Source organism: Tachypleus tridentatus, unplaced genomic scaffold (assembly GCF_004210375.1).
Source record: "Tachypleus tridentatus isolate NWPU-2018 unplaced genomic scaffold, ASM421037v1 Hic_cluster_1, whole genome shotgun sequence".
Lineage (NCBI taxonomy): Eukaryota > Metazoa > Arthropoda > Merostomata > Xiphosura > Limulidae > Tachypleus > Tachypleus tridentatus.
The window spans coordinates 10,089,458-10,161,546 of NW_027467777.1; the positions used below are offsets into that span (position 1 = coordinate 10,089,458).

The 72,089-nt window shown below is 27.6% G+C and overlaps 1 protein-coding gene across 2 annotated transcripts; it reads left to right on the forward strand.

Moving 5' to 3' along the window:
* The first annotated feature begins 11,488 nt into the window (after positions 1-11,488).
* On the forward strand, positions 11,489-40,953 carry LOC143241858 (WD repeat-containing protein 17-like). Of its 2 annotated transcripts, XM_076485134.1 has the most exons (6): positions 11,499-11,835; positions 31,530-31,631; positions 33,960-34,061; positions 35,449-35,550; positions 37,222-37,387; positions 38,592-40,953. In XM_076485134.1, exons 2-6 carry the CDS (start codon positions 31,549-31,551, stop codon positions 38,607-38,609), a joined length of 471 nt encoding a protein of 156 aa, XP_076341249.1. In that variant the 5' UTR covers positions 11,499-11,835; positions 31,530-31,548; the 3' UTR covers positions 38,610-40,953. The 2 variants fall into 2 exon arrangements, with proteins under 2 accessions (XP_076341250.1, XP_076341249.1); XM_076485135.1 differs by lacking the exon at positions 33,960-34,061 and having other exon boundaries at positions 11,489-11,835; positions 38,592-38,686.
* The last annotated feature ends 31,136 nt before the right edge of the window (positions 40,954-72,089 follow it).

Here is a 72,089-nt window from a genome sequence, read left to right on the forward strand (position 1 = left end):
AATAACAAAGAAAATATTATGTTTAAAAATAACCAGATTGGTTAATTGGTTAATAACAAAGAAAATATTATGTTTAAAATACCAGATTGGTTAATAACAAAGAAAATATTATGTTTAAAATACCAGATTGGTTAATAACAAAGAAAATATTATGTTTAAAATACCAGATTGGTTAATAACAAAGAAAATATTATGTTTAAAATACCAGATTGGTTAATAACAAAGAAAATATTATGTTTAAAATACCAGATTGGTTAATAACAAAGTTTAAAATACCAGATTGGTTAATAACAAAGAAAATATTATGTTTAAAATACCAGATTGGTTAATAACAAAGAAAATATTATGTTTAAAATACCAGATTGGTTAATAACAAAGAAAATATTATGTTTAAAATACCAGATTGGTTAATAACAAAGAAAATATTATGTTTAAAATACCAGATTGGTTAATAACAAAGAAAATATTATGTTTAAAATACCAGATTGGTTAATAACAAAGAAAATATTATGTTTAAAATACCAGATTGGTTAATAACAAAGAAAATATTATGTTTAAAATACCAGATTGGTTAATAACAAAGAAAATATTATGTTTAAAATACCAGATTGGTTAATAACAAAGAAAATATTATGTTTAAAATACCAGATTGGTTAATAACAAAGAAAATATTATGTTTAAAATACCAGATTGGTTAATAACAAAGAAAATATTATGTTTAAAATACCAGATTGGTTAATAACAAAGAAAATATTATGTTTAAAATACCAGATTGGTTAATAACAAAGAAAATATTATGTTTAAAATACCAGATTGGTTAATAACAAAGAAAATATTATGTTTAAAATACCAGATTGGTTAATAACAAAGAAAATATTATGTTTAAAATACCAGGTTGGTTAATAACAAAGAAAATATTATGTTTAAAATACCAGGTTGGTTAATAACAAAGAAAATATTATGTTTAAAATACCAGGTTGGTTAATAACAAAGAAAATATTATGTTTAAAATACCAGATTGGTTAATAACAAAGAAAATATTATGTTTAAAATACCAGATTGGTTAATAACAAAGAAAATATTATGTTTAAAATACCAGATTGGTTAATAACAAAGAAAATATTATGTTTAAAATACCAGATTGGTTAATAACAAAGAAAATATGATGTTTAAAATACCAGATTGGTTAATAACAAAGAAAATATTATGTTTAAAATACCAGGTTGGTTAATAACAAAGAAAATATAAGATACTTCTCATTTACCAGATTGGTTAATAACAAAGAAAATATTATGTTTAAAATACCAGATTGGTTAATAACAAAGAAAATATTATGTTTAAAATACCAGATTGGTTAATAACAAAGAAAATATGAGATACTTCTCATTTACCAGATTGGTTAATAACAAAGAAAATATTATGTTTAAAATACCAGATTGGTTAATAACAAAGAAAATATTATGTTTAAAATACCAGGTTGGTTAATAACAAAGAAAATATTATGTTTAAAATACCAGATTGGTTAATAACAAAGAAAATATTATGTTTAAAATACCAGATTGGTTAATAACAAAGAAAATATTATGTTTAAAATACCAGATTGGTTAATAACAAAGAAAATATTATGTTTAAAATACCAGGTTGGTTAATAACAAAGAAAATATTATGTTTAAAATACCAGGTTGGTTAATAACAAAGAAAATATTATGTTTAAAATACCAGGTTGGTTAATAACAAAGAAAATATTATGTTTAAAATACCAGGTTGGTTAATAACAAAGAAAATATTATGTTTAAAATACCAGGTTGGTTAATAACAAAGAAAATATTATGTTTAAAATACCAGATTGGTTAATAACAAAGAAAATATTATGTTTAAAATACCAGATTGATTAATAACAAAGAAAATATGAGATACTTCTCATTTACCAGATTGGTTAATAACAAAGAAAATATTATGTTTAAAATACCAGATTGGTTAATAACAAAGAAAATATTATGTTTAAAATACCAGATTGGTTAATAACAAAGAAAATATTATGTTTAAAATACCAGATTGGTTAATAACAAAGAAAATATTATGTTTAAAATACCAGGTTGGTTAATAACAAAGAAAATATTATGTTTAAAATACCAGATTGGTTAATAACAAAGAAAATATGAGATACTTCTCATTTACCAGATTGGTTAATAACAAAGAAAATATTATGTTTAAAATACCAGATTGGTTAATAACAAAGAAAATATTATGTTTAAAATACCAGATTGGTTAATAACAAAGAAAATATTATGTTTAAAATACCAGATTGGTTAATAACAAAGAAAATATTATGTTTAAAATACCAGGTTGGTTAATAACAAAGAAAATATTATGTTTAAAATACCAGGTTGGTTAATAACAAAGAAAATATTATGTTTAAAATACCAGGTTGATTAATAACAAAGAAAATATTATGTTTAAAATACCAGGTTGGTTAATAACAAAGAAAATATTATGTTTAAAATACCAGGTTGGTTAATAACAAAGAAAATATTATGTTTAAAATACCAGATTGGTTAATAACAAAGAAAATATTATGTTTAAAATACCAGGTTGGTTAATAACAAAGAAAATATTATGTTTAAAATACCAGATTGGTTAATAACAAAGAAAATATTATGTTTAAAATACCAGGTTGGTTAATAACAAAGAAAATATTATGTTTAAAATACCAGATTGGTTAATAACAAAGAAAATATTATGTTTAAAATACCAGATTGGTTAATAACAAAGAAAATATTATGTTTAAAATACCAGGTTGGTTAATAACAAAGAAAATATTATGTTTAAAATACCAGATTGGTTAATAACAAAGAAAATATTATGTTTAAAATACCAGATTGGTTAATAACAAAGAAAATATTATGTTTAAAATACCAGGTTGGTTAATAACAAAGAAAATATGGGATACTTCTCATTTACCAGATTGGTTAATAACAAAGAAAATATTATGTTTAAAATACCAGATTGGTTAATAACAAAGAAAATATTATGTTTAAAATACCAGGTTGGTTAATAACAAAGAAAATATTATGTTTAAAATACCAGGTTGGTTAATAACAAAGAAAATATGAGATACTTCTCATTTACCAGATTGGTTAATAACAAAGAAAATATTATGTTTAAAATACAAGATTGGTTAATAACAAAGAAAATATTATGTTTAAAATACCAGGTTGGTTAATAACAAAGAAAATATTATGTTTAAAATACCAGGTTGGTTAATAACAAAGAAAATATGAGATACTTCTCATTTACCAGATTGGTTAATAACAAAGAAAATATTATGTTTAAAATACCAGATTGGTTAATAACAAAGAAAATATTATGTTTAAAATACCAGATTGGTTAATAACAAAGAAAATATTATGTTTAAAATACCAGATTGGTTAATAACAAAGAAAATATTATGTTTAAAATACCAGATTGGTTAATAACAAAGAAAATATTATGTTTAAAATACCAGATTGGTTAATAACAAAGAAAATATTATGTTTAAAATACCAGATTGGTTAATAACAAAGAAAATATTATGTTTAAAATACCAGGTTGGTTAATAACAAAGAAAATATTATGTTTAAAATACCAGGTTGGTTAATAACAAAGAAAATATTATGTTTAAAATACCAGATTGGTTAATAACAAAGAAAATATTATGTTTAAAATACCAGATTGGTTAATAACAAAGAAAATATTATGTTTAAAATACCAGATTGGTTAATAACAAAGAAAATATTATGTTTAAAATACCAGATTGGTTAATAACAAAGAAAATATTATGTTTAAAATACCAGATTGGTTAATAACAAAGAAAATATTATGTTTAAAATACCAGATTGGTTAATAACAAAGAAAATATTATGTTTAAAATACCAGATTGGTTAATAACAAAGAAAATATTATGTTTAAAATACCAGATTGGTTAATAACAAAGAAAATATTATGTTTAAAATACCAGATTGGTTAATAACAAAGAAAATATTATGTTTAAAATACCAGATTGGTTAATAACAAAGAAAATATTATGTTTAAAATACCAGATTGGTTAATAACAAAGAAAATATTATGTTTAAAATACCAGGTTGGTTAATAACAAAGAAAATATTATGTTTAAAATACCAGATTGGTTAATAACAAAGAAAATATTATGTTTAAAATACCAGGTTGGTTAATAACAAAGAAAATATTATGTTTAAAATACCAGATTGGTTAATAACAAAGAAAATATTATGTTTAAAATACCAGGTTGGTTAATAACAAAGAAAATATTATGTTTAAAATACCAGATTGGTTAATAACAAAGAAAATATTATGTTTAAAATACCAGATTGGTTAATAACAAAGAAAATATTATGTTTAAAATACCAGATTGGTTAATAACAAAGAAAATATTATGTTTAAAATACCAGATTGGTTAATAACAAAGAAAATATTATGTTTAAAATACCAGATTGGTTAATAACAAAGAAAATATTATGTTTAAAATACCAGGTTGGTTAATAACAAAGAAAATATTATGTTTAAAATACCAGATTGGTTAATAACAAAGAAAATATTATGTTTAAAATACCAGGTTGGTTAATAACAAAGAAAATATTATGTTTAAAATACCAGGTTGGTTAATAACAAAGAAAATATTATGTTTAAAATACCAGGTTGGTTAATAACAAAGAAAATATTATGTTTAAAATACCAGATTGGTTAATAACAAAGAAAATATTATGTTTAAAATACCAGGTTGGTTAATAACAAAGAAAATATTATGTTTAAAATACCAGGTTGGTTAATAACAAAGAAAATATTATGTTTAAAATACCAGATTGGTTAATAACAAAGAAAATATTATGTTTAAAATACCAGATTGGTTAATAACAAAGAAAATATTATGTTTAAAATACCAGATTGGTTAATAACAAAGAAAATATTATGTTTAAAATACCAGATTGGTTAATAACAAAGAAAATATTATGTTTAAAATACCAGATTGGTTAATAACAAAGAAAATATTATGTTTAAAATACCAGATTGGTTAATAACAAAGAAAATATTATGTTTAAAATACCAGATTGGTTAATAACAAAGAAAATATTATGTTTAAAATACCAGATTGGTTAATAACAAAGAAAATATTATGTTTAAAATACCAGATTGGTTAATAACAAAGAAAATATTATGTTTAAAATACCAGATTGGTTAATAACAAAGAAAATATTATGTTTAAAATACCAGATTGGTTAATAACAAAGAAAATATTATGTTTAAAATACCAGATTGGTTAATAACAAAGAAAATATTATGTTTAAAATACCAGATTGGTTAATAACAAAGAAAATATTATGTTTAAAATACCAGATTGGTTAATAACAAAGAAAATATTATGTTTAAAATACCAGATTGGTTAATAACAAAGAAAATATTATGTTTAAAATACCAGATTGGTTAATAACAAAGAAAATATTATGTTTAAAATACCAGATTGGTTAATAACAAAGAAAATATTATGTTTAAAATACCAGATTGGTTAATAACAAAGAAAATATTATGTTTAAAATACCAGATTGGTTAATAACAAAGAAAATATTATGTTTAAAATACCAGATTGGTTAATAACAAAGAAAATATTATGTTTAAAATACCAGGTTGGTTAATAACAAAGAAAATATTATGTTTAAAATACCAGATTGGTTAATAACAAAGAAAATATTATGTTTAAAATACCAGATTGGTTAATAACAAAGAAAATATTATGTTTAAAATACCAGATTGGTTAATAACAAAGAAAATATTATGTTTAAAATACCAGGTTGGTTAATAACAAAGAAAATATTATGTTTAAAATACCAGATTGGTTAATAACAAAGAAAATATTATGTTTAAAATACCAGGTTGGTTAATAACAAAGAAAATATTATGTTTAACATACCAGTATGGTTAATAACAAAGAAAATATTATGTTTAAAATACCAGATTGGTTAATAACAAAGAAAATATTATGTTTAAAATACCAGGTTGGTTAATAACAAAGAAAATATTATGTTTAAAATACCAGGTTGGTTAATAACAAAGAAAATATTATGTTTAAAATACCAGGTTGGTTAATAACAAAGAAAATATTATGTTTAAAATACCAGATTGGTTAATAACAAAGAAAATATTATGTTTAAAATACCAGATTGGTTAATAACAAAGAAAATATTATGTTTAAAATACCAGGTTGGTTAATAACAAAGAAAATATGAGATACTTCTCATTTACCAGATTGGTTAATAACAAAGAAAATATTATGTTTAAAATACCAGATTGGTTAATAACAAAGAAAATATTATGTTTAAAATACCAGGTTGGTTAATAACAAAGAAAATATTATGTTTAAAATACCAGGTTGGTTAATAACAAAGAAAATATTATGTTTAAAATACCAGATTGGTTAATAACAAAGAAAATATGAGATACTTCTCATTTACCAGATTGGTTAATAACAAAGAAAATATTATGTTTAAAATACCAGATTGGTTAATAACAAAGAAAATATTATGTTTAAAATACCAGATTGGTTAATAACAAAGAAAATATTATGTTTAAAATACCAGGTTGGTTAATAACAAAGAAAATATGAGATACTTCTCATTTACCAGATTGGTTAATAACAAAGAAAATATTATGTTTAAAATACCAGATTGGTTAATAACAAAGAAAATATTATGTTTAAAATACCAGGTTGGTTAATAACAAAGAAAATATGAGATACTTCTCATTTACCAGATTGGTTAATAACAAAGAAAATATTATGTTTAAAATACCAGGTTGGTTAATAACAAAGAAAATATTATGTTTAAAATACCAGATTGGTTAATAACAAAGAAAATATTATGTTTAAAATACCAGATTGGTTAATAACAAAGAAAATATTATGTTTAAAATACCAGGTTGGTTAATAACAAAGAAAATATGAGATACTTCTCATTTACCAGATTGGTTAATAACAAAGAAAATATTATGTTTAAAATACCAGGTTGGTTAATAACAAAGAAAATATTATGTTTAAAATACCAGGTTGGTTAATAACAAAGAAAATATGAGATACTTCTCATTTACCAGATTGGTTAATAACAAAGAAAATATTATGTTTAAAATACCAGGTTGGTTAATAACAAAGAAAATATTATGTTTAAAATACTAGATTGGTTAATAACAAAGAAAATATTATGTTTAAAATACCAGGTTTGTTAATAACAAAGAAAATATTATGTTTAAAATACCAGATTGGTTAATAACAAAGAAAATATTATGTTTAAAATACCAGATTGGTTAATAACAAAGAAAATATTATGTTTAAAATACCAGGTTGGTTAATAACAAAGAAAATATTATGTTTAAAATACCAGATTGGTTAATAACAAAGAAAATATTATGTTTAAAATACCAGATTGGTTAATAACAAAGAAAATATTATGTTTAAAATACCAGGTTGGTTAATAACAAAGAAAATTTATGTTTAAAATAAAAGATTGGTTAATAACAAAGAAAATATTATGTTTAAAATACCAGGTTGGTTAATAACAAAGAAAATATGAGATACTTCTCATTTACCAGATTGGTTAATAACAAAGAAAATATTATGTTTAAAATACCAGGTTGGTTAATAACAAAGAAAATATTATGTTTAAAATACCAGATTGGTTAATAACAAAGAAAATATTATGTTTAAAATACCAGGTTGGTTAATAACAAAGAAAATATTATGTTTAAAATACCAGGTTGGTTAATAACAAAGAAAATATGAGATACTTCTCATTTACCAGATTGGTTAATAACAAAGAAAATATTATGTTTAAAATACCAGATTGGTTAATAACAAAGAAAATATTATGTTTAAAATACCAGGTTGGTTAATAACAAAGAAAATATTATGTTTAAAATACCAGGTTGGTTAATAACAAAGAAAATATGAGATACTTCTCATTTACCAGATTGGTTAATAACAAAGAAAATATTATGTTTAAAATACCAGATTGGTTAATAACAAAGAAAATATTATGTTTAAAATACAAGATTGGTTAATAACAAAGAAAATATTATGTTTAAAATACCAGATTGGTTAATAACAAAGAAAATATTATGTTTAAAATACCAGGTTGGTTAATAACAAAGAAAATATTATGTTTAAAATACCAGATTGGTTAATAACAAAGAAAATATTATGTTTAAAATACCAGATTGGTTAATAACAAAGAAAATATTATGTTTAAAATACCAGATTGGTTAATAACAAAGAAAATATTATGTTTAAAATACCAGATTGGTTAATAACAAAGAAAATATTATGTTTAATATCCCAGATTGGTTAATAACAAAGAAAATATTATGTTTAAAATACCAGATTGGTTAATAACAAAGAAAATATTATGTTTAAAATACCAGATTGGTTAATAACAAAGAAAATATTATGTTTAAAATACCAGATTGGTTAATAACAAAGAAAATATTATGTTTAAAATACCAGGTTGGTTAATAACAAAGAAAATATTATGTTTAAAATACCAGGTTGGTTAATAACAAAGAAAATATGAGATACTTCTCATTTACCAGATTGGTTTATAGCAATGAAAACCCTGAGATATCAGCTGTTACACATGATAATCAATCTTGGATGGGTCTCTGAGATATCAGCTGTTACACATGATAATCAATCTTGGATGGGTCTCTGAGATATCAGCTGTTACACATGATAATCAATCTTGGATGGGTCTCTGAGATATCAGCTGTTACACATGATAATCAGTCTTGGATGGGTCTCTGATTTATTATGTTACATATCAGCTGTTACACGTGATAATCAATCTTGGATGGGTCTCTGATTTATTATGTTACATATCAGCTGTTACACATGATAATCAATCTTGGATGGGTCTCTGATTTATTATGTTACATATTAGGATTTCAAATAACCAGAAATTTGAATTTAGAAGTTACTTGAATGTTGATATGTATCAAATGTATGATATTTGCAACAATTTTATTTCAAAACAAATATATTTTAATATATAAACAACAGTACAATTTATAATAACGGTTATTACAAATAATGGATTATATTTAACACTGTTACAAACTTAGAAACAATGCTGAGTCTTTTATCTGGTCTGGAACTGAATACTTTATCTTCAACATTTACAGACAACAAATTAATTCTATGTTGGTACGTGTACAGTTCACTTGACGGCAAAGCTAGCTGTCTGCTTTACGAGGTCTGTTAAAAAAATATGCGGACTGACGTCATAAAACAAAATGTACTTTATTTAGAAGTTACAGGTCTGGGACCCCTTCAAAGTACTCTCCTCCCCAACGCACACACTTATCCCAACGGTGTTTCCACTTGTTGAAACAATCCTGGTACGCTTCTTTTGTAATGTCCTCCAGCTCCTTCGTTGCATTTGCCTTAATCTCGGGAATCGTCTCAAATCTTCTTCCTTTCAAGGGTCTTTTGAGTTTGGGGAACAAGAAAAAATTGCAAGGAGCAAGGTCAGGTGAGTAGGGGGGTGGGGAAGAACAGTGATCGAGTGTTTGGCCAAAAACTCACGAGTTCTGAGGGCTGAATTTCCCAGCAACGTGGTGCATCTTCAATTTTTTGGTCAAAATCTTGTAACAAGATCCAACTGATATCCCACACTCTTCAGCAAGCTTCCTGACAGTCAGACGTCGATTTGCCTGCACCAGGGTGTTGATTTTGTCGACGTGTGGGTCGTCAGTTGACGTGGAAGGACATCCAGGATGCTCATCATCTTCAATGGACTGTCGACCATCCTTAAAACGTTCATGCCACTTGAAACATGCCATACGCTTCATAGCAACATCACCGTAAGCCGTGTTAAGCATAGCAAAAGTTTCAGTCGCAGAGTTTCCAAGTTTAACACAAAATTTCACAGCAAGTCGTTGCTCCTTCAGGTCATTCATTCTGAAATCTGCCAAACGAAAAAATCGCACTTCACTTAAAACCGCGTAGCTAATACACAAATGAAGATATCTGCAATCGGGAAATGGCGTCGTAATCAGCTGATCTGTGCGAACCTAGCGACACCAAGTGGATTCCCCTGGAACCAACTGGAGCGGCGCAATTCAAACAGTCCGCTTATTTTTTGAACAGCCCTTGTACAAGCACATGCAAATTTTTCACTACCAAAGTTATAAATGTCTTTGTATAAATAATAACATCCAAAGTTAGTTCTCTGAAGTTGAATGATTCATAATGTTAAACATTTTCAAATGTTTCTGGTGAGATTCTGTTGTTGTTTTTCATTAATAAGCATTAATCACAATTATAGCTTCTGTGGCTTATGGTATACTGAAAGTAGATAACATCCAGTATTCAATAATTGTCTCTCTGCATGTTGCAATGGTTAATATTTATACTCATTAGTCAAGAGCATTGATAAATTCACTTGGCAACAGTATTCAATGATATTCTAGTGCTTTCGTAAAACATATCTTTTGTATTCTTACTCTCAAGACTCTTCTACAAATTTAGAGAACAGGTGGGACATGCACAATACACATTTAGGAATATAAGTCACATTTCTGAATATATATTAAACTTAAAGAAAGGTGGATGTTAAAATAACATTAAATCCATTTTGCTACTTATTCATCAGATTGGTTAATAACTAATGAAAATCTGAAATATTGTATGTCAGTCCCATTGGTAGTAAATGTGTCTTTGGGATCCAGTGATGAAAACCATCTTCTACATTTTGATGTTGGTATATGCATTCCCCTAACTTCAATACGTTTATGTGTTTCCTTTGTAACTTAGTCATAGTAACTGTGTTATTTTTTGCTGGCTGTATATATGTTTTATGTTTCCTCTTATCCCTAAAAGTACTTATTGTACTTGATGCTTTATATGATAAAAGTCCTCGTGTTTCATGTTTGTCCATCACATTTGAAGTCTAGTTAGCCATGTTGGATTTATAGTTTTAGATTTCTTATTTAACCCTCTTATTTGAAACTTTTCTCTATGTGTTGTTACACTTTTACCTTGTTATCATTTGTCTGTCTCTTTTGTAGGACACTTATGGAACCTATGTAACTTAAAATAACATTCCAATGTGTCTCAGAATGGCTGGTATGGGTATTAACACTTTTAATAATAAACCAGAGAGCAATGTTTTGACCTTTGTAGGTCATCATCAGGTTAATAAAGAAAGAGTTTGCAACTGACAGTTGCCGAGTGCATGTCGTAGGAGTGAGAGTATAAGTGGGTATGGGATTGAAGGGAGTGTGGTAGTTAGATGTTGGGTTGTTAATTAGTACATGTATAAAGATGTTTCTTTATATTGGTTTTAGTTGCTGTATAAGTAGGGCTTCTTTGATTTTGCATTTGTTTATATTTGTTTTCGTAGTTTGTTTCTGGGTGTTTTCTATGGTTATGTTGTGTTTATTTGACTTGCAGTGCTTTAATAGTAAAAGTGTTAATACACATACCAACAGTTCTGAGATACATTTTTATTTGAAGTGGATTTTTTGTCATGAAAAATAACATTCTAATTTACCTTGAGGAACTTAAGTGAGTTAAAGTAACAAAACTTTCTAAATTCAATTCACACCAACTTCATGAAGAAAGAGATAATTTGGAATTTTGTGTTCATTTTTAGGCATTCCTTCCTCCTGTGGATGAGTGTATTATTAAAGCCAAAGAACTTTTAGTAAACAATGGTGACATCTTTGAGACTGTGAAATTCTTTCTCATCTCGACCACCCCTCAGCAAGGATTAGAAGTTGGGCTCAAATATGTGAAAGGTGAGTCGAAAATAAAACTAGTAATAGAACTCAACCAACATATCTGCTCCGGATTAGTAGGAGGACATGCATAGCCAGATATTTTTAAAAATTAATTCTCTCAGAAACAAGATTTAAAAATAAATAAATTTTGTCTTTGTAATGACTTGCTAACATAACTTTATACAACTTTAATATCCATTATGCTACTTTATATTAACAGCCTCTCTGTTCATAACTTGTGTACATCTGATATGTTTTGGACCATACTGATCCTATATGATTTCAAAGAAACTTAAGCAAATTAGAGTTGATAAAATACATTGTCTTCAGAGAGTTCTGTTAAGTCAAATAGTAGAAATTAAACTATGATTATATGAAATATCTTTAAAGAAAAATTTTTTCATTTTTCACACTGATTTTTTAGGCTTAACCTTAAGGCTTACAAACAACTAATGTATTTGTTATAAACTCACCACAATTCTGTGATTTGTATACTACTAGTCACCCGATAAGTCAGTCATAAGATATCATTTCACAATGTCTAGATCTGGGGTTTGATTCCTGCAGTAGATAGAGCCAGTGTAGCTTTGTTCTAAAACAACAGTTTTAATGATTTTAATAATTTCATCTTTTCAAAAGCAATTTGTGAAAATTTATACTGATTTGCCTATAAATTCAAAATAAATTCCAATTATAATTAGAAATGAATGTTACTTGATTAAGAAGATAATGAACACAACAGGGAACCTTGTTATAGGAAATTTCATCTTTGTTTCAGCTAATTTGAAGTTATCAAGTTGAATACCAAAAAACGCTTGCAGTTTACACTGCTAGTATATAATTATATGCTTGCACTCCTTATCTTTAACCTTAATAATTATTATAAAGGAAAACCTGGGCATATTTAATATTGTGGTTAAATTGTCAACATTCATATAACATTTTTGTGCTACTATAAGTGAACAGAAACTAAACAAACTTTGTCTTTAAGATTGGTAAGATGGAACATGAACATCAGCTGAACAAACTTTGTTTTTAAGATTGGTAACATGGAACATGAACATCAGCTGAACAAACTTTGTTTTTAAGATTGGTAAGATGGAACATGAACATCAGCTGAACAAACTTTGTCTTTAAGATTGGTAAGATGGAACACGAACATCAGCTGAACAAACTTTGTCTTTAAGATTGGTAAGATGGAACATGAACATCAGCTGAACAAACTTTGTCTTTAAGATTGGTAAGATGGAACATGAACATCAGCTGAACAAACTTTGTCTTTAAGATTGGTAAGATGGAACATGAACATCAGCTGAACAAACTTTGTTTTTAAGATTGGTAAGATGGAACATGAACATCAGCTGAACAAACTTTGTTTTTAAGATTGGTAAGATGGAACATGAACATCAGATGAACAAACTTTGTTTTTAAGATTGGTAAGATGGAACATGAACATCAGCTGAACAAACTTTGTCTTTAAGATTGGTAAGATGGAACATGAACATCAGCTGAACAAACTTTCTCTTTAAGATTGGTAAGATGGAACATGAACATCAGCTGAACAAACTTTGTTTTTAAGATTGGTAAGATGGAACATGAACATCAGCTGAACAAACTTTGTTTTTAAGATTGGTAAGATGGAACACGAACATCAGCTGAACAAACTTTGTTTTTAAGATTGGTAAGATGGAACACGAACATCAGCTGAACAAACTTTGTTTTTAAGATTGGTAAGATGGAACACGAACATCAGCTGAACAAACTTTGTTTTTGAGATTGGTAAGATGGAACATGAACATCAGCTGAACAAACTTTGTTTTTAAGATTGGTATGATGGAACATGAACATCAGCTGGACAAACTTTCTTTTTAAGATTGGTAAGATGGAACATGAACATCAGCTGAACAAACTTTTGTCTTTAAGATTGGTAAGATGGAACATGAACATCAGCTGAACAAACTTTGTTTTTAAGATTGGTAAGATGGAACATGAACATCAGCTGAACAAACTTTCTCTTTAAGATTGATAAGATGGAACATGAACATCAGCTGAACAAACTTTGTTTTTAAGATTGGTAAGATGGAACATGAACATCAGCTGAACAAACTTTGTTTTTAAGATTGGTAAGATGGAACATGAACATCAGATGAACAAACTTTGTCTTTAAGATTGGTAAGATGGAACATGAACATCAGCTGAACAAGCTTTGTCTTTAAGATTGGTAAGATGGAACATGAACATCAGCTGAACAAACTTTGTCTTTAAGGATGATATTATTGAACACAAACAGAAACTAAACAAACTCTTTTAGAGACTAGTAATATCAAATATGAACAGAAACTGAACGAACTTTGTCTTGAAAGCTGATAATACCAAAAATAAAAAGAAATTGGACAATATTTGCTTTTAAGATTTGTAGTACCAATTGTGAACAGAAACTGAACAAGCATTCGTTCTTGAGATTAGTAATAGTAAATTTGAACAGAAAGTGAAGAAAGTTTGTGTTTAAGATCAGTCAGTACCATCCATGAACAGGAAATGAATAAAAAAATGTCTTTTATAAAAACAAACAATGAGTTTCCACCAGAAAGTTACATTTAAATTTCTTGTTGTTTTCACCAAATAGTTAAATTAAGATTTATTGTTCCATACTGTACTTAAAACTTATCACAGTTGTGGTCAAAAAGTTCTGTACATATTCTAATGAACAAAATTTCCCAACTGTCCACTGCAGGTTATGAATCAATTTAAACAAAACCTTGTTTTATAATTTATGTACCAAGGCATATTCACATCCTTTCTAAGGTAAGGGGGAAAGGTTTTCCATTTCTAAGAACTAACATGTAACAAAGCATAAATTAATGTCCTAAGATATTAAGAACTAGTATAATAGGTAATAAAACATAAATTAATGTTCTAAGATACTAAGAACTAGTATAATATGTAATAAAGCATAAATTAATGTTCTAAAGTACTAACAACTAGTATCATATGTAATAAAGCATAAATTAATGTTCTAAGATGCTAAGAACTAGTATAATAGGTAATAAAACATAAATTAATGTTCTAAGATACTAGGAACTAGTATTATATGTAATAAAACATAAATTAATGATCTAAGATACTAAGAACTAGTATAGTGTTCTAAGATACTAAGAACTAGTATAGTGTTCTAAGATACTAAGAACTAGTATAATGTTCTAAGATACTAAGAACTAGTATCATATGTAATAAAGCATAAATTAATGTTCTAAGATACTAAGAACTAGTATCATATGTAATAAAGCATAAATTAATGTCCTAAGATACTACGAACTAGTATAATATGTAATAAAACATAAATTAATGATCTAAGATACTAAGAACTAGTATCATATGTAATAAAGCATAAATTAATGTTCTAAGATGCTAAGAACTAGTATAATATGTAAGAAAGCATAAATTAATGTTCTAAGATATTAAGAACTAGTATAATAAGTAATAAAGCATAAATTAATGTCCTAAGATATTAAGAACTAGTATAATAGGTAATAAAACATAAATTAATGTTCCAAGATACTAAGAACTAGTATTATATGTAATAAAACATAAATTAATGATCTAAGATACTAAGAACTAGTATAGTGTTCTAAGATACTAAGAACTAGTATAGTGTTCTAAGATACTAAGAACTAGTATAATGTTCTAAGATACTAAGAACTAGTATCATATGTAATAAAGCATAAATTAATGTCCTAAGATACTATGAACTAGTATAATATGTAATAAAATATAAATTAATGATCTAAGATACTAAGAACTAGTATAATATGTAATAAAGCATAAATTAATGTTCTAAGATACTAAGAACTAGTATAATATGTAATAAAGCATAAATTAATGTTCTAAGATACTAGGAACTAGTATAATATGTAATAAAACACAAATTAATGATCTAAGATACTAAGAACTGGTATAATGTGTAATAAAACATAAATTAATGTTCCAAGATAATAAGAACTAGTATAATGTTCTAAGATATTAGAAACTAGTATAATATGTAATAAAACATAAATTAATGATATAAGATATAAAGAACTAGTATAATGTTCTAAGATACAAAGAACTAGTATAATGTTCTAAGATACTAAGATATTAAGAACAAGTATCATATGTAATAAAGCATAAATTAATGTTCTAAGATACTAAGAACTAGTATAATATGTAATAAAGCATAAATTAATGTTCTAAAATACTAAGAAGTAGTGTAATATGTAATAAAGCATAAATTAATGTTCTAAGATGCTAAGAACCGGTATAATATGTAATAAAGAATAAATTAATGTTCTAAGATACAAAGAACTAGTATAATGTTCTAAGATACTAAGAACTAGTATGATATGTCATAAAACATAAATTAATGTTCTAAAATACTAAGAAGTAATATACTATCTAATAAAGCATAATGTTCTAAGATACTAGGAACTAGTATAATATGTAATAAAGCATAAATTAATGTTCTAAAATACTAAGAAGTAATATACTATGTAATAAAGCATAATATTCTAAGATACTAGGAACTAGTATAATATGTAATAAAGCATAAATTAATGTTCTAAGATACTAAGAACTAGTATAATAAGTAATAAAACATAAATTAATGTTCTAAGATACTAAGAACTAGCATTATATGTAATAAAGCATAAGTTAATGTTCTAAAATACTAAGAAGTAATATACTATGTAATAAAGCATAATGTTCTAAGATACTAGGAACTAGTATAATATGTAATAAAGCATAAATTAATGTTCTAAGATACTAAGAACTAGTATAATAAGTAATAAAACATAAATTAATGTTCTAAGATACTAGGAACTAGTATAATATGTAATAAAACAAATTAATGTTCTAAGATACTAAGAACTAGTACTATATGTAATAAAGCATAAATTAATGTTCTAAGATATTAAGAACTATTATAATAAGTAATAAAACATAAATTAATGTTCTAAGATACTAAGAACTAGTATCATATGTAATAAAGCTTATATTAATGTTCCAATATACTAAGAACAGTATAATTAGTAATAAAACATAAATTAATGTTCTAAGATACTAAGAACTAGTATAATATGTAATAAAGCATAAAGTAATGTTCTGAGATACTAAGAACTAGAATGCTATGTCATAAAACATAAATTAATGTTCTAAGATACTAAGTTATTAAGAACTAGTATCACATGTAATAAAGCATAAATTAATGTTCTAAGATACTAAGAACTAGTATAATATGTAATAAAGCATAAATTAATGTTCTAAGATACTAAGAACTAGTATAATATGTAATAAAGCATAAATTAATGTTCTAAAATACTAAGAAGTAGTATAATATGTAATAAAGCATAATGTTCTAAGATACTAAGAACTAGTATAATATGTAATAAAGCAGAAATTAATGTTCTAAGATACTAGGAACTAGTATAATATGTAATAAAACAAATTAATGATCTAAGATATTAAGAACTGGTATAATATGTAATAAAACATAAATTAATGTTTCAAGATACTAAGAACTAGTATAATGTTCTAAGATACTAAGATCTAGTATAATGTTCTAAGATACTAAGATCTAGTATAATGTTCTAGGATATTAGGAACTAGTATAATATGTAATAAAATATAAATTAATGATATAAGATATTAAGAACTAGTAGAATGTTCTAAGATACTAAGAACTTGTATAATGTTCTAAGATACAAGGAACTAGTATAATATGTAATAAAGCATAAAGTAATGTTCTAACATACTAATAACTAGTATGATATGTCATAAAAAATAAATTAATGTTCTAAGATACTAAGATATTAACAACTAGTATCATATGTAATAAAGCATAAATTAATGTTCTAAGATACTAAGAACTAGTATAATATGTAATAAATCGTAAATTAATGTTCCAAGATACTAAGAACTAGTACTATATGTAATAAAGCATAAATTAATGTTCTAAGATATTAAGAACTATTATAATATGTGATAAAGCATAAATTAATGTTCTAAGATACTAGGAACTAGTATAATAAGTAATAAAGCATAAATTAATGTTCTAAGATACTAGGAACTAGTATAATAAGTAATAAAACATAAATTACTGATCTAAGATACTAAGAACTAGTATCATATGTAATAAAGCATAAATTAATGTCCTAAGATACTACGAACTAGTATAATATGTAATAAAACATAAATTAATGATCTAAGATACTAAGAACTAGTATCATATGTAATAAAGCATAAATTAATGTTCTAAGATGCTAAGAACTAGTATAATATGTAAGAAAGCATAAATTAATGTTCTAAGATATTAAGAACTAGTATAATAAGTAATAAAGCATAAATTAATGTCCTAAGATATTAAGAACTAGTATAATAGGTAATAAAACATAAATTAATGTTCCAAGATACTAAGAACTAGTATTATATGTAATAAAACATAAATTAATGATCTAAGATACTAAGAACTAGTATAGTGTTCTAAGATACTAAGAACTAGTATATTGTTCTAAGATACTAAGAACTAGTATATTGTTCTAAGATACTAAGAACTAGTATCATATGTAATAAAGCATAAATTAATGTCCTAAGATACTACGAACTAGTATAATATGTAATAAAATATAAATTAATGATCTAAGATACTAAGAACTAGTATAATATGTAATAAAGCATAAATTAATGTTCTAAGATACTAAGAACTAGTATAATATGTAATAAAGCATAAATTAATGTTCTAAGATACTAAGAACTAGTATAATATGTAATAAAGCATAAATTAATGTTCTAAGATACTAGGAACTAGTATAATATGTAATAAAACACAAATTAATGATCTAAGATACTAAGAACTGGTATAATGTGTAATAAAACATAAATTAATGTTCCAAGATAATAAGAACTAGTATAATGTTCTAAGATATTAGAAACTAGTATAATATGTAATAAAACATAAATTAATGATATAAGATATTAAGAACTAGTATAATGTTCTAAGATACAAAGAACTAGTATAATGTTCTAAGATACTAAGATATTAAGAACAAGTATCATATGTAATAAAGCATAAATTAATGTTCTAAGATACTAAGAACTGGTATAATATGTAATAAAGCATAAATTAATGTTCTAAAATACTAAGAAGTAGTGTAATATGTAATAAAGCATAAATTAATGTTCTAAGATACTAAGAACCAGTATAATATGTAATAAAGCATAAATTAATGTTCTAAGATACAAAGAACCAGTATAATGTTCTAAGATACTAAGAACTAGTATAATATGTAATAAAGCATAAATTAATGTTCTAAAATACTAAGAAGTAATATACTATGTAATAAAGCATAATATTCTAAGATACTAGGAACTAGTATAATATGTAATAAAGCATAAATTAATGTTCTAAGATACTAAGAACTAGTATAATAAGTAATAAAACATAAATTAATGTTGTAAGATATTAAGAACTATTATAATATATAATAAAGCATAAATTAATGTTCCAAGATACTAAGAACTAGTATAATAAGTAATAAAACATAAATTAATGTTCTAAGATACTAGGAACTAGTATAATATGTAATAAAGCATAAATTAATGTTCTAAGATACTAAGAACTAGTATAATAAGTAATAAAGCATAAATTAATGTTCTAAGATACTAAGAACTAGTATAATAAGTAATAAAACATAAATTAATGTTCTAAGATACTAGGAACTAGTATAATATGTAATAAAACAAATTAATGTTCTAAGATACTAAGAACTAGTACTATATGTAATAAAGCATAAATTAATGTTCTAAGATATTAAGAACTATTATAATATATAATAAAGCATATATTAATGTTATAAGATACTAAGAACTAGTATAATAAGTAATAAAGCATAAATTAATGTTCTAAGATACTAAGAACTACTATCATATGTAATAAAGCTTATATTAATGTTCCAATATACTAAGAACAGTATAATTAGTAATAAAACATAAATTAATGTTCTAAGATACTAAGAACTAGTATAATATGTAATAAAGCATAAAGTAATGTTCTGAGATACTAAGAACTAGAATGCTATGTCATAAAACATAAATTAATATTCTAAGATACTAAGTTATTAAGAACTAGTATCATATGTAATAAAGCATAAATTAATGTTCTAAGATACTAGGAACTAGTATAATATGTAATAAAACAAATTAATGATCTAAGATATTAAGAACTGGTATAATATGTAATAAAACATAAATTAATGTTTCAAGATACTAAGAACTAGTATAATGTTCTAAGATACTAAGATCTAGTATAATGTTCTAAGGTACTAAGATCTAGTATAATGTTCTAAGATATTAGGAACTAGTATAATATGTAATAAAATATAAATTAATGATATAAGATATTAAGAACTAGTAGAATGTTCTAAGATACTAAGAACTAGTATAATGTTCTAAGATACAAGGAACTAGTATAATATGTAATAAAGCATAAAGTAATGTTCTAAGATACTAATAACTAGAATGATATGTCATAAAAAATAAATTAATGTTCTAACATACTAAGATATTAACAACTAGTATCATATGTAATAAAGCATAAATTAATGTTCTAAGATACTAAGAACTAGTATAATATGTAATAAATCTTAAATTAATGTTCCAAGATACTAAGAACTAGTACTATATGTAATAAAGCATAAATTAATGTTCTAAGATATTAAGAACTATTATAATATGTGATAAAGCATAAATTAATGTTCTAAGATACTAGGAACTAGTATAATAAGTAATAAAGCATAAATTAATGTTCTAAGATACTAGGAACTAGTATAATAAGTAATAAAGCATAAATTAATGTTCTAAGATACTAGGAACTAGTATAATAAGTAATAAAACATAAATTAATGATCTAAGATACTAAGAACTGGTATAATATGTAATAAAACATAAATTAATGATATAAGATATTAAGAACTAGTATAATATGTAATAAAGCATAAATTAATGTTCCAAGATACTAAGAACTAGTGTCATATCTTATAAAGGGTAAATTAATGTTCTAAGATACTAAGAACTAGTATAATATGTAATAAAGCATAAATTAATGTTCCAAGATACTAAGAACTACTATCATATGTAATAAAACATAAATTAATGTTCCAAGATGCTATGTTATTAAACATGCCGACTTAGTTGTCATTAAATTTTAAACAAAATATACTGAAGCTGTACATGCATTTATCTTTTAGTGTGAACTATAAAATTGTAAGTAGAATTATTTTTCTTTAACTTAATGTAACTGCTGTTTTTTCTGTTTATGTGTGTTTAAGGTTTTTTCAAAATTTTTTCAAAACACCTTGTAACTGGTGTTCTATTGTGTATATATGTGTTAAAGGTTTCTTTAAATTAATGCTGTCCTTGTAACTGGTGTTCTTTTGTGTATATATGTGTTAAAGGTTTCTCTTAATTAAAGCTGTCCTTGTAACTGGTGTTCTTTTGTGTATATATGTGTTACAGGTTTCTTTAAATTAATGCCATCTTTGTAACTGGTGTTCTATTGTGTATATATGTGTTAAAGGTTTCTTTAAATTAATGTTATCCTTGTAACTGGTGTTCTATTGTGGATATATGTGTTACAGGTTTCTTTAAATTAATGCTGTCCTTGTAACTGGTGTTCTTTTGTGTATATATGTGTTAAAGGTGTCTTTAAATTAATGTTATCCTTGTAACTGGTGTTCTATTGTGTATATATGTGTTAAAGGTTTCTCTAAATTAATGCTGTCCTTGTAACTGGTGTTCTATTGTGTATATATGTGTTAAAGGTTTCTTTAAATTAATGCTGTCCTTGTAACTGGTGTTCTATTGTGTATATATGTGTTAAAGGTTTCTCTAAATTAAAGCTGTCCTTGTAACTGGTGTTCTATTGTGTATATATGTGTTAAAGGTTTCTCTAAATTAAATCTGTCCTTGTAACTGGTGTCCTTTTGTGTATATATGTGTTAAAGGTTTCTTTAAATTAAAGCTGTTCTTGTAACTGGTGTTCTTTTGTGTATATATGTGTTACAGGTTTCTTTAAATTAATGTTATCCTTGTAACTGGTGTTCTATTGTGTATATATGTGTTAAAGGTTTCTTTAAATTAAAGTTGTTCTTGTAACTGGTGTTCTATTGTGTATATATGTGTTACAGGTTTCTTTAAATTAACGTTATCCTTATAACTGGTGTTCTATTGTGTATATATGTGTTAAAGGTTTCTCTAAATTAAAGCTGTCCTTGTAACTGGTGTCCATTTGTGTATATATGTGTTAAAGGTTTCTCTAAATTAAAGCTGTCCTTGTAACTGGTGTCCTTTTGTGTATATATGTGTTACAGGTTTCTTTAAATTAATGCTGTCCTTGTAACTGGTGTTCTATTGTGTATATATGTGTTAAAGGTTTCTCTAAATTAATGCTGTCCTTGTAACTGGTGTTCTATTGTGTATATGTGTGTTAAAGGTTTCTCTAAGTTAAAGCTGTCCTTGTAACTGGTGTCCTTTTGTGTATATATGTGTTAAAGGTTTCTTTAAATAAATGCTGTCCTTGTAATTGGTGTTCTTTTGTGTATATATGTGTTAAAGGTTTCTCTAAATTAATGCTGTCCTTGTAACTGGTGTTCTATTGTGTATATATGTGTTAAAGGTTTCTCTAAATTAAAGCTGTCCTTGTAACTGGTGTTCTATTGTGTATATATGTGTTAAAGGTTTCTCTAAATTAAAGCTGTCCTTGTAACTGGTGTTCTATTGTGTATATATGTGTTAAAGGTTTCTCTAAATTAAAGCTGTCCTTGTAACTGGTGTTCTATTGTGTATATATGTGTTAAAGGTTTCTTTAAATTAATGCTGTCCTTGTAACTGGTGTTCTATTGTGTATATATGTGTTAAAGGTTTCTTTAAATTAATGTTCTCCTTGTAACTGGTGTTCTATTGTGTATATATGTGTTAAAGGTTTCTCTAAATTAATGCTGTCCTTGTAACTGGTGTTCTATTGTGTATATATGTGTTAAAGGTTTCTTTAAATTAATGCTGTCCTTGTAACTGGTGTTCTATTGTGTATATATGTGTTAAAGGTTTCTCTAAATTAAAGCTGTCCTTGTAACTGGTCTTCTTTTGTGTATATATGTGTTACAGGTTTCTTTAAATTAATGTTATCCTTGTAACTGGTGTTCTATTGTGTATATATGTGTTAAAGGTTTCTTTAAATTAAAGCTGTCCTTGTAACTGGTGTCCTTTTGTGTATATATGTGTTAAAGGTTTCTCTAAATTAAGGCTGTCCTTGTAACTGGTGTCCTTTTGTGTATATATGTGTTACAGGTTTCTTTAAATTAATGCTGTCCTTGTAACTGGTGTTCTATTGTGTATATATGTGTTAACGGTTTCTCTAAATTAATGCTGTCCTTGTAACTGGTGTTCTATTGTGTATATATGTGTTAAAGGTTTCTCTAAGTTAAAGCTGTCCTTGTAACTGGTGTCCTTTTGTGTATATATGTGTTAAAGGTTTCTTTAAATAAATGCTGTCCTTGTAATTGGTGTTCTTTTGTGTATATATGTGTTAAAGGTTTCTCTAAATTAATGCTGTCCTTGTAACTGGTGTTCTATTGTGTATATATGTGTTAAAGGTTTCTCTAAATTAAAGCTGTCCTTGTAACTGGTGTTCTATTGTGTATATATGTGTTAAAGGTTTCTTTAAATAAATGCTGTCCTTGTAATTGGTGTTTCTTTTGTGTATATATGTGTTAAAGGTTTCTCTAAATTAAAGCTGTCCTTGTAACTGGTGTTCTATTGTGTATATATGTGTTAAAGGTTTCTCTAAATTAAAGCTGTCCTTGTAACTGGTGTTCTATTGTGTATATATGTGTTAAAGGTTTCTCTAAATTAATGCTGTCCTTGTAACTGGTGTTCTATTGTGTATATATGTGTTAAAGGTTTCTTTAAATTAATGCTGTCCTTGTAACTGGTGTTCTATTGTGTATATATGTGTTAAAGGTTTCTCTAAATTAATGCTGTCCTTGTAACTGGTGTTCTTTTGTGTATATATGTGTTACAGGTTTCTTTAAATTAATGTTATCCTTGTAACTGGTGTTCTATTGTGTATATATGTGTTAAAGGTTTCTTTAAATTAATGCTGTCCTTGTAACTGGTGTTCTATTGTGTATATATGTGTTAAAGGTTTCTCTAAATTAATGCTGTCCTTGTAACTGGTGTTCTATTGTGTATATATGTGTTAAAGGTTTCTTTAAATTAATGCTGTCCTTGTAACTGGTGTTCTATTGTGTATATATGTGTTACAGGTTTCTTTAAATTAATGTTATCCTTGTAACTGGTGTTCTATTGTGTATATATGTGTTAAAGGTTTCTCTAAATTAAAGCTGTCCTTGTAACTGGTGTCCTTTTGTGTATATATGTATTAAAGGTTTCTCTAAATTAAAGCTGTCCTTGTAACTGGTGTCCTTTTGTGTATATATGTGTTAAAGGTTTCTCTAAATTAAAGCTGTCCTTGTAACTGGTGTTCTATTGTGTATATATGTGTTAAAGGTTTCTCTACATTAAAGCTGTCCTTGTAACTGGTGTCCTTTTGTGTATATATGTGTTAAAGGTTTCTTTAAAGAAATGCTGTCCTTGTAATTGGTGTTCTATTGTGTATATATGTGTTAAAGGTTTCTTTAAATTAATGCTGTCCTTGTAATTGGTGTTCTTTTGTGTATATATGTGTTAAAGGTTTCTCTAAATTAAATCTGTCCTTGTAACTGGTGTTCTATTGTGTATATATGTGTTAAAGGTTTCTTTAAATTAAAGCTGTCCTTGTAACTGGTGTTCTATTGTGTATATATGTGTTAAAGGTTTCTCTAAATTAATGCTGTCCTTGTAACTGGTGTTCTATTGTGTATATATGTGTTAAAGGTTTCTTTAAATAAATGCTGTCCTTGTAATTGGTGTTCTTTTGTGTATATATGTGTTAAAGGTTTCTCTAAATTAATGCTGTCCTTGTAACTGGTGTTCTATTGTGTATATATGTGTTAAAGGTTTCTCTAAATTAAAGCTGTCCTTGTAACTGGTGTTCTATTGTGTATATATGTGTTAAAGGTTTCTTTAAATTAATGTTATCCTTGTAACTGGTGTTCTATTGTGTATATATGTGTTAAAGGTTTCTCTAAATTAATGCTGTCCTTGTAACTGGTGTTCTATTGTGTATATATGTGTTAAAGGTTTCTTTAAATTAATGCTGTCCTTGTAACTGGTGTTCTATTGTGTATATATGTGTTACAGGTTTCTTTAAATTAATGTTATCCTTGTAACTGGTGTTCTATTGTGTATATATGTGTTAAAGGTTTCTCTAAATTAAAGCTGTCCTTGTAACTGGTGTCCTTTTGTGTATATATGTATTAAAGGTTTCTCTAAATTAAAGCTGTCCTTGTAACTGGTGTCCTTTTGTGTATATATGTGTTAAAGGTTTCTCTAAATTAAAGCTGTCCTTGTAACTGGTGTCCTTTTGTGTATATATGTGTTACAGGTTTCTTTAAATTAATGCTGTCCTTGTAACTGGTGTTCTATTGTGTATATATGTGTTAAAGGTTTCTCTAAATTAATGCTGTCCTTGTAACTGGTGTTTTATTGTGTATATATGTGTTAAAGGTTTCTCTACGTTAAAGCTGTCCTTGTAACTGGTGTCCTTTTGTGTATATATGTGTTAAAGGTTTCTTTAAATAAATGCTTTCCTTGTAATTGGTGTTCTATTGTGTATATATGTGTTAAAGGTTTCTTTAAATAAATGCTGTCCTTGTAATTGGTGTTCTTTTGTGTATATATGTGTTAAAGGTTTCTCTAAATTAAAGCTGTCCTTGTAACTGGTGTCCTTTTGTGTATATATGTGTTAAAGGTTTCTTTAAATTAATGTTATCCTTGTAACTGGTGTTCTATTGTGTATATATGTGTTAAAGGTTTCTTTAAATTAATGTTATCCTTGTAACTGGTGTTCTATTGTGTATATATGTGTTAAAGGTTTCTCTAAATTAATGCTGTCCTTGTAACTGGTGTTCTATTGTGTATATATGTGTTAAAGGTTTCTTTAAATTAATGCTGTCCTTGTAACTGGTGTTCTATTGTGTATATATGTGTTACAGGTTTCTTTAAATTAATGTTATCCTTGTAACTGGTGTTCTATTGTGTATATATGTGTTAAAGGTTTCTCTAAATTAAAGCTGTCCTTGTAACTGGTGTCCTTTTGTGTATATATGTGTTAAAGGTTTCTCTAAATTAAAGCTGTCCTTGTAACTGGTGTCCTTTTGTGTATATATGTGTTAAAGGTTTCTCTAAATTAAAGCTGTCCTTGTAACTGGTGTCCTTTTGTGTATATATGTGTTACAGGTTTCTTTAAATTAATGCTGTCCTTGTAACTGGTGTTCTATTGTGTATATATGTGTTAAAGGTTTCTCTAAATTAATGCTGTCCTTGTAACTGGTGTTTTATTGTGTATATATGTGTTAAAGGTTTCTCTACGTTAAAGCTGTCCTTGTAACTGGTGTCCTTTTGTGTATATATGTGTTAAAGGTTTCTTTAAATAAATGCTGTCCTTGTAATTGGTGTTCTATTGTGTATATATGTGTTAAAGGTTTCTTTAAATAAATGCTGTCCTTGTAATTAGTGTTCTTTTGTGTATATATGTGTTAAAGGTTTCTCTAAATTAAAGCTGTCCTTGTAACTGGTGTTCTATTGTGTATATATGTGTTAAAGGTTTCTCTAAATTAAAGCTGTCCTTGTAACTGGTGTTCTATTGTGTATATATGTGTTAAAGGTTTCTCTAAATTAATGCTGTCCTTGTAACTGGTGTTCTATTGTGTATATATGTGTTAAAGGTTTCTTTAAATTAATGCTGTCCTTGTAACTGGTGTTCTATTGTGTATATATGTGTTAAAGGTTTCTCTAAATTAATGCTGTCCTTGTAACTGGTGTTCTATTGTGTATATATGTGTTAAAGGTTTCTCTAAATTAAAGCTGTCCTTGTAACTGGTGTTCTATTGTGTATATATGTGTTAAAGGTTTCTTTAAATAAATGCTGTCCTTGTAATTGGTGTTTTTTTGTGTATATATGTGTTAAAGGTTTCTCTAAATTAATGCTGTCCTTGTAACTGGTGTTCTATTGTGTATATATGTGTTAAAGGTTTCTCTAAATTAAAGCTGTCCTTGTAACTGGTGTTCTATTGTGTATATATGTGTTAAAGGTTTCTTTAAATAAATGCTATCTTTGTAACTGGTGTTCTATTGTGTATATATGTGTTAAAGGTTTCTCTAAATTAAAGCTGTTCTTGTAACTGGTGTTCTATTGTGTATATATGTGTTAAAGGTTTCTTTGAATTAAAGCTGTCCTAGTAACTGGTGTTCTATTGTGTATATATGTGTTAAAGGTTTCTCTAAATTAATGCTGTCCTTGTAACTGGTGTTCTATTGTGTATATATGTGTTAAAGGTTTCTTTAAATTAAAGCTGTCCTTGTAACTGGTGTTCTGTTGTGTATATATGTGTTAAAGGTTTCTTTAAATAAATGCTGTCCTTGTAACTGGTATTCTATTGTGTATATATGTGTTAAAGGTTTCTCTACGTTAAAGCTGTCCTTGTAACTGGTGTCCTTTTGTGTATATATGTGTTAAAGGTTTCTTTAAAGAAATGCTGTCCTTGTAATTGGTGTTCTATTGTGTATATATGTGTTAAAGGTTTCTTTAAATTAATGCTGTCCTTGTAATTGGTGTTCTTTTGTGGATATATGTGTTAAAGGTTTCTCTAAATTAAATCTGTCCTTGTAACTGGTGTTCTATTGTGTATATATGTGTTAAAGGTTTCTTTAAATTAAAGCTGTCCTTGTAACTGGTGTTCTATTGTGTATATATGTGTTAAAGGTTTCTCTAAATTAATGCTGTCCTTGTAACTGGTGTTCTATTGTGTATATATGTGTTAAAGGTTTCTTTAAATAAATGCTGTCCTTGTAAGTGGTGTTCTTTTGTGTATATATGTGTTAAAGGTTTCTCTAAATTAATGCTGTCCTTGTAACTGGTGTTCTATTGTGTATATATGTGTTAAAGGTTTCTTTAAATTAATGTTATCCTTGTAACTGGTGTTCTATTGTGTATATATGTGTTAAAGGTTTCTTTAAATTAATGTTATCCTTGTAACTGGTGTTCTATTGTGTATATATGTGTTAAAGGTTTCTCTAAATTAATGCTGTCCTTGTAACTGGTGTTCTATTGTGTATATATGTGTTAAAGGTTTCTTTAAATTAATGCTGTCCTTGTAACTGGTGTTCTATTGTGTATATATGTGTTACAGGTTTCTTTAAATTAATGTTATCCTTGTAACTGGTGTTCTATTGTGTATATATGTGTTAAAGGTTTCTCTAAATTAAAGCTGTCCTTGTAACTGGTGTCCTTTTGTGTATATATGTATTAAAGGTTTCTCTAAATTAAAGCTGTCCTTGTAACTGGTGTCCTTTTGTGTATATATGTGTTAAAGGTTTCTCTAAATTAAAGCTGTCCTTGTAACTGGTGTCCTTTTGTGTATATATGTGTTAAAGGTTTCTTTAAATTAATGCTGTCCTTGTAACTGGTGTTCTATTGTGTATATATGTGTTAAAGGTTTCTCTAAATTAATGCTGTCCTTGTAACTGGTGTTTTATTGTGTATATATGTGTTAAAGGTTTCTCTACGTTAAAGCTGTCCTTGTAACTGGTGTCCTTTTTGTGTATATATGTGTTAAAGGTTTCTTTAAATAAATGCTGTCCTTGTAATTGGTGTTCTATTGTGTATATATGTGTTAAAGGTTTCTTTAAATAAATGCTGTCCTTGTAATTGGTGTTCTTTTGTGTATATATGTGTTAAAGGTTTCTCTAAATTAAAGCTGTCCTTGTAACTGGTGTTCTATTGTGTATATATGTGTTAAAGGTTTCTCTAAATTAAAGCTGTCCTTGTAACTGGTTTCTATTGTGTATATATGTGTTAAAGGTTTCTCTAAATTAATGCTGTCCTTGTAACTGGTGTTCTATTGTGTATATATGTGTTAAAGGTTTCTTTAAATTAATGCTGTCCTTGTAACTGGTGTTCTATTGTGTATATATGTGTTAAAGGTTTCTCTAAATTAATGCTGTCCTTGTAACTGGTGTTCTATTGTGTATATATGTGTTAAAGGTTTCTCTAAATTAAAGCTGTCCTTGTAACTGGTGTTCTATTGTGTATATATGTGTTAAAGGTTTCTTTAAATAAATGCTGTCCTTGTAATTGGTGTTTTTTTGTGTATATATGTGTTAAAGGTTTCTCTAAATTAATGCTGTCCTTGTAACTGGTGTTCTATTGTGTATATATGTGTTAAAGGTTTCTCTAAATTAAAGCTGTCCTTGTAACTGGTGTTCTATTGTGTATATATGTGTTAAAGGTTTCTTTAAATAAATGCTATCTTTGTAACTGGTGTTCTATTGTGTATATATGTGTTAAAGGTTTCTCTAAATTAAAGCTGTCCTTGTAACTGGTGTTCTATTGTGTATATATGTGTTAAAGGTTTCTTTAAATTAAAGCTGTCCTTGTAACTGGTGTTCTATTGTGTATATATGTGTTAAAGGTTTCTCTAAATTAATGCTGTCCTTGTAACTGGTGTTCTATTGTGTATATATGTGTTAAAGGTTTCTCTAAATTAAAGCTGTCCTTGTAACTGGGGTTCTATTGTGTATATATGTGTTAAAGGATTCTCTAAATTAAAGCTGTCCTTGTAACTGGTGTTCTATTGTGTATATATGTGTTAAAGGTTTCTCTAAATTAATGCTGTCCTTGTAACTGGTGTTCTATTGTGTATATATGTGTTAAAGGTTTCTCTAAATTAATGCTGTCCTTGTAACTGGTGTTCTATTGTGTATATATGTGTTAAAGGTTTCTTTAAATTAAAGCTGTCCTTGTAACTGGTGTTCTATTGTGTATATATGTGTTAAAGGTTTCTTTAAATAAATGCTGTCCTTGTAACTGGTGTTCTATTGTGTATATATGTGTTAAAGGTTTCTTTAAATTAAAGCTGTCCTTGTAACTGGTGTTCTATTGTGTATATATGTGTTAAAGGTTTCTTTAAATTAAAGCTGTCCTTGTAACTGGTGTTCTATTGTGTATATATGTGTTAAAGGTTTCTTTGAATTAAAGCTGTCCTTGTAACTGGTGTTCTATTGTGTATATATGTGTTAAAGGTTTCTCTAAATTAATGCTGTCCTTGTAACTGGTGTTCTATTGTGTATATATGTGTTAAAGGTTTCTCTAAATTAAAGCTGTTCTTGTAACTGGTGTTCTATTGTGTATATATGTGTTAAAGGTTTCTCTAAATTAATGCTGTCCTTGTAACTGGTGTTCTATTGTGTATATATGTGTTAAAGGTTTCTCTAAATTAAAGCTGTTCTTGTAACTGGTGTTCTATTGTGTATATATGTGTTAAAGGTTTCTTTGAATTAAAGCTGTCCTAGTAACTGGTGTTCTATTGTGTATATATGTGTTAAAGGTTTCTCTAAATTAATGCTGTCCTTGTAACTGGTGTTCTATTGTGTATATATGTGTTAAAGGTTTCTCTAAATTAAAGCTGTCCTTGTAACTGGGGTTCTATTGTGTATATATGTGTTAAAGGATTCTCTAAATTAAAGCTGTCCTTATAACTGGTGTTCTATTGTGTATATATGTGTTAAAGGTTTCTCTAAATTAATGCTGTCCTTGTAACTGGTGTTCTATTGTGTATATATGTGTTAAAGGTTTCTCTAAATTAATGCTGTCCTTGTAACTGGTGTTCTATTGTGTATATATGTGTTAAAGGTTTCTTTAAATTAAAGCTGTCCTTGTAACTGGTGTTCTATTGTGTATATATGTGTTAAAGGTTTCTTTAAATTAATGCTGTCCTTGTAACTGGTGTTCTATTGTGTATATATGTGTTAAAGGTTTCTTTGAATTAAAGCTGTCCTTGTAACTGGTATTCTATTGTGTATATATGTGTTAAAGGTTTCTTTAAATAAATGCTGTCCTTGTAACTGGTGTTCTATTGTGTATATATGTGTTAAAGGTTTCTTTGAATTAAAGCTGTCCTTGTAACTGGTATTCTATTGTGTATATATGTGTTAACTGTTTTTTTAGCCATGTTGACCACTGAAAATTTTCTGTATTTATGTAACATATTTATTTTATTTTTCACCAAAGGTAAAATTGAATAGAACCTTTGATGTAGTGGCCACGCATTTCTTGATTGGCCATACATTCTGCTATGGACCACAGTTTTGCCTATTTAAAGCTCACCAGTAGAGCTTGGTAAGCTCACCAGTAGAGCTAAGAAATGCCATTAACCCTCTTTTACCGGTGAAATGTACAGCAGAAGGTATAGTGATTGAAGTAATGCATTGGGCCTTTAGGCAACAGATTGTCTTTTCAATTTTAACTCTGGTGAAACAGAAATCTTTAACATAATTAATTTGTTGATCTGCTGTGTAATATCAAATAATAAATTTGGTGATAACATTATTTACATACTCAAATTAGGTTACTACATGTACTTATGACATCATATATATTTTTTTAATTTGTTTAGCACTTAGAGACTCAGTTTTATCAAAGTTGGAAAAATTTAATTTTGTGATATTTTTCTTAAAATAATTATTAGATCAGTTGTCTCAATCACCATGGAAACTGAGTCAAGTGTGGAATGTCCTGCAGCTGTTGGGATCTGTTCAAGTCAGGTTCTACAGGAAGTCAGTAATGAAAGGTGTTGTTATTTGAAGCCTTCAGCTGATGCTATTACAAACCAGTTGTTATGGTTCATGTCTGAAATGATAAAAATTTATGTGCGAAATTAAAGAAGAAACTTAATTGTTTTAAATAAATCTTTATTCAAACCATTTCTATACTTTATATGTTATGGCTGTTTTTCTAGTCATGTGTCTAGTGCTGGTTTTCCTATCTTACCCATAGTGTCATTCCTGATTTTTGAAAATTCTAAGATATTAAAATAGTGCAGGATTGATGTGTATTAGCACTATATAACTTTACCATTGAATGGGACTGATGTGTATTAGTACTAAAAACTTTACCATTGAATGGGATTGATGTGTATTAGTATTATATAACTTTATCATTGAATGGGACTGATGTGTATTAGTATTATATAACTTTATCATTGAATGGGACTGATGTATTAGTACCTTTACCATTGAATGGGATTGATGTGTATTAGTACTATATAACTTTACCATTCATGGGATTGAGGTATGGTCTTGCACCTAGTGTTACTATGTGTTATTGTTCTTCTAGTGCATATATGGTCTTGTACCTAATGTTACTGTGTGTTGTTGTTGTTCTAGTACAGGTATTGTCTTGTACCTACTATTACTGTGTGTTGTTGTTCTTCTAATACAGGTATGGTCTTGTACCTAATGCTACTATGTGTTGTTGTTCTTCTAGTACAGGTATGGTCTTGTACCTAATGCTACTATGTGTTACTGTTCTTCTAGTACAGGTATGGTCTTGTACCTAATGCTACTATGTATTACTGTTCTTCTAGTACAGGTATGGTCTTGTACCTAATGCTACTGTGTGTTGTTCTTCTAGTACAGGTATGGTCTTGTACCTAATGCTACTATGTGTTACTGTTCTTCTAGTACAGGTATGGTCTTGTACCTAATGCTGCTGTGTGTTGTTGTTCTTCTAGTACAGGTATGGTCTTGTACCTAATGCTGCTGTGTGTTGTTGTTCTTCTAGTACAGGTATGGTCTTGTACCTAATGCTACTATGTGTTACTGTTCTTCTAGTACAGGTATGGTCTTGTACCTAATGCTGCTATGTGTTACTGTTCTTCTAGTACAGGTATGGTCTTGTACCTAATGCTACTGTGTGTTGTTCTTCTAGTACAGGTATGGTCTTGTACCTAATGCTGCTGTGTGTTGTTGTTCTTCTAGTACAGGTATGGTCTTGTACCTAATGCTACTATGTGTTACTGTTCTTCTAGTACAGGTATGATCTTGTACCTAATGCTACTATGTGTTACTGTTCTTCTAGTACAGGTATGGTCTTGTACCTAATGCTACTATGTGTTACTGTTCTTCTAGTACAGGTATGGTCTTGTACCTAATGTTACTATGTGTTACTGTTCTTCTAGTACAGGTATGGTCTTGTACCTAATGCTGCTTTGTGTTACTGTTCTTCTAGTACAGGTATGGTCTTGTACCTAATGCTACTATGTGTTACTGTTCTTCTAGTACAGGTATGGTCTTGTACCTAATGCTACTATGTGTTACTGTTCTTCTAGTACAGGTATGGTCTTGTACCTAATGCTACTGTGTGTTGTTCTTCTAGTACAGGTATGATCTTGTACCTAATGCTACTATGTGTTACTGTTCTTCTAGTACAGGTATGGTCTTGTACCTAATGCTACTATGTGTTACTGTTCTTCTAGTACAGGTATGGTCTTGTACCTAATGCTACTGTGTGTTGTTCTTCTAGTACAGGTATGATCTTGTACCTAATGCTACTATGTGTTACTGTTCTTCTAGTACAGGTATGGTCTTGTACCTAATGCTGCTATGTGTTACTGTTCTTCTAGTACAGGTATGGTCTTGTACCTAATGCTACTATGTGTTACTGTTCTTCTAGTACAGGTATGGTCTTGTACCTAATGCTGCTATGTGTTACTGTTCTTCTAGTACAGGTATGGTCTTGTACCTAATGCTACTATGTGTTACTGTTCTTCTAGTACAGGTATGGTCTTGTACCTAATGCTACTATGTGTTACTGTTCTTCTAGTACAGGTATGGTCTTGTACCTAATGCTACTGTGTGTTGTTGTTCTTCTAGTACAGGTATGGTCTTGTACCTAATGCTACTGTGTGTTATTCTTCTAGTACAGGTATGGTCTTGTACCTAATGTTACTATGTGTTACTGTTCTTCTAGTACAGGTGTGGTCTTGTACCTAATGCTACTATGTGTTACTGTTCTTCTAGTACAGGTGTGGTCTTTTACCTAACGTTACTATGTTGTTGTTTTTTTAGTACAGGTATGGTCTTGTACCTAATGTTACTGTGTTTTTCTTTTGCTACAGGTTGAAACAGGAATTGCTAGTGTTAAGTGCATATCTCGGAGCTCACAGGGCCGTCTTGTGTAAATATACACCAGTTGTTCCTTATCTTTTAAAACATGCAAGGTATATCAAACTGGAGTTAATCTAAACACTTTAGCTAATATGTACGAAAACTTTTCTCTGGATTGGACTTGCTTACTATATAACGTTTATATTATAAGAATTGTGTTTTATTCAAGATTAATTTGTATAAAACCATCATGATTAAAGTAGAATGAAATTACTTATTATTGTATGTTTTGATTATGTGTAAAAAATTACAGTAAGAACTCTGCTTAAATAACAATAAACTGTTAATGTACCTTTCTTTTAAATTAATTAAATATAGGAACAGCTGTAGTTATGCCACAGAACATTTCTTTACAGAACCTTTCTTTTAAATTAATTAAATATAGGAACAGCTGTAGCTATGCTACAGAACATTTCTTTACAGAACCTTTCTTTTAAATTAAAAATATAGGAACAGCTGTAGCTATGCCACAGAACATTTCTTTACATCATCCTTACCCTTTTGATTTTATGTGCAGTTTTATAAAGAAACTGTCACGTAACTACAAATGCCTTTACATAACTTTGTCTTTAGTCTCTTAATCATAAATACAAAATTTTTAAGAACACCACTAGACATAGTACAACAAAATGCTATTATAAATATTTCTTTGAATTCTTTTGAATATACTGTATAGGTTTAAAAATAACTGTAGAAACATAGCAAGATCAAATATTATAGATATATATAAGAATTTTGTTAAGAGTTGTTTATGAATGGTGTGTATTTGTTAATTGTAATGTTCCACTTATTGCTATAGTAGTTATGTAAGCGATTAAACTTCTGATTGAATTTTAGTTTTAATGAAATGTGTACAATCTTAAGCACAAAAGTTAGAGTGTAATTTATTAAAACTAAAATTCAGTCAGAGGTTTAATGTGATAGCATTATTCTTAACAGTTGTAACAGGAAATATTTTTATTACAATTGTTAAGAATAATGCAGTCACATTTGATGCCTTGTCTCACTACGTTTATGAAAGCTAGGACTGATGTTTTAAATTTACAATAGGTTTTAATTACTTTTCAGAATTTCCATATTTTAAAGGTAGAAGTAATGATATTCCAATTAATATAAAATCATTAAGACTTTATTTGTTTTATTTTTATTACTAAAAGCTTGGATGGTTAAAACATCCTTGAATTGCATAGCAATCAAAAACAAAGATACATTTTATGGTCAGAAACCCACTTTTGAGAATATAAAATTTTCGAGACAGCTTGACTGGGGAACAAAGAAAATTTTATTATAAATGTACAACATTTCAACAAGAATAAGTCATCATCAGGTTCAAGTAGTTTACAGGAACATATATACAATATGGAACTGTAACCTTATTCTCCATATTTATTTTATGAAAATTAATAAATGTTGATGATGTCTTCTGTCTGCTCTTATCAGGGATTTATTGAAGCCATCTTTAAAATTAGACATTCCACTAACAAAAGACACCATCACGTCTGAGCTGAATGCTTGGACAGCTCTTGAAAAAAGTGACTTTGGGTAAGTGTGTCAAACATTCTAAGTCATCATTTCTTACCTAAAAGATAAGACCTGCTAATTTATGTTGAATAACAGCAGTCAATGTGTTATTTGTCATTAAAGACCACTTTGAGAACTACCATTTCGAAGTAAGGTTGTTACTGTGGACCACCAACAAAATAATTATAAAAATAAAAACATGACCTCTAAGCTGGATCATTTCCAGGGGGGTGGGGTCTGATGAAAACCTATTACTTGTTTAAACCGGATCATTTTCAAAGGAGGAGTCTGACGAAAACCTATTGCTTAAACCGGATCACTTCCAAAGGGAGGGGTCTGACAAAAACCTATTATTTGCTTAAACCATATCACTTCCAAAGGGGGGAGGGGGGTCTGATGAGAACCTATTACTTGCTTAAACTGGATCACTTCCAAAGGAAGGGTCTGACAAAAACCTATTATTTGCTTAAACCAGATCAATTCCAAAGGGGGGTCTGATGAGAACCTGTTACTTGCTTAAAGCATTCAGTCATGTTTTGTTCTTTTAAATTTTCACATCAGTAAACTCTCTAAATCAGTTCCCAGTTTCTGAATAAAAATTATCTTACAGTTACGATTGATTTAATAAAACTACAGATGATGTTAAAAAAAGTGAATATATTGTATTTTCCTTATAAAAATGTTTTTCAGCATAACATATTTCTTTAATTTAAAATGTTTTTTTGCTCTTGGAGGTAATCACTGTATTCAAATTATTTAACCTCGAATGTTTCACTACTTTTGTTTTTATCTCTTCCTCAAACTGTGTAGAATAAATGTGCAAAGAGTTACTTTTGTATAAAGTTATTATAGAATGTAAGACTTCTAAACTTGAATAGGAAATTTCAAATTAAGATAAGTCATCTGGAATCTTCTAATTTCAATAGATGAACACAGAATCAGTTCTATTGACATTAAAATTCTACCAGTTAATGTAAGACGATAGTGTGTTTGCAGTCAAGAGATTCATGAATGAGTGTAGCAGAGTTCAAGAAGGATGAGGTTTAGGTTCTGTACATTCACAGTGTTGATGTAATAAATAGACATGAAGACAGATATTCTGAAAAAATTAAATGTAAAACTGATGTAAAGTTGTCATGTAATATTCTAGTTGTTTCAGTTCAGAAAACTTTGTATCAGTAATATTATTTTATCATTTGTTGTTCATTAGATATAAAAATACATATACCCATTAAAACTTACTGAGTTGTTCAAAGTAATTTCGTCTAATGACATCAAAGTGGACGACAACCATATTTATTAAATGTTACGATTCTTAAAAAACAAACATTAAGTTCTTTGTAAATAAACTGTTATCATTTAAACTTGTTATAAATATTTCACTTACACATTAAAACTCTGTCTCTGAAGTTTTATTTTTAAAGCTTGTTACATAACTATAGGTGATGGATTAAGTTTTTTAAAATTCTCTTAAATGATTCACTACTGTCAAAGTTTTCAAAGTCACACATCAAGCAGACATGCTAAGCTTGTGCCATTAACAAAGTTAACTTTGTAGTCGGTTGTTGAATTGGTAGGTGTAATGAAATATTTCATTTTAAGATTTTTTCTACATATAGTCTTGTTGCTCTTCTCTTTCCCATAAGGTTTGTTTGTTAAGCACAGAATTTAATACGTTTCTTGATTCCATAGACATGAAGTTACTCAGAATGCAAGAAATACATATAACAAAATGATGGAACGGTTAGATGCCACATCAGAACTTTTACCTGATATTGGAGAAACCCTTGTGACCGGATCTCACCTACCACGTCACTCAGATCATCACAGATCTCTTCTCTCAGGAACTGTCATACAGGTATGTAAAACAAACTTCCTCCAGAAAGACACGAGGAATTTATCTGTCATGTAGCATTTCCATCCTAGTTCAACTGCGATTATACATTGTAATTTGTTTCTGTAAATTTGGTGTCCAGCCTCCAAAGTGTTGTGGACCATCATGAAAATAGTATTTAATTTGTGAGATATAATGGATTCTCATGTATCTGGTACTTTACAAGAATTCCACAAAAGTATCTTAATTCCCTCTTTTGCTGCTCTGTTGAGGAATTGTTAGTTTGGGACTATTCCACATTGCTGCTTGGCTTACTTTTTTGTGTACCAGTCACTCAAGGAAGTGGTAGTTATGGATTACTCCTCAAAACTTCTTACTTTTTCAAGTGCTGGTCACCCAATGAATTTAGTAGTGTCACACAAAATTGATTTATTTTATAAATGTGTTGGCTTCCTTAAGGTTACTGTTTACTAGATATATCAGGCTTTCTCTTTCTGCATATCATTCATGTTCTGAGCAGTAGACATAACTTGAGCTGTAAATACTTTAGCCATCTTATAGATGTATATCCTGCTTAAGGTGACTAATACTGTGGGATGAACTGTAGTTTAATTTATTATATCTGTTATGTTATAGTATGTTGTGTTCCACTTCTCTCTTATACATGTGAGAAAAAGATTAAAATGAACAATATATAGTTGTCAAAACATGTATGTATAAAGTATAACAATGGTTTTATTTAAGCCCTCTAGCTAAGGGCTACTATTCAAGTATTTGTTTTAATTCATTATCTCTGGGTAGAATGCCCCCCCTTCCCCCATTAGTACATCTTGTTGGATAAAGCGTGAAGGGTGGTTTTGAAAACTTTCATGTACCATAATATGTGTACCAGTGCTGACACATTTAACTAGCATAATTTTGGGAGATGCATCCTGTATCTTAATCAGTGATACTCTGCTGTACACTTGACAAGATCTGGTATGTTATCTATAAATACTGGTTTTATTTTGTTACATGTTGTCTTTGTTTGTACAGGATAGGTGAATAGTTGCAGCCCTGAAAGATTGAGAACAGAATGTTATGGTATAATAAAAATCATGCAGAATTAAACTGTCTTAAAATGTTTACTTATATAAATTTCATTTTATTCTTAAATTTTAGTTATTTTATTTTTGCACAAGTTCTAATGAAATTGTACCAATTTATATTTTGTATATTTCCTCAACAGGGGCCAGTTTTTTCTTAGAAGATGGAACCTCTGCTCTTTCTTTAAATGATGCTTTAATGTGGGCTAAAGTCAATCCTTTTCACCACTTGGTAGTGGTCAATTAATTATCCCATTTTGAGACAATTTATAACGCATATTTTTTATTTGATTTTAGTAGCCAAATAGTTCATTCTGGGTGAGTGTGGTTTAGCTTATTTCAAATTAATATGCAATGCTTAATTTTTGACTTAAAAACTGGTGGATATTAAATAAGTGAGAACATGTTGATGTTATTGGAATGACTTATTTTTCTGAACAGGGATGAGGGTGATTTATCTTCTTGTAGGGAATTTTAAAATTACTATTACCTGCCAGCTGCATTGAAAGTGTGAAAGTTGAAACCAATGTTGGATAATGGTAGTAAAACAACCACATGCTTATCTTCTCAAGATAGTTGCTATCCTGGTGTGTTATGCTTGGTTTACCTTCTGCAGGCCAAAATACTCCCATGTTGCTATATTTGAATATTTACTATGAAGGATAAGACAGGTATGAATGCATGTGGGATATTCATTTAGGTTTGATTCTGGGTTGGAAATGTAGAGAGGAAAAAAAATATCTAAACACCCCTGGATTTGTTACTTCAGTTAGTAACTTTATGTTAAGTATCTTTTTTATAATGTGACAAAGGACAGAGTTCACTACTTGATACACAAAAGAGGAAACTTAGAGATTAGGAAACACTGAATGAGGGAATTATTTTACAATAAAAATGTGCTGTTTTGTTTAGAAGGTTTGTATTTTTTTCGTGTTGTAACACATTTCTTCATGATCACATATATAAACAAATACACAGTACTACTCACATGATACTCAGCTGTATTATGTGTCACCAGGGTCTTACCAAATATTCCAGCCCCACTTGTATAATTTTTGGCTCATTTGAAACCCATGCAAGTTATAGGGGTAAAAGATCTGGTAACCATTATTGTAACACTAATAGCTTGTAAGGTTGAAAGTTAGGGTTGATTCAGAAAGGCTGGTGTGATATCCACATGTGAAAATAGTAAACTTTACAGCTGGAAAAGTTTAGCAATTAAACTGATCTTTGAAAGATGGATATTAAATATTCTAGTTACTGTTTTGAGTTTCAGTTACAATTGTGTATAAAACATTTTAACAACGTAGTTAAACTTTCAGGTGTTGGTAATATTAGTAAGAATTTATAACAAAGTAGTGTGGTTTTACTAATGTCAGTGTGTTTAATAAAAATATATTACTTAAGGTAAGGTGAGAGCAATCAGATATCCTTCGCATTTTTTAACCTGTATCATCACCTCTGTTTTAATTGCTAATTTTTTGCCATGTTATCAGTTTGTCAACAAGCTTGGAGTTATACAGTAGAACCTGATACAGTTGTTGGTCTGCTAATGTCTTTAGGATTTGACTGTATCTTATTGTAATTAGTGTTACAGTTACATTCTCTTTAGCCTGAAGCTGTTCTCAGTATACATAGCATACAACTTTAGTTTGTCTAGTGCTTTGGTATTATATCTGTGTAAACATACTTATATCACAGAAAACAAAAGTTAACATTGTAGCAATGGTTTCTATCCCCATGTTTTTGAGTGTTAGACATCTATACAAGGAAAGCACAATGTTTAACAATAACTACTGTGACTCAAACATTTATGTGAGTTCTTTTACATGAATCATCCTGTTATGATGTGTGAAAGGCCATGTATACACACATAATTTATTTTAATCACCAAACTTTGAAAACAGCTCAACTAGTAATATACAACAATTCAATTTACATAATAACATTGCACTAGCATTTACAGATATAAAAACTTTGTTTTTAAATAACTTTAATTTTCTCTATTTTACCAGTTTACAAAGTAAAATTTTAAAGAGAACAAAAACTGTTCAACTTCCACATTGTTTTGTAACCATTTATCTCTCACTTTAATAATACAGAAAAACTTTGTTCATTGCACATGACTTGCAGATGTGGGGGCTCAGACTGAGTAATACTTACATTTCTCTTCTGGTACATACAAGAACTTGGGCCCTCTTAAATTTCCAGTTTCTCGCACTTGGTAAAGAATGTCTTGAAAACAGTTTCTTTATTACAAACCAGTGAAGAAATGTAACTTTTACTCTTTGACAAAGAGATGAAAACTACTACGTTTACTAATAAACTTCTAATAGCAAGCTCCCACTTTCTAATCTCTTGATAGGTAGGAAGTTTTTCATATCTATAAAAGTGATTCTTTTTCACTTCATTGTTTTATCTTAGCCTTTAACATTGTTATAAATCACAAAACTTGTATTTTTAGCCTGATACAATAAAAGAAATAAAAGTTTCTGTTTAAAACCAGTCTTTGTTAAAGTGTTTGGTTTAAATGTCCAACTCCAACGATGGAAAACGTGAGCATTACATACAAAGTGAAGTGAAACTATCTGTCCATTCATCCAAACTGATAGGTGATGATAATTACAATAGCAATAAACAATTATTATATTCTCAGCGTACATACAAAGACACAGCAAGGAGGTTGCCTACGTAGGTTACGAAGTCTAAAGGTGGTTACCTGCAAATAAAAACAATCAAATACATAACTTAACCACTTCAGGTCACTTATCATTCTTAATACAAATAAGCAGGAAGTTTTTAGTTTAGTATCAAGAACACATTGGTCAGCAAAAGATAGATGAACACAGTTAACGTTTTTTAAAGACAGAAAACTGCAAGGGTTAAGATGGCCATATTAAGTACTACAGATATCACGTCACAGGTTAAAATAGCCATATTTAATATTATATATAGCATACTAAAAGTATTTACATGAAGGGTTCTATTGGCACAGGTTTGTAAATGACTAAAATATATATATTTTTATGATTGTTGGCTTTTATATTTCATACATCATTGGCTAAATTACAAAGGGTTATGTAACCAACGTTAGTAGTGGGACATTTTTTTTCCTATAGTCTATTATAATGCAAATTGTTCTTATATTTGAGATTATGTTGAAACGAACAAGAATTAGGTGTTTAAAAACAAATATTTCTTATTTCGTAACAACAGTATCTCATACACCAACCATGAACAAGATATCCAAATCAACTAAACAATTCTGTAAAGTTCAACAAAATCTATTCGAGGTAGCAATTCATTTAGGAGAATTTAATGAAGCCTCTCCACGTTCCCTAGTGTAAATGTGATGCTTCAGTCAACCAGATGGAAAACTGTACAATCAACTGGACATCTGATAGCTTGTGCGTCAAGTAAAATTAAAGTTATTAATTTTCAACAAAACATTCTATTATTGATATAAGAAATGTTGGCAGTCTTTACTGTAGTAATTACAAACAACTTACCAGTATGAAGTGGTCGAACATTCTCTTTATCTTTCTGGACCTTTCTCTTTGGACCGCAAGCTGTTTTTTCCCGTTGTATACGAGCTAACTGGTCCTGAAGTTTGGCTACAGTATGATGAAGCTTGTCATTTGATTCTCGTAGTTTAGCAATATCCTAAATAAAGAAAAAAATTTTTTAAAAGTGAATACTTGTCCACCAAAATTACAGTGGTATTTATTATGTTGAGATGACATCCATCTGCATTATAGTACATTAATTATGAGGCATACAGATATAACTTTCTAAGTGCAAGGTAAAATAGTAAACACAGAAAATGCAAATGATATTCTAAAATTATTTGTGCTTGAGAGAACCAAAAACAAACTGCAATAAATATTGTTGTAATTAATTCCAAGAGTTACAATTTGTTATTTTCAAATAAAATATATAATTACTGATTTTATTGCATAGTTAGCAGTGCATATTCGAGTCCATACTAAGGAAAGAGATAGGTTTGTTTCTTTTACATATTAATTACTTTAAAGAAAGACAAATAATAATTAAAAATATACATTGGTTTACTACTAACCTCAGCCATAGTTTCCACTTACATGCCCACTTTATAAGCCTTCTTTTGGCTAAGCATGTTCCTATTCCAAGCAATAATTCATGTAGCTTTCAAATATGCATTTTAGAACAAAATTTATATTGAGCAATATAAGAGAATGTCACCCAAAACTGCCATAATTTACCTGGTTTTCTCTCTAAGCCTTAAATAGGCTGAAATAAATTCCATTATACTTCAAACTACACGAAAAATGGTGACATTTACTGGAAAAATAACTATCATCAGAAACCCACAGTTCACAAAATGTCATTTCTATTTATTATATAAACATTACCAGAATGTCTTCAAAACTGTGTAGTCACAAAATGTCATTTCTATTTATTATATAAACATTACCAGAATGTCTTCAGAACTGTAGTCACAAAATGTAATTTCTATTTATTATATAAACATTACCAGAATGTCTTCAGAACCGTGTAATCACAAAATGTAATTTCTATTTATTATATAAACATTACCAGAATGTCTTCAGAACCGTGTAGTCACAAAATGTAATTTCTATTTATTATATAAACATTACCAGAATGTCTTCAGAACCGTGTAGTCACAAAATGTCATTTCTATTTATTATATAAACATTACCAGAATGTCTTCAGAACTGTTGTCACAAAATGTCATTTCTATTTATTATATAAACATTACCAGAATGTCTTCAGAACCATGTAGTCACAAAATGTCATTTCTATTTATTATATAAACATTACCAGAATGTCTTCAGAACCATGTAGTCACAAAATGTCATTTCTATTTATTATATAAACATTACCAGAATGTCTTCAGAACCGTGTAGTCACAAAATGTCATTTCTATTTATTATATAAACATTACCAGAATGTCTTCAGAACTGTTGTCACAAAATGTCATTTCTATTTATTATATAAACATTACCAGAATGTCTTCAGAACCATGTAGTCACAAAATGTCATTTCTATTTATTATATAAACATTACCAGAATGTCTTCAGAACCATGTAGTCACAAAATGTCATTTCTATTTATTATATAAACATTACCAGAATGTCTTCAGAACTGTTGTCACAAAATGTCATTTCTATTTATTATATAAACATTACCAGAATGTCTTCAGAACTGTTGTCACAAAATGTCATTTCTATTTATTATATAAACATTACTAGAATGTTTTCAAAACCGTGTAGTCACAAAATGTAATTTCTATTTATTATATAAACATTACCAGAATGTCTTCAGAACCATGTAGTCACAAAATGTCATTTCTATTTATTATATAAACATTACCAGAATGTCTTCAGAACCGTGTAGTCACAAAATGTCATTTCTATTTATTATATAAACATTACCAGAATGTCTTCAGAACTGTTGTCACAAAATGTAATTTCTATTTATTATATAAACATTACCAGAATGTCTTCAGAACCATGTAGTCACAAAATGTCATTTCTATTTATTATATAAACATTACCAGAATGTCTTCAGAACCGTGTAGTCACAAAATGTCATTTCTATTTATTATATAAACATTACCAGAATGTCTTCAGAACTGTTGTCACAAAATGTCATTTCTATTTATTATATAAACATTACCAGAATGTCTTCAGAACTGTTGTCACAAAATGTCATTTCTATTTATTATATAAACATTACCAGAATGTCTTCAGAACCGTGTAGTCACAAAATGTCATTTCTATTTATTATATAAACATTACCAGAATGTCTTCAGAACCGTGTAGTCACAAAATGTCATTTCTATTTATTATATAAACATTACCAGAATGTCTTCAGAACTGTTGTCACAAAATGTAATTTCTATTTATTATATAAACATTACCAGAATGTCTTCAGAACTGTTGTCACAAAATGTAATTTCTATTTATTATATAAACATTACCAGAATGTCTTCAGAACCGTGTAGTCACAAAATGTCATTTCTATTTATTATATAAACATTACCAGAATGTCTTCAGAACCGTGTAGTCACAAAATGTAATTTCTATTTATTATATAAACATTACCAGAATGTCTTCAAAACTGTGTAGTCACAAAATGTCATTTCTATTTATTATATAAACATTACCAGAATGTCTTCAGAACTGTTGTCACAAAATGTCATTTCTATTTATTATATAAACATTACTAGAATGTCTTCAAAACCGTGTAGTCACAAAATGTAATTTCTATTTATTATATAAACATTACCAGAATGTCTTCAGAACCGTGTAGTCACAAAATGTAATTTCTATTTATTATATAAACATTACCAGAATGTCTTCAGAACCTGTAGTCACAAAATGTCATTTCTATTTATTATATAAACATTACCAGAATGTCTTCAGAACCATGTAGTCACAAAATGTCATTTCTATTTATTATATAAACATTACCAGAATGTCTTCAGAACTGTTGTCACAAAATGTCATTTCTATTTATTATATAAACATTACCAGAATGTCTTCAGAACCATGTAGTCACAAAATGTCATTTCTATTTATTATATAAACATTACCAGAATGTCTTCAGAACTGTTGTCACAAAATGTCATTTCTATTTATTATATAAACATTACCAGAATGTCTTCAGAACTGTTGTCACAAAATGTCATTTCTATTTATTATATAAACATTACCAGAATGTCTTCAGAACCGTGTAGTCACAAAATGTAATTTCTATTTATTATATAAACATTACCAGAATGTCTTCAGAACCATGTAGTCACAAAATGTCATTTCTATTTATTATATAAACATTACCAGAATGTCTTCAGAACCGTGTAGTCACAAAATGTCATTTCTATTTATTATATAAACATTACCAGAATGTCTTCAGAACTGTTGTCACAAAATGTCATTTCTATTTATTATATAAACATTACCAGAATGTCTTCAGAACTGTTGTCACAAAATGTCATTTCTATTTATTATATAAACATTACCAGAATGTCTTCAGAACTGTGTAGTCACAAAATGTAATTTCTATTTATTATATAAACATTACCAGAATGTCTTCAGAACCGTGTAGTCACAAAATGTCATTTCTATTTATTATATAAACATTACCAGAATGTCTTCAGAACCGTGTAGTCACAAAATGTCATTTCTATTTATTATATAAACATTACCAGAATGTCTTCAGAACTGTTGTCACAAAATGTAATTTCTATTTATTATATAAACATTACCAGAATGTCTTCAGAACTGTAGTCACAAAATGTAATTTCTATTTATTATATAAACATTACCAGAATGTCTTCAGAACCATGTAGTCACAAAATGTCATTTCTATTTATTATATAAACATTACCAGAATGTCTTCAGAACTTCAGTGTAGTCACAAAATGTCATTTCTATTTATTATATAAACATTACCAGAATGTCTTCAGAACTGTTGTCACAAAATGTCATTTCTATTTATTATATAAACATTACCAGAATGTCTTCAGAACTGTAGTCACAAAATGTCATTTCTATTTATTATATAAACATTACCAGAATGTCTTCAGAACCGTGTCACAAAATGTCTATTTATTATATAAACATTACCAGAATGTCTTCAAAACTGTGTAGTCACAAAATGTCATTTCTATTTATTATATAAACATTACCAGAATGTCTTCAGAACTGTTGTCACAAAATGTCATTTCTATTTATTATATAAACATTACTAGAATGTCTTCAAAACCGTGTAGTCACAAAATGTAATTTCTATTTATTATATAAACATTACCAGAATGTCTTCAGAACCGTGTAGTCACAAAATGTAATTTCTATTTATTATATAAACATTACCAGAATGTCTTCAGAACCATGTAGTCACAAAATGTCATTTCTATTTATTATATAAACATTACCAGAATGTCTTCAGAACCGTGTAGTCACAAAATGTCATTTCTATTTATTATATAAACATTACCAGAATGTCTTCAGAACTGTTGTCACAAAATGTCATTTCTATTTATTATATAAACATTACCAGAATGTCTTCAGAACTGTTGTCACAAAATGTCATTTCTATTTATTATATAAACATTACCAGAATGTCTTCAGAACCATGTAGTCACAAAATGTCATTTCTATTTATTATATAAACATTACCAGAATGTCTTCAGAACCATGTAGTCACAAAATGTCATTTCTATTTATTATATAAACATTACCAGAATGTCTTCAGAACTGTTGTCACAAAATGTCATTTCTATTTATTATATAAACATTACCAGAATGTCTTCAGAACTGTTGTCACAAAATGTCATTTCTATTTATTATATAAACATTACCAGAATGTTTTCAAAACCGTGTAGTCACAAAATGTAATTTCTATTTATTATATAAACATTACCAGAATGTCTTCAGAACTGTAGTCACAAAATGTAATTTCTATTTATTATATAAACATTACCAGAATGTCTTCAGAACCGTGTAGTCACAAAATGTAATTTCTATTTATTATATAAACATTACCAGAATGTCTTCAAAACTGTGTAGTCACAAAATGTAATTTCTATTTATTATATAAACATTACCAGAATGTCTTCAGAACTGTTGTCACAAAAATGTCATTTCTATTTATTATATAAACATTACCAGAATGTCTTCAAAACTGTGTAGTCACAAAATGTCATTTCTATTTATTATATAAACATTACCAGAATGTCTTCAGAACCGTGTAGTCACAAAATGTAATTTCTATTTATTATATAAACATTACCAGAATGTCTTCAGAACCGTGTAGTCACAAAATGTCATTTCTATTTATTATATAAACATTACCAGAATGTCTTCAGAACCGTGTAGTCACAAAATGTCATTTCTATTTATTATATAAACATTACCAGAATGTCTTCAGAACTGTTGTCACAAAATGTCATTTCTATTTATTATATAAACATTACCAGAATGTCTTCAGAACTGTTGTCACAAAATGTCATTTCTATTTATTATATAAACATTACCAGAATGTCTTCAGAACTGTTGTCACAAAATGTCATTTCTATTTATTATATAAACATTACCAGAATGTCTTCAGAACCGTGTAGTCACAAAATGTCATTTCTATTTATTATATAAACATTACCAGAATGTCTTCAGAACTGTTGTCACAAAATGTCATTTCTATTTATTATATAAACATTACCAGAATGTCTTCAGAACTGTTGTCACAAAATGTCATTTCTATTTATTATATAAACATTACCAGAATGTCTTCAGAACTGTAGTCACAAAATGTAATTTCTATTTATTATATAAACATTACCAGAATGTCTTCAGAACCGTGTAGTCACAAAATGTCATTTCTATTTATTATATAAACATTACCAGAATGTCTTCAAAACTGTGTATTCACAAAATGTAATTTCTATTTATTATATAAACATTACCAGAATGTCTTCAGAACTGTAGTCACAAAATGTCATTTCTATTTATTATATAAACATTACCAGAATGTCTTCAGAACTGTTGTCACAAAATGTCATTTCTATTTATTATATAAACATTACCAGAATGTCTTCAGAACCGTGTAGTCACAAAATGTCATTTCTATTTATTATATAAACATTACCAGAATGTCTTCAGAACTGTAGTCACAAAATGTAATTTCTATTTATTATATAAACATTACCAGAATGTCTTCAGAACTGTAGTCACAAAATGTCATTTCTATTTATTATATAAACATTACCAGAATGTCTTCAGAACTGTTGTCACAAAATGTCATTTCTATTTATTATATAAACATTACCAGAATGTCTTCAGAACTGTTGTCACAAAATGTCATTTCTATTTATTATATAAACATTACCAGAATGTCTTCAGAACTGTTGTCACAAAATGTCATTTCTATTTATTATATAAACATTACCAGAATGTCTTCAGAACCGTGTAGTCACAAAATGTCATTTCTATTTATTATATAAACATTACCAGAATGTCTTCAGAACCGTGTAGTCACAAAATGTCATTTCTATTTATTATATAAACATTACCAGAATGTCTTCAGAACCGTGTAGTCACAAAATGTAATTTCTATTTATTATATAAACATTACCAGAATGTCTTCAGAACTGTAGTCACAAAATGTAATTTCTATTTATTATATAAACATTACCAGAATGTCTTCAGAACCGTGTAGTCACAAAATGTCATTTCTATTTATTATATAAACATTACCAGAATGTCTTCAGAACCGTGTAGTCACAAAATGTCATTTCTATTTATTATATAAACATTACCAGAATGTCTTCAGAACCGTGTAGTCACAAAATGTCATTTCTATTTATTATATAAACATTACCAGAATGTCTTCAGAACTGTTGTCACAAAATGTAATTTCTATTTATTATATAAACATTACCAGAATGTCTTCAGAACTGTTGTCACAAAATGTCATTTCTATTTATTATATAAACATTACCAGAATGTCTTCAGAACCGTGTAGTCACAAAATGTAATTTCTATTTATTATATAAACATTACCAGAATGTCTTCAGAACCGTGTAGTCACAAAATGTCATTTCTATTTATTATATAAACATTACCAGAATGTCTTCAGAACCGTGTAGTCACAAAATGTCATTTCTATTTATTATATAAACATTACCAGAATGTCTTCAGAACTGTTGTCACAAAATGTCATTTCTATTTATTATATAAACATTACCAGAATGTCTTCAGAACCGTGTAGTCACAAAATGTAATTTCTATTTATTATATAAACATTACCAGAATGTCTTCAGAACCGTGTAGTCACAAAATGTAATTTCTATTTATTATATAAACATTACCAGAATGTCTTCAGAACCGTGTAGTCACAAAATGTCATTTCTATTTATTATATAAACATTACCAGAATGTCTTCAGAACTGTTGTCACAAAATGTCATTTCTATTTATTATATAAACATTACCAGAATGTCTTCAGAACTGTTGTCACAAAATGTCATTTCTATTTATTATATAAACATTACCAGAATGTCTTCAGAACTGTTGTCACAAAATGTCATTTCTATTTATTATATAAACATTACCAGAATGTCTTCAGAACTGTTGTCACAAAATGTCATTTCTATTTATTATATAAACATTACCAGAATGTCTTCAGAACTGTTGTCACAAAATGTCATTTCTATTTATTATATAAACATTACCAGAATGTCTTCAGAACCGTGTAGTCACAAAATGTAATTTCTATTTATTATATAAACATTACCAGAATGTCTTCAGAACTGTGTAGTCACAAAATGTAATTTCTATTTATTATATAAACATTACCAGAATGTCTTCAGAACCGTGTAGTCACAAAATGTAATTTCTATTTATTATATAAACATTACCAGAATGTCTTCAGAACCGTGTAGTCACAAAATGTAATTTCTATTTATTATATAAACATTACCAGAATGTCTTCAGAACTGTGTAGTCACAAAATGTAATTTCTATTTATTATATAAACATTACCAGAATGTCTTCAGAACTGTTGTCACAAAATGTCATTTCTATTTATTATATAAACATTACCAGAATGTCTTCAGAACCGTGTAGTCACAAAATGTCATTTCTATTTATTATATAAACATTACCAGAATGTCTTCAGAACCGTGTAGTCACAAAATGTAATTTCTATTTATTATATAAACATTACCAGAATGTCTTCAGAACCGTGTAGTCACAAAATGTCATTTCTATTTATTATATAAACATTACCAGAATGTCTTCAGAACCGTGTAGTCACAAAATGTCATTTCTATTTATTATATAAACATTACCAGAATGTCTTCAGAACCGTGTCACAAAATGTCTATTTATTATATAAACATTACCAGAATGTCTTCAGAACCGTGTAGTCACAAAATGTCATTTCTATTTATTATATAAACATTACCAGAATGTCTTCAGAACCGTGTAGTCACAAAATGTCATTTCTATTTATTATATAAACATTACCAGAATGTCTTCAGAACCGTGTAGTCACAAAATGTCTATTTCTATTTATTATATAAACATTACCAGAATGTCTTCAGAACTGTGTAGTCACAAAATGTAATTTCTATTTATTATATAAACATTACCAGAATGTCTTCAGAACTGTGTAGTCACAAAATGTCATTTCTATTTATTATATAAACATTACCAGAATGTCTTCAGAACTGTGTAGTCACAAAATGTAATTTCTATTTATTATATAAACATTACCAGAATGTCTTCAGAACTGTGTAGTCACAAAATGTCATTTCTATTTATTATATAAACATTACCAGAATGTCTTCAGAACCGTGTAGTCACAAAATGTAATTTCTATTTATTATATAAACATTACCAGAATGTCTTCAGAACTGTGTAGTCACAAAATGTCATTTCTATTTATTATATAAACATTACCAGAATGTCTTCAGAACCGTGTAGTCACAAAATGTAATTTCTATTTATTATATAAACATTACCAGAATGTCTTCAAAACTGTGTAGTCACAAAATGTAATTTCTATTTATTATATAAACATTACCAGAATGTCTTCAGAACTGTGTAGTCACAAAATGTCATTTCTATTTATTATATAAACATTACCAGAATGTCTTCAGAACTGTTGTCACAAAATGTCATTTCTATTTATTATATAAACATTACCAGAATGTCTTCAGAACTGTTGTCACAAAATGTCATTTCTATTTATTATATAAACATTACCAGAATGTCTTCAGAACTGTGTAGTCACAAAATGTCATTTCTATTTATTATATAAACATTACCAGAATGTCTTCAGAACCGTGTAGTCACAAAATGTCATTTCTATTTATTATATAAACATTACCAGAATGTCTTCAGAACCGTGTAGTCACAAAATGTCATTTCTATTTATTATATAAACATTACCAGAATGTCTTCAGAACCGTGTAGTCACAAAATGTAATTTCTATTTATTATATAAACATTACCAGAATGTCTTCAAAACTGTGTAGTCACAAAATGTAATTTCTATTTATTATATAAACATTACCAGAATGTCTTCAGAACTGTGTAGTCACAAAATGTCATTTCTATTTATTATATAAACATTACCAGAATGTCTTCAGAACTGTAGTCACAAAATGTCATTTCTATTTATTATATAAACATTACCAGAATGTCTTCAGAACTGTAGTCACAAAATGTCATTTCTATTTATTATATAAACATTACCAGAATGTCTTCAGAACCGTGTAGTCACAAAATGTCATTTCTATTTATTATATAAACATTACCAGAATGTCTTCAGAACCGTGTAGTCACAAAATGTCATTTCTATTTATTATATAAACATTACCAGAATGTCTTCAGAACTGTGTAGTCACAAAATGTAATTTCTATTTATTATATAAACATTACCAGAATGTCTTCAAAACTGTGTAGTCACAAAATGTAATTTCTATTTATTATATAAACATTACCAGAATGTCTTCAGAACCGTGTAGTCACAAAATGTAATTTCTATTTATTATATAAACATTACCAGAATGTCTTCAGAACTGTAGTCACAAAATGTCATTTCTATTTATTATATAAACATTACCAGAATGTCTTCAGAACTGTGTAGTCACAAAATGTCATTTCTATTTATTATATAAACATTACCAGAATGTCTTCAGAACTGTTGTCACAAAATGTCATTTCTATTTATTATATAAACATTACCAGAATGTCTTCAGAACTGTTGTCACAAAATGTCATTTCTATTTATTATATAAACATTACCAGAATGTCTTCAGAACCGTGTAGTCACAAAATGTAATTTCTATTTATTATATAAACATTACCAGAATGTCTTCAGAACCGTGTAGTCACAAAATGTCATTTCTATTTATTATATAAACATTACCAGAATGTCTTCAGAACCGTGTAGTCACAAAATGTCATTTCTATTTATTATATAAACATTACCAGAATGTCTTCAAAACTGTGTAGTCACAAAATGTCATTTCTATTTATTATATAAACATTACCAGAATGTCTTCAAGTCACAAAATGTCTATTTATTATATAAACAGAACTTCAGTGTAGTCACAAAATGTAATTTCTATTTATTATATAAACATTACCAGAATGTCTTCAAAACTGTGTAGTCACAAAATGTAATTTCTATTTATTATATAAACATTACCAGAATGTCTTCAGAACCGTGTAGTCACAAAATGTCATTTCTATTTATTATATAAACATTACCAGAATGTCTTCAGAACTGTTGTCACAAAATGTCATTTCTATTTATTATATAAACATTACCAGAATGTCTTCAGAACTGTTGTCACAAAATGTCATTTCTATTTATTATATAAACATTACCAGAATGTCTTCAGAACTGTTGTCACAAAATGTCATTTCTATTTATTATATAAACATTACCAGAATGTCTTCAGAACTGTTGTCACAAAATGTCATTTCTATTTATTATATAAACATTACCAGAATGTCTTCAGAACTGTTGTCACAAAATGTCATTTCTATTTATTATATAAACATTACTAGAATGTCTTCAAAACCGTGTAGTCACAAAATGTAATTTCTATTTATTATATAAACATTACCAGAATGTCTTCAGAACTGTAGTCACAAAATGTAATTTCTATTTATTATATAAACATTACCAGAATGTCTTCAGAACCGTGTAGTCACAAAATGTCATTTCTATTTATTATATAAACATTACCAGAATGTCTTCAAAACTGTGTAGTCACAAAATGTAATTTCTATTTATTATATAAACATTACCAGAATGTCTTCAAAACTGTGTAGTCACAAAATGTAATTTCTATTTATTATATAAACATTACCAGAATGTCTTCAGAACTGTTGTCACAAAATGTCATTTCTATTTATTATATAAACATTACCAGAATGTCTTCAGAACTGTGTAGTCACAAAATGTCATTTCTATTTATTATATAAACATTACCAGAATGTCTTCAGAACCGTGTAGTCACAAAATGTAATTTCTATTTATTATATAAACATTACCAGAATGTCTTCAGAACCGTGTAGTCACAAAATGTCATTTCTATTTATTATATAAACATTACCAGAATGTCTTCAGAACCGTGTAGTCACAAAATGTCATTTCTATTTATTATATAAACATTACCAGAATGTCTTCAAAACTGTGTATTCACAAAATGTAATTTCTATTTATTATATAAACATTACCAGAATGTCTTCAGAACTGTGTAGTCACAAAATGTCATTTCTATTTATTATATAAACATTACCAGAATGTCTTCAGAACCGTGTAGTCACAAAATGTAATTTCTATTTATTATATAAACATTACCAGAATGTCTTCAGAACCGTGTAGTCACAAAATGTCATTTCTATTTATTATATAAACATTACCAGAATGTCTTCAGAACTGTGTGTCACAAAATGTCATTTCTATTTATTATATAAACATTACCAGAATGTCTTCAGAACTGTAGTCACAAAATGTCATTTCTATTTATTATATAAACATTACCAGAATGTCTTCAGAACCGTGTAGTCACAAAATGTCATTTCTATTTATTATATAAACATTACCAGAATGTCTTCAGAACCGTGTAGTCACAAAATGTCATTTCTGTCTTCAGAACTGTGTAGTCACAAAATGTAATTTCTATTTATTATATAAACATTACCAGAATGTCTTCAGAACTGTGTAGTCACAAAATGTAATTTCTATTTATTATATAAACATTACCAGAATGTCTTCAGAACTGTAGTCACAAAATGTCATTTCTATTTATTATATAAACATTACCAGAATGTCTTCAAAACTGTGTAGTCACAAAATGTCATTTCTATTTATTATATAAACATTACCAGAATGTCTTCAGAACCGTGTAGTCACAAAATGTAATTTCTATTTATTATATAAACATTACCAGAATGTCTTCAAAACTGTGTAGTCACAAAATGTAATTTCTATTTATTATATAAACATTACCAGAATGTCTTCAGAACCGTGTAGTCACAAAATGTAATTTCTATTTATTATATAAACATTACCAGAATGTCTTCAGAACCGTGTAGTCACAAAATGTAATTTCTATTTATTATATAAACATTACCAGAATGTCTTCAAAACTGTGTAGTCACAAAATGTAATTTCTATTTATTATATAAACATTACCAGAATGTCTTCAGAACTGTTGTCACAAAATGTCATTTCTATTTATTATATAAACATTACCAGAATGTCTTCAGAACTGTTGTCACAAAATGTCATTTCTATTTATTATATAAACATTACCAGAATGTCTTCAGAACTGTAGTCACAAAATGTCATTTCTATTTATTATATAAACATTACCAGAATGTCTTCAGAACCGTGTAGTCACAAAATGTCATTTCTATTTATTATATAAACATTACCAGAATGTCTTCAGAACTGTGTAGTCACAAAATGTCATTTCTATTTATTATATAAACATTACCAGAATGTCTTCAGAACTGTAGTCACAAAATGTCATTTCTATTTATTATATAAACATTACCAGAATGTCTTCAGAACCGTGTAGTCACAAAATGTCATTTCTATTTATTATATAAACATTACCAGAATGTCTTCAGAACCGTGTAGTCACAAAATGTCATTTCTATTTATTATATAAACATTACCAGAATGTCTTCAGAACCGTGTAGTCACAAAATGTCATTTCTATTTATTATATAAACATTACCAGAATGTCTTCAGAACTGTGTAGTCACAAAATGTCATTTCTATTTATTATATAAACATTACCAGAATGTCTTCAGAACCGTGTAGTCACAAAATGTCATTTCTATTTATTATATAAACATTACCAGAATGTCTTCAGAACCGTGTAGTCACAAAATGTCATTTCTATTTATTATATAAACATTACCAGAATGTCTTCAGAACTGTGTAGTCACAAAATGTCATTTCTATTTATTATATAAACATTACCAGAATGTCTTCAGAACTGTGTAGTCACAAAATGTAATTTCTATTTATTATATAAACATTACCAGAATGTCTTCAGAACTGTGTAGTCACAAAATGTAATTTCTATTTATTATATAAACATTACCAGAATGTCTTCAGAACTGTGTAGTCACAAAATGTAATTTCTATTTATTATATAAACATTACCAGAATGTCTTCAGAACTGTGTAGTCACAAAATGTAATTTCTATTTATTATATAAACATTACCAGAATGTCTTCAGAACTGTGTAGTCACAAAATGTCATTTCTATTTATTATATAAACATTACCAGAATGTCTTCAGAACTGTGTAGTCACAAAATGTCATTTCTATTTATTATATAAACATTACCAGAATGTCTTCAGAACTGTTGTCACAAAATGTCATTTCTATTTATTATATAAACATTACCAGAATGTCTTCAGAACTGTTGTCACAAAATGTCATTTCTATTTATTATATAAACATTACCAGAATGTCTTCAGAACCGTGTAGTCACAAAATGTCATTTCTATTTATTATATAAACATTACCAGAATGTCTTCAGAACTGTGTAGTCACAAAATGTAATTTCTATTTATTATATAAACATTACCAGAATGTCTTCAGAACTGTGTAGTCACAAAATGTCATTTCTATTTATTATATAAACATTACCAGAATGTCTTCAGAACTGTGTAGTCACAAAATGTCATTTCTATTTATTATATAAACATTACCAGAATGTCTTCAGAACTGTTCACAAAATGTCATTTCTATTTATTATATAAACATTACCAGAATGTCTTCAGAACCGTGTAGTCACAAAATGTAATTTCTATTTATTATATAAACATTACCAGAATGTCTTCAGAACTGTAGTCACAAAATGTCATTTCTATTTATTATATAAACATTACCAGAATGTCTTCAGAACTGTGTAGTCACAAAATGTCATTTCTATTTATTATATAAACATTACCAGAATGTCTTCAGAACTGTGTAGTCACAAAATGTCATTTCTATTTATTATATAAACATTACCAGAATGTCTTCAGAACCGTGTAGTCACAAAATGTCATTTCTATTTATTATATAAACATTACCAGAATGTCTTCAGAACCGTGTAGTCACAAAATGTCATTTCTATTTATTATATAAACATTACCAGAATGTCTTCAGAACCGTGTAGTCACAAAATGTCATTTCTATTTATTATATAAACATTACCAGAATGTCTTCAGAACCGTGTAGTCACAAAATGTCATTTCTATTTATTATATAAACATTACCAGAATGTCTTCAAAACTGTGTAGTCACAAAATGTCATTTCTATTTATTATATAAACATTACCAGAATGTCTTCAGAACCGTGTAGTCACAAAATGTAATTTCTATTTATTATATAAACATTACCAGAATGTCTTCAGAACCGTGTAGTCACAAAATGTCATTTCTATTTATTATATAAACATTACCAGAATGTCTTCAGAACCGTGTAGTCACAAAATGTCAATTTCTATTTATTATATAAACATTACCAGAATGTCTTCAGAACTGTGTAGTCACAAAATGTCATTTCTATTTATTATATAAACATTACCAGAATGTCTTCAGAACTGTGTAGTCACAAAATGTAATTTCTATTTATTATATAAACATTACCAGAATGTCTTCAGAACTGTGTAGTCACAAAATGTCATTTCTATTTATTATATAAACATTACCAGAATGTCTTCAGAACTGTGTAGTCACAAAATGTCATTTCTATTTATTATATAAACATTACCAGAATGTCTTCAGAACTGTTGTCACAAAATGTCATTTCTATTTATTATATAAACATTACCAGAATGTCTTCAGAACTGTTAGTCACAAAATGTCATTTCTATTTATTATATAAACATTACCAGAATGTCTTCAGAACCGTGTAGTCACAAAATGTAATTTCTATTTATTATATAAACATTACCAGAATGTCTTCAGAACTGTGTAGTCACAAAATGTAATTTCTATTTATTATATAAACATTACCAGAATGTCTTCAGAACTGTGTAGTCACAAAATGTAATTTCTATTTATTATATAAACATTACCAGAATGTCTTCAGAACTGTGTAATTTCTATTTATTATATAAACATTACCAGAATGTCTTCAGAACTGTAGTCACAAAATGTCATTTCTATTTATTATATAAACATTACCAGAATGTCTTCAGAACTGTAGTCACAAAATGTCATTTCTATTTATTATATAAACATTACCAGAATGTCTTCAGAACCGTGTAGTCACAAAATGTAATTTCTATTTATTATATAAACATTACCAGAATGTCTTCAAAACTGTGTAGTCACAAAATGTCATTTCTATTTATTATATAAACATTACCAGAATGTCTTCAGAACTGTTGTCACAAAATGTCATTTCTATTTATTATATAAACATTACCAGAATGTCTTCAGAACTGTTGTCACAAAATGTCATTTCTATTTATTATATAAACATTACCAGAATGTCTTCAGAACCGTGTAGTCACAAAATGTCATTTCTATTTATTATATAAACATTACCAGAATGTCTTCAGAACCGTGTAGTCACAAAATGTCATTTCTATTTATTATATAAACATTACCAGAATGTCTTCAGAACTGTAGTCACAAAATGTCATTTCTATTTATTATATAAACATTACCAGAATGTCTTCAGAACCGTGTAGTCACAAAATGTAATTTCTATTTATTATATAAACATTACCAGAATGTCTTCAGAACTGTGTAGTCACAAAATGTATTTCTATTTATTATATAAACATTACCAGAATGTCTTCAGAACTGTGTAGTCACAAAATGTCATTTCTATTTATTATATAAACATTACCAGAATGTCTTCAGAACTGTGTAGTCACAAAATGTCATTTCTATTTATTATATAAACATTACCAGAATGTCTTCAGAACTGTGTAGTCACAAAATGTCATTTCTATTTATTATATAAACATTACCAGAATGTCTTCATTATACCATGTAGTCACAAAATGTCATTTCTATTTATTATATAAACATTACCAGAATGTCTTCAGAACTGTTGTCACAAAATGTCATTTCTATTTATTATATAAACATTACCAGAATGTCTTCAGAACTGTTGTCACAAAATGTCATTTCTATTTATTATATAAACATTACCAGAATGTCTTCAGAACCGTGTAGTCACAAAATGTCATTTCTATTTATTATATAAACATTACCAGAATGTCTTCAGAACCGTGTAGTCACAAAATGTAATTTCTATTTATTATATAAACATTACCAGAATGTCTTCAGAACCGTGTAGTCACAAAATGTCATTTCTATTTATTATATAAACATTACCAGAATGTCTTCAGAACCGTGTAGTCACAAAATGTCATTTCTATTTATTATATAAACATTACCAGAATGTCTTCAGAACTGTTGTCACAAAATGTCATTTCTATTTATTATATAAACATTACCAGAATGTCTTCAGAACTGTTGTCACAAAATGTCATTTCTATTTATTATATAAACATTACCAGAATGTCTTCAGAACTGTTGTCACAAAATGTCATTTCTATTTATTATATAAACATTACCAGAATGTCTTCAGAACTGTAGTCACAAAATGTCATTTCTATTTATTATATAAACATTACCAGAATGTCTTCAGAACCGTGTAGTCACAAAATGTAATTTCTATTTATTATATAAACATTACCAGAATGTCTTCAGAACTGTAGTCACAAAATGTCATTTCTATTTATTATATAAACATTACCAGAATGTCTTCAGAACTGTGTAGTCACAAAATGTCATTTCTATTTATTATATAAACATTACCAGAATGTCTTCAGAACTGTAGTCACAAAATGTCATTTCTATTTATTATATAAACATTACCAGAATGTCTTCAGAACTGTAGTCACAAAATGTCATTTCTATTTATTATATAAACATTACCAGAATGTCTTCAGAACTGTGTAGTCACAAAATGTAATTTCTATTTATTATATAAACATTACCAGAATGTCTTCAGTCACACTATTTATTATATAAACATGTAGTCACAAAATGTCATTTCTATTTATTATATAAACATTACCAGAATGTCTTCAGAACTGTGTAGTCACAAAATGTAATTTCTATTTATTATATAAACATTACCAGAATGTCTTCAGAACCGTGTAGTCACAAAATGTCATTTCTATTTATTATATAAACATTACCAGAATGTCTTCAGAACCGTGTAGTCACAAAATGTCATTTCTATTTATTATATAAACATTACCAGAATGTCTTCAGAACTGTGTAGTCACAAAATGTCATTTCTATTTATTATATAAACATTACCAGAATGTCTTCAGAACTGTTGTCACAAAATGTCATTTCTATTTATTATATAAACATTACCAGAATGTCTTCAGAACTGTTGTCACAAAATGTCATTTCTATTTATTATATAAACATTACCAGAATGTCTTCAGAACCGTGTAGTCACAAAATGTCATTTCTATTTATTATATAAACATTACCAGAATGTCTTCAGAACTGTGTAGTCACAAAATGTCATTTCTATTTATTATATAAACATTACCAGAATGTCTTCAAAACTGTGTAGTCACAAAATGTCATTTCTATTTATTATATAAACATTACCAGAATGTCTTCAGAACCGTGTAGTCACAAAATGTAATTTCTATTTATTATATAAACATTACCAGAATGTCTTCAAAACTGTGTAGTCACAAAATGTAATTTCTATTTATTATATAAACATTACCAGAATGTCTTCAAAACTGTGTAGTCACAAAATGTCATTTCTATTTATTATATAAACATTACCAGAATGTCTTCAAAACTGTGTAGTCACAAAATGTAATTTCTATTTATTATATAAACATTACCAGAATGTCTTCAGAACTGTAGTCACAAAATGTAATTTCTATTTATTATATAAACATTACCAGAATGTCTTCAGAACTGTTGTCACAAAATGTAATTTCTATTTATTATATAAACATTACCAGAATGTCTTCAGAACCGTGTAGTCACAAAATGTCATTTCTATTTATTATATAAACATTACCAGAATGTCTTCAGAACCGTGTAGTCACAAAATGTCATTTCTATTTATTATATAAACATTACCAGAATGTCTTCAGAACCGTGTAGTCACAAAATGTCATTTCTATTTATTATATAAACATTACCAGAATGTCTTCAGAACTGTGTAGTCACAAAATGTCATTTCTATTTATTATATAAACATTACCAGAATGTCTTCAGAACTGTTGTCACAAAATGTCATTTCTATTTATTATATAAACATTACCAGAATGTCTTCATGTAGTCACAAAATGTCATTTCTATTTATTATATAAACATTACCAGAATGTCTTCAGAACTGTTGTCACAAAATGTCATTTCTATTTATTATATAAACATTACCAGAATGTCTTCAGAACTGTAGTCACAAAATGTCATTTCTATTTATTATATAAACATTACTAGAATGTTTTCAAAACCGTGTAGTCACAAAATGTAATTTCTATTTATTATATAAACATTACCAGAATGTCTTCAGAACTGTAGTCACAAAATGTAATTTCTATTTATTATATAAACATTACCAGAATGTCTTCAGAACCGTGTAGTCACAAAATGTCATTTCTATTTATTATATAAACATTACCAGAATGTCTTCAGAACTGTGTAGTCACAAAATGTAATTTCTATTTATTATATAAACATTACCAGAATGTCTTCAGAACTGTAGTCACAAAATGTCATTTCTATTTATTATATAAACATTACCAGAATGTCTTCAGAACCGTGTAGTCACAAAATGTCATTTCTATTTATTATATAAACATTACCAGAATGTCTTCAGAACCGTGTAGTCACAAAATGTCATTTCTATTTATTATATAAACATTACCAGAATGTCTTCAGAACCGTGTAGTCACAAAATGTCATTTCTATTTATTATATAAACATTACCAGAATGTCTTCAGAACCGTGTAGTCACAAAATGTAATTTCTATTTATTATATAAACATTACCAGAATGTCTTCAGAACTGTGTAGTCACAAAATGTCATTTCTATTTATTATATAAACATTACCAGAATGTCTTCAGAACCGTGTAGTCACAAAATGTAATTTCTATTTATTATATAAACATTACCAGAATGTCTTCAGAACCGTGTAGTCACAAAATGTCATTTCTATTTATTATATAAACATTACCAGAATGTCTTCAGAACCGTGTAGTCACAAAATGTCATTTCTATTTATTATATAAACATTACCAGAATGTCTTCAAAACTGTGTAGTCACAAAATGTCATTTCTATTTATTATATAAACATTACCAGAATGTCTTCAAAACTGTGTAGTCACAAAATGTCATTTCTATTTATTATATAAACATTACCAGAATGTCTTCAGAACCGTGTAGTCACAAAATGTAATTTCTATTTATTATATAAACATTACCAGAATGTCTTCAAAACTGTGTAGTCACAAAATGTAATTTCTATTTATTATATAAACATTACCAGAATGTCTTCAAAACTGTGTAGTCACAAAATGTAATTTCTATTTATTATATAAACATTACCAGAATGTCTTCAAAACTGTGTAGTCACAAAATGTAATTTCTATTTATTATATAAACATTACCAGAATGTCTTCAGAACTGTGTAGTCACAAAATGTAATTTCTATTTATTATATAAACATTACCAGAATGTCTTCAGAACTGTGTGTCACAAAATGTCATTTCTATTTATTATATAAACATTACCAGAATGTCTTCAAAACTGTGTAGTCACAAAATGTAATTTCTATTTATTATATAAACATTACCAGAATGTCTTCAGAACCGTGTAGTCACAAAATGTAATTTCTATTTATTATATAAACATTACCAGAATGTCTTCAGAACCGTGTAGTCACAAAATGTCATTTCTATTTATTATATAAACATTACCAGAATGTCTTCAGAACTGTTAGTCACAAAATGTCATTTCTATTTATTATATAAACATTACTAGAATGTCTTCAGAACCGTGTAGTCACAAAATGTAATTTCTATTTATTATATAAACATTACCAGAATGTCTTCAAAACTGTGTAGTCACAAAATGTCATTTCTATTTATTATATAAACATTACCAGAATGTCTTCAGAACCGTGTAGTCACAAAATGTCATTTCTATTTATTATATAAACATTACCAGAATGTCTTCAGAACCGTGTAGTCACAAAATGTCATTTCTATTTATTATATAAACATTACCAGAATGTCTTCAGAACTGTAGTCACAAAATGTAATTTCTATTTATTATATAAACATTACCAGAATGTCTTCAGAACTGTAGTCACAAAATGTAATTTCTATTTATTATATAAACATTACCAGAATGTCTTCAGAACCGTGTAGTCACAAAATGTAATTTCTATTTATTATATAAACATTACCAGAATGTCTTCAGAACCGTGTAGTCACAAAATGTCATTTCTATTTATTATATAAACATTACCAGAATGTCTTCAGAACTGTTGTCACAAAATGTCATTTCTATTTATTATATAAACATTACCAGAATGTCTTCAGAACTGTTGTCACAAAATGTCATTTCTATTTATTATATAAACATTACCAGAATGTCTTCAGAACCGTGTAGTCACAAAATGTCATTTCTATTTATTATATAAACATTACCAGAATGTCTTCAAAACTGTGTAGTCACAAAATGTCATTTCTATTTATTATATAAACATTACCAGAATGTCTTCAGAACTGTGTAATCACAAAATGTAATTTCTATTTATTATATAAACATTACCAGAATGTCTTCAGAACTGTAGTCACAAAATGTAATTTCTATTTATTATATAAACATTACCAGAATGTCTTCAGAACCGTGTAGTCACAAAATGTCATTTCTATTTATTATATAAACATTACCAGAATGTCTTCAGAACTGTTGTCACAAAATGTCATTTCTATTTATTATATAAACATTACCAGAATGTCTTCAGAACTGTTGTCACAAAATGTCATTTCTATTTATTATATAAACATTACCAGAATGTCTTCAGAACTGTTGTCACAAAATGTCATTTCTATTTATTATATAAACATTACCAGAATGTCTTCAGAACCGTGTAGTCACAAAATGTAATTTCTATTTATTATATAAACATTACCAGAATGTCTTCAGAACCGTGTAGTCACAAAATGTCATTTCTATTTATTATATAAACATTACCAGAATGTCTTCAGAACCGTGTAGTCACAAAATGTCATTTCTATTTATTATATAAACATTACCAGAATGTCTTCAGAACTGTTGTCACAAAATGTAATTTCTATTTATTATATAAACATTACCAGAATGTCTTCAGAACTGTTGTCACAAAATGTCATTTCTATTTATTATATAAACATTACCAGAATGTCTTCAGAACCGTGTAGTCACAAAATGTAATTTCTATTTATTATATAAACATTACCAGAATGTCTTCAGAACCGTGTAGTCACAAAATGTCATTTCTATTTATTATATAAACATTACCAGAATGTCTTCAGAACCGTGTAGTCACAAAATGTCATTTCTATTTATTATATAAACATTACCAGAATGTCTTCAGAACTGTTGTCACAAAATGTCATTTCTATTTATTATATAAACATTACCAGAATGTCTTCAGAACTGTTGTCACAAAATGTCATTTCTATTTATTATATAAACATTACCAGAATGTCTTCAGAACCGTGTAGTCACAAAATGTAATTTCTATTTATTATATAAACATTACCAGAATGTCTTCAGAACTGTGTAGTCACAAAATGTCATTTCTATTTATTATATAAACATTACCAGAATGTCTTCAGAACTGTGTAGTCACAAAATGTAATTTCTATTTATTATATAAACATTACCAGAATGTCTTCAAAACTGTGTAGTCACAAAATGTAATTTCTATTTATTATATAAACATTACCAGAATGTCTTCAAAACTGTGTAGTCACAAAATGTCATTTCTATTTATTATATAAACATTACCAGAATGTCTTCAGAACTGTTGTCACAAAATGTCATTTCTATTTATTATATAAACATTACCAGAATGTCTTCAGAACTGTGTAGTCACAAAATGTCATTTCTATTTATTATATAAACATTACCAGAATGTCTTCAGAACCGTGTAGTCACAAAATGTAATTTCTATTTATTATATAAACATTACCAGAATGTCTTCAGAACCGTGTAGTCACAAAATGTCATTTCTATTTATTATATAAACATTACCAGAATGTCTTCAGAACTGTTGTCACAAAATGTCATTTCTATTTATTATATAAACATTACCAGAATGTCTTCAGAACTGTGTAGTCACAAAATGTCATTTCTATTTATTATATAAACATTACCAGAATGTCTTCAGAACTGTAGTCACAAAATGTCACAAAATGTCATTTCTATTTATTATATAAACATTACCAGAATGTCTTCAGAACAGAAAATGTCTTTCTATTTATTATATAAACATTACCAGAATGTCTTCAGAACCGTGTAGTCACAAAATGTAATTTCTATTTATTATATAAACATTACCAGAATGTCTTCAAAACTGTGTAGTCACAAAATGTAATTTCTATTTATTATATAAACATTACCAGAATGTCTTCAGAACCGTGTAGTCACAAAATGTCATTTCTATTTATTATATAAACATTACCAGAATGTCTTCAGAACTGTGTAGTCACAAAATGTCATTTCTATTTATTATATAAACATTACCAGAATGTCTTCAGAACTGTTAGTCACAAAATGTCATTTCTATTTATTATATAAACATTACCAGAATGTCTTCAGAACTGTAGTCACAAAATGTCATTTCTATTTATTATATAAACATTACCAGAATGTCTTCAGAACCGTGTAGTCACAAAATGTCATTTCTATTTATTATATAAACATTACCAGAATGTCTTCAAAACTGTGTAGTCACAAAATGTCATTTCTATTTATTATATAAACATTACCAGAATGTCTTCAGAACTGTTCACAAAATGTCATTTCTATTTATTATATAAACATTACCAGAATGTCTTCAGAACCGTGTAGTCACAAAATGTCATTTCTATTTATTATATAAACATTACCAGAATGTCTTCAGAACTGTAGTCACAAAATGTCATTTCTATTTATTATATAAACATTACCAGAATGTCTTCAGAACTGTGTAGTCACAAAATGTCATTTCTATTTATTATATAAACATTACCAGAATGTCTTCAGAACCGTGTAGTCACAAAATGTAATTTCTATTTATTATATAAACATTACCAGAATGTCTTCAGAACCGTGTAGTCACAAAATGTAATTTCTATTTATTATATAAACATTACCAGAATGTCTTCAGAACCGTGTAGTCACAAAATGTAATTTCTATTTATTATATAAACATTACCAGAATGTCTTCAAAACTGTGTAGTCACAAAATGTCATTTCTATTTATTATATAAACATTACCAGAATGTCTTCAGAACTGTGTCACAAAATGTCATTTCTATTTATTATATAAACATTACCAGAATGTCTTCAGAACTGTGTAGTCACAAAATGTCATTTCTATTTATTATATAAACATTACCAGAATGTCTTCAGAACTGTGTAGTCACAAAATGTCATTTCTATTTATTATATAAACATTACCAGAATGTCTTCAGAACTGTGTAGTCACAAAATGTAATTTCTATTTATTATATAAACATTACCAGAATGTCTTCAAAACTGTGTAGTCACAAAATGTAATTTCTATTTATTATATAAACATTACCAGAATGTCTTCAGAACCGTGTAGTCACAAAATGTAATTTCTATTTATTATATAAACATTACCAGAATGTCTTCAGAACTGTAGTCACAAAATGTAATTTCTATTTATTATATAAACATTACCAGAATGTCTTCAGAACTGTGTAGTCACAAAATGTAATTTCTATTTATTATATAAACATTACCAGAATGTCTTCAGAACTGTGTAGTCACAAAATGTAATTTCTATTTATTATATAAACATTACCAGAATGTCTTCAGAACTGTGTAGTCACAAAATGTCATTTCTATTTATTATATAAACATTACCAGAATGTCTTCAGAACTGTGTAGTCACAAAATGTCATTTCTATTTATTATATAAACATTACCAGAATGTCTTCAGAACTGTGTAGTCACAAAATGTCATTTCTATTTATTATATAAACATTACCAGAATGTCTTCAGAACCGTGTAGTCACAAAATGTCATTTCTATTTATTATATAAACATTACCAGAATGTCTTCAGAACCGTGTAGTCACAAAATGTCATTTCTATTTATTATATAAACATTACCAGAATGTCTTCAAAACTGTGTAGTCACAAAATGTCATTTCTATTTATTATATAAACATTACCAGAATGTCTTCAAAACTGTGTAGTCACAAAATGTAATTTCTATTTATTATATAAACATTACCAGAATGTCTTCAGAACCGTGTAGTCACAAAATGTAATTTCTATTTATTATATAAACATTACCAGAATGTCTTCAGAACCGTGTAGTCACAAAATGTCATTTCTATTTATTATATAAACATTACCAGAATGTCTTCAGAACTGTGTAGTCACAAAATGTCATTTCTATTTATTATATAAACATTACCAGAATGTCTTCAGAACTGTTGTCACAAAATGTCATTTCTATTTATTATATAAACATTACCAGAATGTCTTCAGAACTGTTGTCACAAAATGTCATTTCTATTTATTATATAAACATTACCAGAATGTCTTCAGAACCGTGTAGTCACAAAATGTCATTTCTATTTATTATATAAACATTACCAGAATGTCTTCAAAACTGTGTAGTCACAAAATGTCATTTCTATTTATTATATAAACATTACCAGAATGTCTTCAGAACTGTAGTCACAAAATGTCATTTCTATTTATTATATAAACATTACCAGAATGTCTTCAGAACTGTAGTCACAAAATGTAATTTCTATTTATTATATAAACATTACCAGAATGTCTTCAGAACCATGTAGTCACAAAATGTCATTTCTATTTATTATATAAACATTACCAGAATGTCTTCAGAACTGTAGTCACAAAATGTCATTTCTATTTATTATATAAACATTACCAGAATGTCTTCAGAACTGTTGTCACAAAATGTAATTTCTATTTATTATATAAACATTACCAGAATGTCTTCAGAACTGTTGTCACAAAATGTCATTTCTATTTATTATATAAACATTACCAGAATGTCTTCAGAACCGTGTAGTCACAAAATGTAATTTCTATTTATTATATAAACATTACCAGAATGTCTTCAGAACCGTGTAGTCACAAAATGTCATTTCTATTTATTATATAAACATTACCAGAATGTCTTCAGAACCGTGTAGTCACAAAATGTCATTTCTATTTATTATATAAACATTACCAGAATGTCTTCAAAACTGTGTAGTCACAAAATGTCATTTCTATTTATTATATAAACATTACCAGAATGTCTTCAGAACTGTGTAGTCACAAAATGTAATTTCTATTTATTATATAAACATTACCAGAATGTCTTCAGAACTGTAGTCACAAAATGTCATTTCTATTTATTATATAAACATTACCAGAATGTCTTCAGAACCGTGTAGTCACAAAATGTAATTTCTATTTATTATATAAACATTACCAGAATGTCTTCAGAACCGTGTAGTCACAAAATGTCATTTCTATTTATTATATAAACATTACCAGAATGTCTTCAGAACCGTGTAGTCACAAAATGTCATTTCTATTTATTATATAAACATTACCAGAATGTCTTCAGAACTGTGTAGTCACAAAATGTCATTTCTATTTATTATATAAACATTACCAGAATGTCTTCAGAACTGTTGTCACAAAATGTCATTTCTATTTATTATATAAACATTACCAGAATGTCTTCAGAACTGTTGTCACAAAATGTCATTTCTATTTATTATATAAACATTACCAGAATGTCTTCAGAACCGTGTAGTCACAAAATGTAATTTCTATTTATTATATAAACATTACCAGAATGTCTTCAAAACTGTGTAGTCACAAAATGTAATTTCTATTTATTATATAAACATTACCAGAATGTCTTCAGAACTGTGTAGTCACAAAATGTCATTTATTATATAAACATTACCAGAATGTCTTCAGAACTTACAAAATGTCATTTCTATTTATTATACATTACCAGAATGTCTTCAGAACTGTAGTCAGTCACAAAATGTCATTTCTATTTATTATATAAACATTACCAGAATGTCTTCAGAACTGTCACAAAATGTCATTTCTATTTATTATATAAACATTACCAGAATGTCTTCAGAACTGTAGTCACAAAATGTCATTTCTATTTATTATATAAACATTACCAGAATGTCTTCAGAACCGTGTAGTCACAAAATGTCATTTCTATTTATTATATAAACATTACCAGAATGTCTTCAGAACCGTGTAGTCACAAAATGTCATTTCTATTTATTATATAAACATTACCAGAATGTCTTCAGAACTGTGTAGTCACAAAATGTCATTTCTATTTATTATATAAACATTACCAGAATGTCTTCAGAACTGTTGTCACAAAATGTCATTTCTATTTATTATATAAACATTACCAGAATGTCTTCAGAACCGTGTAGTCACAAAATGTCATTTCTATTTATTATATAAACATTACCAGAATGTCTTCAGAACCGTGTAGTCACAAAATGTCATTTCTATTTATTATATAAACATTACCAGAATGTCTTCAAAACTGTGTAGTCACAAAATGTCATTTCTATTTATTATATAAACATTACCAGAATGTCTTCAGAACCGTGTAGTCACAAAATGTAATTTCTATTTATTATATAAACATTACCAGAATGTCTTCAAAACTGTGTAGTCACAAAATGTAATTTCTATTTATTATATAAACATTACCAGAATGTCTTCAGAACTGTGTAGTCACAAAATGTAATTTCTATTTATTATATAAACATTACCAGAATGTCTTCAGAACTGTGTAGTCACAAAATGTAATTTCTATTTATTATATAAACATTACCAGAATGTCTTCAGAACTGTGTAGTCACAAAATGTCATTTCTATTTATTATATAAACATTACCAGAATGTCTTCAGAACTGTGTAGTCACAAAATGTCATTTCTATTTATTATATAAACATTACCAGAATGTCTTCAGAACTGTGTAGTCACAAAATGTCATTTCTATTTATTATATAAACATTACCAGAATGTCTTCAGAACTGTGTAGTCACAAAATGTCATTTCTATTTATTATATAAACATTACCAGAATGTCTTCAGAACTGTTGTCACAAAATGTCATTTCTATTTATTATATAAACATTACCAGAATGTCTTCAGAACCGTGTAGTCACAAAATGTAATTTCTATTTATTATATAAACATTACCAGAATGTCTTCAGAACTGTAGTCACAAAATGTCATTTCTATTTATTATATAAACATTACCAGAATGTCTTCAGAACCGTGTAGTCACAAAATGTCATTTCTATTTATTATATAAACATTACCAGAATGTCTTCAGAACCGTGTAGTCACAAAATGTCATTTCTATTTATTATATAAACATTACCAGAATGTCTTCAGAACCGTGTAGTCACAAAATGTCATTTCTATTTATTATATAAACATTACCAGAATGTCTTCAGAACTGTGTAGTCACAAAATGTCATTTCTATTTATTATATAAACATTACCAGAATGTCTTCAGAACTGTGTAGTCACAAAATGTCATTTCTATTTATTATATAAACATTACCAGAATGTCTTCAGAACCGTGTAGTCACAAAATGTAATTTCTATTTATTATATAAACATTACCAGAATGTCTTCAAAACTGTGTAGTCACAAAATGTAATTTCTATTTATTATATAAACATTACCAGAATGTCTTCAGAACTGTGTAGTCACAAAATGTAATTTCTATTTATTATATAAACATTACCAGAATGTCTTCAGAACTGTGTAGTCACAAAATGTAATTTCTATTTATTATATAAACATTACCAGAATGTCTTCAGAACTGTGTAGTCACAAAATGTAATTTCTATTTATTATATAAACATTACCAGAATGTCTTCAGAACTGTGTAGTCACAAAATGTCATTTCTATTTATTATATAAACATTACCAGAATGTCTTCAGAACTGTGTAGTCACAAAATGTCATTTCTATTTATTATATAAACATTACCAGAATGTCTTCAGAACTGTTGTCACAAAATGTCATTTCTATTTATTATATAAACATTACCAGAATGTCTTCAGAACTGTTGTCACAAAATGTCATTTCTATTTATTATATAAACATTACCAGAATGTCTTCAGAACTGTGTAGTCACAAAATGTCATTTCTATTTATTATATAAACATTACCAGAATGTCTTCAGAACCGTGTAGTCACAAAATGTAATTTCTATTTATTATATAAACATTACCAGAATGTCTTCAGAACTGTGTAGTCACAAAATGTAATTTCTATTTATTATATAAACATTACCAGAATGTCTTCAAAACTGTGTAGTCACAAAATGTCATTTCTATTTATTATATAAACATTACCAGAATGTCTTCAGAACTGTTGTCACAAAATGTCATTTCTATTTATTATATAAACATTACCAGAATGTCTTCAGAACTGTTGTCACAAAATGTCATTTCTATTTATTATATAAACATTACCAGAATGTCTTCAGAACTGTAGTCACAAAATGTCATTTCTATTTATTATATAAACATTACCAGAATGTCTTCAGAACTGTTGTCACAAAATGTCATTTCTATTTATTATATAAACATTACCAGAATGTCTTCAGAACTGTGTAGTCACAAAATGTAATTTCTATTTATTATATAAACATTACCAGAATGTCTTCAGAACCGTGTAGTCACAAAATGTCATTTCTATTTATTATATAAACATTACCAGAATGTCTTCAGAACCGTGTAGTCACAAAATGTCATTTCTATTTATTATATAAACATTACCAGAATGTCTTCAGAACCGTGTAGTCACAAAATGTCATTTCTATTTATTATATAAACATTACCAGAATGTCTTCAGAACCGTGTAGTCACAAAATGTCATTTCTATTTATTATATAAACATTACCAGAATGTCTTCAGAACCGTGTAGTCACAAAATGTCATTTCTATTTATTATATAAACATTACCAGAATGTCTTCAGAACCGTGTAGTCACAAAATGTAATTTCTATTTATTATATAAACATTACCAGAATGTCTTCAGAACCGTGTAGTCACAAAATGTAATTTCTATTTATTATATAAACATTACCAGAATGTCTTCAAAACTGTGTAGTCACAAAATGTAATTTCTATTTATTATATAAACATTACCAGAATGTCTTCAGAACTGTGTAGTCACAAAATGTAATTTCTATTTATTATATAAACATTACCAGAATGTCTTCAGAACTGTAGTCACAAAATGTCATTTCTATTTATT

Bases quoted from the DNA above. Each gene is read 5' to 3' on its own strand.
- LOC143241858 (XM_076485134.1), top strand. From the start codon at position 31,549: ATGGAAACTGAGTCAAGTGTGGAATGTCCTGCAGCTGTTGGGATCTGT. The intron at 34,062-35,448 runs GTATATCAAACT...TGCTCTTATCAG, and splicing joins TATCTTTTAAAACATGCAAG to GGATTTATTGAAGCCATCTT. The intron at 35,551-37,221 runs GTAAGTGTGTCA...TTGATTCCATAG, and splicing joins CTTGAAAAAAGTGACTTTGG to ACATGAAGTTACTCAGAATG.